The sequence below is a fragment of the Cucumis melo genome, chromosome 7 (genome assembly GCF_025177605.1).
Source record: "Cucumis melo cultivar AY chromosome 7, USDA_Cmelo_AY_1.0, whole genome shotgun sequence".
Classification (NCBI taxonomy): Eukaryota; Viridiplantae; Streptophyta; class Magnoliopsida; order Cucurbitales; family Cucurbitaceae; genus Cucumis; species Cucumis melo.
The window spans coordinates 24619845-24691540 of record NC_066863.1 but is presented as its reverse complement, the minus strand read 5'-3'; the positions used below and the strand labels follow the sequence as shown (position 1 = coordinate 24691540).

At 32.6% G+C, this 71696-nt stretch overlaps 6 protein-coding genes across 14 annotated transcripts; 2 read left to right on the top strand and 4 right to left on the bottom strand.

Annotated features, from left to right (window-relative positions):
* Positions 1 to 2134: 2134 nt before the first annotated feature.
* On the bottom strand, positions 2135 to 9190 carry LOC103493119 (uncharacterized). Of its 3 annotated transcripts, XM_051087131.1 has the most exons (9): positions 8838 to 9179; positions 8309 to 8359; positions 8019 to 8167; positions 7249 to 7372; positions 7065 to 7134; positions 6504 to 6834; positions 3743 to 4780; positions 3429 to 3578; positions 2135 to 2921 (listed from the first exon to the last, which is right to left on the bottom strand). In XM_051087131.1, exons 4-9 carry the CDS (start codon positions 7367 to 7369, stop codon positions 2487 to 2489), a joined length of 2145 nt encoding a protein of 714 aa, XP_050943088.1. In that variant the 5' UTR covers positions 7370 to 7372; positions 8019 to 8167; positions 8309 to 8359; positions 8838 to 9179; the 3' UTR covers positions 2135 to 2486. The 3 variants fall into 3 exon arrangements, with proteins under 3 accessions (XP_050943088.1, XP_008451977.1, XP_050943089.1); XM_008453755.2 differs by lacking the exon at positions 8019 to 8167 and having other exon boundaries at positions 8838 to 9190; XM_051087132.1 differs by lacking the exons at positions 8019 to 8167; positions 8309 to 8359; positions 8838 to 9179 and having other exon boundaries at positions 6504 to 6814; positions 7249 to 7328.
* A 3093-nt stretch (positions 9191 to 12283) lies between these two features.
* Positions 12284 to 16813, top strand: LOC103493118 (putative glucose-6-phosphate 1-epimerase). 7 transcript variants are annotated; one of them, XM_008453753.3, is made up of 10 exons: positions 12284 to 12376; positions 12457 to 12509; positions 13412 to 13499; positions 14495 to 14569; positions 14838 to 14894; positions 15030 to 15193; positions 15413 to 15547; positions 15715 to 15817; positions 15958 to 16057; positions 16361 to 16813. In XM_008453753.3, exons 2-10 carry the CDS (start codon positions 12490 to 12492, stop codon positions 16528 to 16530), a joined length of 912 nt encoding a protein of 303 aa, XP_008451975.1. In that variant the 5' UTR covers positions 12284 to 12376; positions 12457 to 12489; the 3' UTR covers positions 16531 to 16813. The 7 variants fall into 7 exon arrangements, with proteins under 7 accessions (XP_008451975.1, XP_008451976.1, XP_050943085.1 ...); XM_008453754.3 differs by lacking the exon at positions 12284 to 12376 and having other exon boundaries at positions 12448 to 12806; positions 14495 to 14540; XM_051087128.1 differs by lacking the exon at positions 12284 to 12376 and having other exon boundaries at positions 12465 to 12509; positions 14495 to 14540.
* Positions 16814 to 30161: 13348 nt separating this feature from the next.
* On the top strand, positions 30162 to 32327 carry LOC103493117 (ethylene-responsive transcription factor CRF2-like). The gene has a single exon (XM_008453751.2). It carries the CDS (start codon positions 31061 to 31063, stop codon positions 32006 to 32008), a length of 948 nt encoding a protein of 315 aa, XP_008451973.2. The 5' UTR covers positions 30162 to 31060; the 3' UTR covers positions 32009 to 32327.
* A 15543-nt stretch (positions 32328 to 47870) lies between these two features.
* On the bottom strand, positions 47871 to 49383 carry LOC103493116 (umecyanin-like). The gene is made up of 2 exons (XM_051087126.1): positions 48986 to 49383; positions 47871 to 48588 (listed from the first exon to the last, which is right to left on the bottom strand). Exons 1-2 carry the CDS (start codon positions 49164 to 49166, stop codon positions 48161 to 48163), a joined length of 609 nt encoding a protein of 202 aa, XP_050943083.1. The 5' UTR covers positions 49167 to 49383; the 3' UTR covers positions 47871 to 48160.
* Positions 49384 to 52062: 2679 nt separating this feature from the next.
* Positions 52063 to 53465, bottom strand: LOC103493115 (arabinogalactan protein 41-like). The gene is made up of 2 exons (XM_008453749.3): positions 53143 to 53465; positions 52063 to 52543 (listed from the first exon to the last, which is right to left on the bottom strand). Exons 1-2 carry the CDS (start codon positions 53258 to 53260, stop codon positions 52446 to 52448), a joined length of 216 nt encoding a protein of 71 aa, XP_008451971.1. The 5' UTR covers positions 53261 to 53465; the 3' UTR covers positions 52063 to 52445.
* Positions 53466 to 55573: 2108 nt separating this feature from the next.
* LOC103493114 (uncharacterized) lies at positions 55574 to 59585 on the bottom strand. The gene is made up of 4 exons (XM_008453748.3): positions 59402 to 59585; positions 58327 to 59286; positions 56855 to 57521; positions 55574 to 56337 (listed from the first exon to the last, which is right to left on the bottom strand). The coding sequence occupies exons 2-4, from the start codon at positions 59261 to 59263 to the stop codon at positions 56154 to 56156; spliced, it is 1788 nt and encodes a 595-aa protein (XP_008451970.2). The 5' UTR covers positions 59264 to 59286; positions 59402 to 59585; the 3' UTR covers positions 55574 to 56153.
* Positions 59586 to 71696: the final 12111 nt, after the last annotated feature.

Genomic DNA, 71696 nt, shown 5'->3' with positions numbered 1-71696 from the left:
TTTAAGGAAAGTTTGATCTTTCAAGTCTTCAATCTTTCAGAAGATAATGATCTCGATGTTGATAAGAACTTTATATATTAATTGATATAGTAGATTCAATCTCTAATATTTACTCATTTGATGCTTTCTCTCGAATACAAATTAAGACTTAGAACTTTTTTATCTTTGATCTTCAGGAAGTTGTGATTGTAAGTCTATTTGAACTTCAGTCTTCTGGAATTTAAGGAAAGTTTGATCTTTCAAGTCTTCAATCTTTCAGAAGATAATGATCTCGATGTTGATAAGAACTTTATATATTAATTGATATAGTAGATTCAATCTCTAATATTTACTCATTTGATGCTTTCTCTCGAATACAAATTAAGACTTAGAACTTTTTTATCTTTGATCTTCAGGAAGTTGTGATTGTAAGTCTATTTGAACTTCAGTCTTCTGGAATTTAAGGAAAGTTTGATCTTTCAAGTCTTCAATCTTTCAGAAGATAATGATCTCGATGTTGATAAGAACTTTATATATTAATTGATATAGTAGATTCAATCTCTAATATTTACTCATTTGATGCTTTCTCTCGAATACAAATTAAGACTTAGAACTTTTTTATCTTTGATCTTCAGGAAGTTGTGATTGTAAGTCTATTTGAACTTCAGTCTTCTGGAATTTAAGGAAAGTTTGATCTTTCAAGTCTTCAATCTTTCAGAAGATAATGATCTCGATGTTGATAAGAACTTTATATATTAATTGATATAGTAGATTCAATCTCTAATATTTACTCATTTGATGCTTTCTCTCGAATACAAATTAAGACTTAGAACTTTTTTATCTTTGATCTTCAGGAAGTTGTGATTGTAAGTCTATTTGAACTCCAGTCTTCTGGAATTTAAGGAAAGTTTGATCTTTCAAGTCTTAAATCTTTCAGAAGATAATGATCTCGATGTTGATAAGAACTTGCATGTCTTGAGAGCTTTTTTTAAGTTTGAATTTTTAGTTCTTCAGAGTTTCAGTTCTTCAAAGCTTCGATTTTTCAGAGCTTCAATTATTCCTTCAACCAAAGATCCTAAAATGAGTGGGAAAGTCTCTATTTATAGAGAATTTCGATGGACTTTAGGTGGGCTTGAGCCCATTTGCTTGTTGGGCTTGGACCCATTTGCATGGCAGCTTGAGCTTGGACCAATTTGCTTGGTGGGTTCGGGCTCGGGCCTATTTGTTTGATGGGTTTAGGCCCATTATTTCATTGACCCAATTGGAGCTTGAACTAGGTTAAATATGAGAAAACTTGACTACCAAAATCCAATCAAATTATGATCATCATAATTTTGCTGTGCTGACGTTGCACGATTTTATTGGCCAAAATTTACTGTTCAACAACTACGAAACGAAATAATAAATAATATATGAAAAAAAAAAGACTAACCGTATCCCAAGAAGCAGATTGAAAGGGAAGAAGAAAGAATAATTGTTTTTTGTAATAGAAATCAGAGAAGAATGCTGGCACCGAAATTGATAATAGTAAGAAAATAAAGTTTTGTTGGATATATAATTAAAAATATTATTACCCAATAAATATGGTTATTGATAATTAAAGAAAATGTTGTTCAAGAATAATAAAATTTGAATAATAAAATAAATTGACTCATTTTTTTTTAAAGAATGTTAGTCCATTTAGGACTTTTATAAAATATATTAGAAACAAAGATTCGCTGTGTAATATTATATAGCAATTTAAGTTATTCGAGTTGGCGGTCCCTATTTTGATACACCTTAGCCCAAATCAATTTCATTTGTAGTCTTTCAGAAATTTTTTAGAACTAATTAAGTTTAACTTTTACTACAACTAAGTTGCCAACTTAACATCGAATGCAATGCATTGTAGCGCGGCTAGTCACGTTAGAAAGTAGTATTTAATTATTAAGATTTGAAAGTTATTCAAAATATATATATATATATATATATATATATATATATATATAAAATAAAGTGGCTAACAGCCCTTGAATTAATAACTTTTTTTATCACGACTCGTGTTTGTTTTCAAATGAATCTAAATATTTTTAAATATAGCAAAATTTCACTCATATTCCACTGAGACTAATTTAATTCACATTAAAAACAAACAAACTATCACACGAAATAATAATTCAGTCTTCAAAACTTAATTTCCTGTTGTCACATTGACATTATTAGTACGTCACAAAATTGGAACCTTCTTTTGGTTAGTACAATAATGATTTACCTTCCTTAATTCTACATCCTAAGTTCTCTATCACAACTCAAGGATACTCTTTTCCACTCCCAAAATTTACCAACCTTAAACTATGCTGAAGACAGTTTCAAACTATATCTGCATTTTGAAGCAGAGAATTAAATAGATGACCACCACCCAAGGGATATATCAAGTCTCTAAAATGGGTGAATTTATACCTATATAACAGAATCAGGTGAAAGTAGAGTGAATTTACTGACCCTTCGTTGGAAGAAGGGAAAAAGCTTCAGCACTCGATTCTAACGGCGCCACTCTCGGATGAAATGAACTTGGGTTTCCGTATTACTTGCTCCAAACACTGCACAATATCTCCGACCTGGAAATCATCCCAATTATGTATCACAAGTCCACACTCATTGCCCTTCTTCACTGCATCAACATCTTGTTTTTCCCGCTTAAGTGATGCACATGACCCTTCGAACAAGATTTCCCCACTTCGTAGAAGCCTCATGGTTGATGATCTTGAAAAGCAACCATCAGTCACTCGACATCCTGCAATTTTAATATCGGGTCCCTTTGACTTGCTCCTTCCTTTGAGTTCAAAAATGTTCAGCACCTCACCCTCCCCCGCTACCCGTGTCTCGGAAGTCCCAGGTGCCTTGTCAACTATCAGATTCCCAACATCCTCCAAAAGGCGATAGATTACACGATGTAGAATTATCTAAGCCATTAAAGAAAATCAAACTTAATACACCTTTCCAACCTTTCTTTTTCGTCATGTATGTAAAATGAATTTGCTGCATGTATACATTTCGTACAGAGTAACAAGTGTTAACAACTTGATAAACCAACTAAATTTGACCTTTACCAGTTTGATCGATTGATAAAAGATATATGAATGGGCAAAAGAGAATAGTATAAACAGATGGCGAAAAGCTTTAGGACTTCAATTTCATCTACTAAGTTCTCTTAGTTCCTTTAATCTCATAAACTCAAGTTCATTCCCGATGTTGAGCATGATTCTATAACATAATTAACTAATCTTTCTCCAGGACTAAGATTTTAATGAGCAAACTCCAGCCTAAACGTAAAATTTAGAACTATCGAAAAGCATTACAGCAGTAGAAATAAAATATAAAACTAAAACCAACTTTCCATTGTATCTTATGGTCTAAAAGATTGGAAATAAACATTCATGGGGACATTGAAATTAAATGGCAGCTCATACCTTTATGCCAGCTTGAGTGGCAGACTGACTGATAGAACTTGGGGGATTCTTCACATTAAATCCTACTATATATGCCTTACACGCTTGAGCTAAGTCCACATCAGACTGGGAAACTGGGCCAACGCCAACATGGACAACATTTACAAAAACCTGGACGTGAAATAGGAAACATTATGCACAAAATTGAGGAAAATGAGACAACCAACAATGAGATGAGTTTGAAATTAACGTCTAAATGTGCAATAATACATTTTAGTACATCGAAAACTACCATTTGAACCAAAAAATGAGACTGGGTAAGGTTTGTTGGGTACCTGAGGACTGTTTAAAGTCTTCAATGCATCTGTAACTGCCTGCACAGTGCCTTGAACATCAGCTTTTACTATTATCGGCAGTTCAACCCTCTGAACTACCTCCTCAGATTGTTCTTCAGTTTCAGTCTTCCCCTCACTCAGCCTCTTCAGCCTATCTTTCTCAAATTTCCTTTTCCTCCCCGCACTGAGCATTCGTGCACGTTCCTCAGACTCTACAACAATAATATCATCACCTGCCATAGGAAGCCCCCTTAGCCCTTCAATCTCAACAGGCATCGCAGGCCCTGCTCGGTCTGCCAATTTCCCTACCATATCCCTGATAGCCCTTATTCTGCCCCACTCACAGCCCACAACCACAAGCTGACCAGTTCCTAAGGTCCCTGCCTTCACAATTGTAGTAGCCAAAGGACCTCGACCTTTGTCAAGCCTAGCCTCCACTACATAAGCTTGAGCTGGTCCGTCGATACGAGCTTTTAAATCCATCATCTCAGCCTGGAGAAGCAATGCTTCCTCCAAACTATCTAATCCTGTTTTCTTCAAAGCTGACACACAAACAACTTGAACATCTCCTCCCATCTCTTCAAGCAATAAACCCTCTGAAGCAAGCTGTAGTTTGACTCTCTCAGGATCAGCAGCAGGTTTATCACATTTGTTAATTGCAAGCACGATAGGTACATTTGCTGCTTTAGCATGTGCCATAGCTTCAAGCGTTTGAGGCATCACCCCATCATCCGCAGCCACTACCAGCACAACTATATCTGTAACTGCTGCACCCCTTGCTCGCATAGCGCTAAATGCAGCATGACCAGGAGTGTCAAGGAAAGTGATTGAAGCACCTGAAGCCATCTCAACGACAAATGCACCCAGGTGCTGAGTTATACCCCCAGCTTCTCTAGCTGCCACTGATGTCTGGCGAAGTGCATCTAGAAGAGAAGTTTTTCCATGATCAACATGACCCATGACGGTAACAACCGCTGGTCGTGGTAGAATTTCAGAACCTTCACTAGAGTGTAATCTCTTAATGTTTACTCCAACTTCCTGAAACAATGAAATAATATGTAACCATATACTTCCAGTCACTACAACTGAGAGATGGTAATCACACTAGTCACAAGTAGAGGGGGGAAAGGAAATAAAGTAAAACACTTGCAATAATAATTAATAATAAGAATACGAATAATAGTAAAAAATAAATATATACATTTCATCACAAGCAACAAGAGTCCTAGTGAATGGCTCAAGAACTCATTCACGGCAATACAATCATGCAGTTTTTAAGACTTCCAATAATCTTATTTGTATTCCATACTATTGATTTGATTTGAGTCAGAAAACCGTATTGTTTTCAATATGAGATATAAGCATGAAAAGGATGTTTGAGTAACAAGCTTATTAAAGATAAATCTGGTTCAACATCTCATCTACATTAAGCTTCATTATCATTGTCAAAAGGGCCATGAAAAAGTATTATCAAGGAGCAAGAACTCATCACCAGTAGAGTACAGTTCCACATCGAATTGGTAACGGGCCCTCCACCTTGACAGACCCATGGGTAACCAGGCAGACTTTCTCCATGCAATACCCTCTACTTTATAAATTCAGATCGAAAATCAGCCACTGTGAAAGAGGGTGGGAATGCTAATCACAGCTTTTGGGACCCCACACTTGTGAGGAGATTGAAAGATGAGAAGGTTTTGGGAATGGGCTGATCTCTGCACGGTCTTATCCTTGATCATTCTCACTTCTGGATGATGCTTGGAAGTGGCCTCTCAATCTTGATGGCAGTTTTCACGAAACTCTCTAAGCTGATAAGGGTGATGGAAATGGTAATTTGGAGACATCTTTGGCTGGAGGTAAATGGAAAGATAAATGCCCAAAGAAGATCAAGCTTTTCCTATGGGAATTGGCACACAAGACCTTCAACACTGAAGATGTCCTAAAGAAAGAGTGCTGAATATGGCCATATCTCTTGGGTGGTGTTCTATGTGCAGGACTGACGATGAAACACATAATCACCTTTTCCTCTCTTGCTCTTTCTCTTGGAATTTTTGGAGAACTTTTTGGTGCTTTTGGATGGTCTTTGGTGTTTCCTAAAGATGTTAGGACACACCTTACCTCCATTCTCTTGGGTTACCCTTTCAAGAATGTCAAAAGGGTTTTGTGGTTTGATATATCTCATGCTTTCTTTTGAGTGCGATAGAAATTGGAAAGTAAAACACCAAAGAGTCTTCACGGGCAAAGATCATCCTTTTAATACGTGCTTTTACCTTGCCATTTATTACACATTTCTTGGTGTAAAAGTTCAAATATTTTTGCTTTGTATTCATGCACTTTCCCACTAAAAAACTGGGACAGCTTATTGTAAAACTGTGAATTGTATACCATTTATGTGAATTTCATACATCAATGATTTAAAAATATATATATAAATAAATTAGTTTTAGTATGCTTGGAATCAATAGCCAATGCGACAAGCTTTGACCATAACCTATGATAATTTTATTTTAACAGAGAAATTCATAGGAAGGAAGATTCAAACACTTAATCTACAAGAGATTAGAGAGAGTGCACAGCAATGGGCATAGACCATGAAAATTTGTGAGAGTGACCTTCTCTTCAAAGTAATCTACAAGAGGAGAAGAGATAGTGCACAACAATGGGCATAAACCACGGTCAAAAGTCTGGCCGTGATGAATGACATATGCTTGAGGCAATTGGATAATGGATATTTCTTAGCATATAACTATTATCTACCACATACCATGGCAACCAGCTCCGCAACGTCAATACTTAATGGATCAAACTCTGAGTTGATCTTTTCACCAACATTTGTGAGAATCTCCTGCAGTCTGGATATTGACTCACCAGAACGTTTAGCAAGCTCAACAATTGTCATGCCATCAAATATCTCAATTGTTTTATCAGGAACAGATCCAATGGTGTGTTTCGGTTTTGGAGGAACATATGGAGCTTCAACCGGTGGCTGATTCTTGCCATCCCTTCTTACAAACTTTTCTCTCTTTTGAGTCTTCAAACCAAATTCCTTATCATGTCCTCTTCCAGCCAATAATTCTGCACTTGAATGGAAACACCTAAACAATTTTTTTTTTTTTTAAAAAAAAGAAAACATAAGATGCACTGCAAACCAAAGTTCAAATTGTTTCCTTGTAAGTTCATATACATTAATCAATCCAGGATCCTCTCCTTATAACTAATCAATATTTAATGCCAAATTACATGCTAACTTCATTAATAGCACAATAGTTGGATGATATTAGTAGACAACAGAAAATACTGTACGGTAATGAAATGGAGGCATTACCTTCTTGGAGCTTCTATTGTAGAAGCCACATAAAAATCGGGCCCATGATATGCTGAACCACAAGGGACGTCTGCACCAAACATTTGTGTTGCAAAAATGGTCACATAAACACTAACGTTTGTAATCAAATTCAAGAACTTCATATGATATACGGCAAAAAAAGATGTATACAATAAGGTTTTACCTGGTATAAATCTTGAAGAAGCAGGGATTAACTTAATAACAACCTCATCAGTAGTCACAAAATTTGGCCTGACTATATGCCTTCGTGAACAAGTAAAAGATCTTCGAAGACCAGCATGCATTCCCTGATCGAGAGGGTTTTGGTAAACTTCAGCCAAATGGTTTTCACATCACAAGAAATAAGGACAACGAGAAACAAACACCTTAGAGTATGAGACCAGCTATACTTCCTACCAATTCAAAATCTGTGAAATGAGCTAGAAGGATTAAGGCTCTGTTCAGTCATTTGGTTTCATGCAATTCCGAGGCAGAAAATATTTCAACCGTCTTGGTTTTGGTTGTTGGTCAGTTTTGGTAATCAGCTTTATTTGTTAGATTTGTATGTGTGTGTTTTCTCTGGTGGCTGTTCTTTTTCTTTTTAACTCAGTTTTGAAATTTTCTTGAGCCAAAATGTCATTCCCACTTATAAAATCCCCCATCTCAAAATGCCAACTAAATAGCCAAGTCAATTCAAAAAATGTCTCACAATTTTCTTTAGGGTGACGAATTTCACAAGCATCCTTTTTTTTAGAAAGGACTGCTTTCATTGAGAAAAAGTGAAAGAAGGGATTTCACAAGCATCTTGGCAGCCTGTTAAGCGGGCCAAAGTTCTCCTTCTCATAGATATGGGTAGGCTAGGCCTCCATAGCATAAAAGACAAAAAAACCATGCTATATTAGCCAAATGATTGCGGTGTTATCAAAGGGAAAAGAAGGCTCTATGGAAACTGACATTTTATACAAAGTTGGGTTCAAACGCCCTAAATAACCACCCTGGCTGCTACTTTTCATGTCATGTAGCCCCTGGAAGAATATTTTGAAGGCCTAGTCATTAATCCATGACTTGACCTTGGTTGGCAATGGGGTCTCAAAATTGGTGGTCTAGTTTGAAGTCATTGAATACAAAGTTCACACAAAAGTTCAAATCAAATGGCACATTCTTTGAGCTCATAAATAATTTAAAAAAAAAAAAAAAAAAACTGATAGCATGTAAAAAATTATAATTTGAAAACAAAAACTCACTTTTTTACCCAGCTCTCTCCAAGCCATTCATAAGTATCTGAGTCCGGCTACCTGCATATTAGGACAGACAAAACGCTTAAATCCGAATAGGAAGCCATAGACAGCGTTTAGACATCAAATATCAAAAAAGCAGACAAAACAACTCCCCGAGAGATAAATTATTATAAAGTCGGAAACTTTTGAGAGAAAATTTAAAACCCAACAAAGTACAAATCAGAATTCACATACTTCAACTCGTCGAATATTAAAGAATGACTCATAATTCACAAAGTGAAACAATTAGAAAAAATAATTCTTAAACGTTAAAATGGACCTGGGTAAAACTCCATCATCTAGGAGATAGCAGTCGAGAAGAAAAACAGACACTCACAGAGAAAAAAGAAAAACACCCAGTTATCGAAATAACATAAGATTGAGCAGAGCTCAACAATAGCTTGCAAGTGAGATTCACAGCATGCTCTAATAACAAATCACCCAATTAAAAGGAACGACGATGCGATTGGATTTCTGACTAAGAAAGAAAACTCACCAGGAACTTATGTCTGATCTATTCACAGTGCTGAAAACAAAACCTGCATTACCACGCAATATGGGCGGATAACGTTCAACTTCGTTGATCATCAAAGAAACCCAGCATCGAACCGTAATCACTACTTTCAGAAGAACTGTCAACCAAATCGCTCGATTGGTTCCTTGATTGGAATGCCAAGTTTTGGTGTTCCTTACAAGAGTAGCAAGAGCTCTGCCACAACGTTGGATTTCAGTGGGTATTAAGGGAGGTTGGTTCTGGGTTTAGAGAAAATCCGATGGAGATGAGGCAGATATTAATCGCCGGGCACCAAACTTGATCGACGGACGAAGAAGCAAGGGTTTATCGATTTCGATTTCGAAAGTCGAAACCCCAGTCATTTATATATCATCCAACCGACCGAATCGGTCCAACCGGTTCGATCATAGGGCAACAAGTTTTGTAAAGGTTTCATCCCTGAACCAACTCAGGTTGGGTCAACCCAATCTTTAATTCTTCATTACAGTAATTCGGTTCATTTTTTCTAATTCTCTAATCCAATTCTTAACTGTTTGAGTGGATAGTCGGGTTATCCAGTTTTCGTATATATACATACATATGTAGAGACATATACAAATATATAAATGTGTATATATATACATATAATTTATTACTTTCTAATATATTTATTTATTTATAAGCTACTATTTTGTTAATGCATTTAATTTTTTTTTATTTCATTCTATAATTAAAACTGACTTTAACCATTTTGTTAAATTTACGGTAAATAAATGCTAAAAATGTTTTTTTATTATTAAATTAAATTTCAAATTAAATTATTTTAAAAATTTTCTCCATGGCCCCAATCCCCAGAGGGAGATTCCTAACCTCGACCTCAACTCTCCAAAACCGAAAAAGGGGTAGGGATGGGGATAGAAATTCCCTATCCCCGTTTATGCCTTGTTGCCAACCCTAAATGTGAAATTGTATTGTTTTATTTAGGATATCGAGTCCCTCATTTTTACTTTTTTTTTTTTTTTTTTTGGGTGTCTTCTTTCTACTAATGGCGTTGTTCACTACCTTGTCTATGAGTCTTGTTCTTTAAGTAGTTGTATGGCTTGTTTTGCCCCCTTCACCCTCTTGCATTTTTTGTGTTTTCAATATGTGGAAGGAACAAATAAGAGAAATGATAATTCTCCCATATCTCTCTTTTCAATATAGTATATAAAAAAAAAAAAACTTAATACTAATAAGTAGCTTGGTGGTGAAATTGTCATGTAACATCAGTCTATTTCTTCGTATTATCTCTATGAATTATAAAGTCACTACCAAAAGTTGGGAGTGATAGGAAAAAGAAGAGTAAAAATATCGGTATCTATAAGGAGCAAAAATGACATTTATATAGAACACAACTAAAAATGGGTTATATCTACAAACGTATAAATCACTTTTTTTTTTTCATTTTGTAATTCTTATTTTGCCACTGATCATAATTTCCCTACCTAACTTTATAACATAAAAGGATTTATGGTATTTTACTCTCTTTTTTCTTTTCAAATTTCTCATCAATACACACAAAGTCATTAAATTTTATTAAAAAAGAGTTTAATATTTTAGCACTTATATCTTCATAAGAAAATATAATGCAAAGAATTTTAAGGTTTATGTTTGCATAAAAAAAAAAAACACAATATGTTAGAATAAATTAAAAATTGAAAACCAATTTGATTAAAAAATTACACACATATTTTAACTAAGAAATTATTAATACAAAAAATTTTATATGAAGGTGACTTAGGTTGTTGCTAGAGTTATTGCAAGAAGAGGTCATTAGAGTTGGCCACCAAAGGTTCAAGCATGTCCGAGGAAGGGGGGTTGGCAAAGTTAGCCATGGCTTGTAGTTCGAGAGTAGAATCGTAGAAATTTTTTTAGAGATGGAGTTATTAATGTGCAAATTTCAATAAAGAACACTTCTAATGCTAGTGGGGTTGAGTTACATTAACACAAGCACTTGTAGAGTCAGTAGGTCAAACATTTAGTCAAGTGAAAAAATCAACTCAAATCGATATTTTAGACACGCACTAGAGTGTAGGATATAAGATGCAATTTTTTACAAAGTAAATAAACTAGCAACCCAAATGAATTAGATATGTAAACTAATTACAATATATAACCCTAATTTTTAATAGGTTAAAAACCTCATGAGCCCATAAAAAGAAAGAGAATATCATAACTACGCAAACATCGAATAATAAAACAATTTTACTATAGGTTGTGATTGGAATATCCTTTTCAAGTGGTTAAATTAAAAAGAAAATATTTTTTTTAAAAAATTATGCATTTGACAACCATTTTGAAATGAAAAATAAAACAAGTTTATAAAATAAGTTGATTTATGATAAACCTAAAACCAACTTTTAGAAAAATGGTTTTTAGGTGTTTAGTGGTTAATCTCTTGTAATTTGTATGAAAAGCTTTGGTTACCAACCTTCAGAGACCATTCTTCACAATCTTTGACCACAGTTTTTATGATCGTCGTTGGTCAACCCCCAACCTCTATCTTGACGACTACAGCAAAGCACCTTCAATTACCATTTCCAATGATCATCAACCAACTCGGAACATTACTCATGGACAAATTCTTTTAATTTAGAACTAATGAAACATTTTTAATGTATAAGAACTGAAGAAACTTTTATGTAAAAACACTCTTCAAAGGAGTTATCAAACACATGTTTTTTTAGAAGTTTTTATAATAAAAAAACTAAACAAAAATGCATATATTTATAAAAAAAATTGGGGCATTTTCAAATATAATAAAATCAACTAAAATATTTACAAAATATAACAAAATTTTGGATTATATCAATAATAGAACCCGATAAACTTTATCATCGTCTATCAATATCACTGATAGATGCATATCAGTGATTATTAATGTATATTATTAATAAAATATGAAATTTCGTTATATTTTGTAAAGAGTTTATCGAATTTATTATTTTTTATTATTCCCCAACAAATTTCCTAAACAATTTCAAAGAGGCTCACTTTGTTATATAAAAGCCTTTAGTTTTTTAGAAAACCATATCACATCAAGTTAAGGCCTTTTTTCTTTTTCATTTAAAACCATAGATAGAGAACATTGAATTCAACCTCACAAATACTTCACAATTATAAATCTATATATACACAAAATTCAACCCCTCAAAATTTTCCGACAGGGCTGACCTTAAGAAACACAAATATAAAATAAAAATCTGAACTTTAAAACCTATAAAAATAAATTCAATTCAACCCCTCAATTTTTCTAAACGGCTGACCTTAAAAGACAGTGATTTTTAGTATGAGTTAGATTTTTTATTAAAAAAATCGATATGCATAAAAATTCATCCAATTCAACATCAGGGCTTTAATAGTTTCAAACAATTTATAGGAAAAAAGAAAAGTTCTTACAATAACATTTAAAATTAATTACGTACGTATGATGAGAACGACAAAGGGGTTAGAGCAAAAGTTTGATTATATTAATTAAATATCGTTAAAGGTCGTTAATTCAGGTATTAGGAATCAAATTTGAAGAAGGCGTTGTTTTTTCTTCATAATTTGTTTTTAATATTTTTAAATTTTTTTGTGGCAGCCACTACAGTTTGAAAATCGAAATTCAAAGGCCATGGCTGAAATCCAGCAAAAGTAATGGCGGCTTGCTTCACCCTTTTGCTTCCTTTGCGTAATTATATATTTATCGACTCTGATCTGCAAGTGGGTATTTGTTTATTTCAGTCAATCGCCATCCTCGATACTTCCTATTCATCGCCCTCTTAGGAGGAAGATGATGAAGAACTGAACAGTTCAATTTGACCCTTTTGATTTTTCTTCTCTTTTTTACAAAATTGGGCGGTCGTAACGAATGGAGATTTGTCTTCCTTTGTGTTGGGGTTCGGGATTTCTTTTGTCTTTGATCAACATCGATTCTTCCCTCCATTAATGGTTTTTGACCTCGAAACTGACACTGTTAATAACTTTATCAGTTCTTCAGTTTCCTTTTTTCGTATTTTGGGCGTTTTTTTTTTTGGGTGGGGTTTGGGTTCTTTTGATTCTGATATGCTTTATGTTTAAAGGGTTTGAATATTTTTTCTTTCTTTTGTCGGTGGATTTTGGAAAATTCGTGGTATCAGAAACTTTCTGGTGAGGGGAAATTCTAGGGGGGGGGTTTGTTGTAATAGTGGGTGGGTGAGCCTTTTTGGTTTGAATTCACGGGAGAAATGGTTTGTCACGAGAAAGTGTGTTGAAGCCTAGAGGGTAAAGCTTAAATTTCTCAACTTCTTTTGAGAGATTGCAAATTTTGTGTTCATCCTCTAAGTTTTTCAATTAGGTAGCTGTTCTTCATCATTTAAGAAATTGTTCAAACTTCTCCTACTAGAGAAGGGAAAAGGGGAGAAAACAGAGTGAGTGAGTGAGTGAGTGAGAGAGAGAGAGAGAGAGAGAGAGAGAGAGAGAGAGAGAGAGAGAGAGAGAGAGAGAGATTTCTATTTGTTTTCCCTTTATTAATTTCCTCGTTGTGTTTTTGAAATGGATCATTCTGGGGAAGCCAGTAACCAGAAACCAGCAGTTGAAGTTGCCAAAGACAAGAATGGGGTAGAACAAGTGCTGCTTCGGAACTCTCGAGGAGCTTCAGCAAGGGTATACCACATCCCTTTTCTCCATTCATACAATACAACATCGTCTCTATGTTAAATTATAAATTTAGTATAGTATTTGGACCATTTCATCTATTTAGTCCTTAATGATTAGGAAGTTTTGATTATGTTACTAAACTTTGTATATGTTTCATTTAATCAATATCAGTAAGATTATTGATGAAACACTATTGTAGCATGACCATTGTCTAAATTATGACTAAGTTGTTGCGATGTGGTATATAGTTTAACAGATCGGCTTTCTGATTCTATGTATATGATTGGGATGTTATTTACATGGCCTCTTTATGATGTTGGGAATTTGAAAGACATACTTTTCCCCTTTTATCAGGGCAAAATGTGATCCCTTGAAACCTTCATATTAGATCATCAAGTGTAATGTAGGGCATCCAATGAAAATAATCAGATGATAATCATGAAGGTCCTATTTGATAACCATTTGATTTTTTAATATTAAGCTTATAGACATTAGTTCTATCTTTTGGTTTCTTTGACTGTTACCTACTTTTTAGAAAATAAAGTCGAGTTTTGAAAACTGAAAAAAAAGAGTAGTTTTCAAGTACTTGTTTTTGTTAGAATCTGACTAAGAAGTGTTTCAACCATGGTAAAGAAGTAGTAAGAAAATAAACATAATTTTCAAAAAATTCAAAACTAAAAATAAAATTGTTATCAAATAGGATGAAATTCTTCAATTTTGTATGGTAATGTTTTTGTTTCTTGTTATCTAAAATTATACTCAATCATTTACACTGAGAGTTGAAAAACCTTTTTAAATCATACATGAATTTCCCGAAGTGGTAGTTTTAGAAACTTGATTTTGGTTTTGAAACTTGGCTGATATCTTTTGCAATCTGGAAAATTAAATGAAAGAGACGTAGGTAGTACTACTATAATGATTCCAACATCACTACACACAAAATACTAGACGTAATAACTGTTCTTCTTCTTGATGTTTCTCTTTTGTTGTATCTTATCCAGGTTAGCTTGCATGGAGGCCAAGTTCTGTCTTGGAAAACTGAAAAAGGTGAAGAATTATTGTTTACCAGTTCTAAGGTAATCTCATCTTCTAGATATTCAATTAGCCAAAGCCAAAGCAGAAACAAAAGCCTTTAAAATGCTACTCAACTCTTTGTAGAACTATTCTCTCTTCATTAAAACAAGAGTTTGAATTGTATTGGTAAAATGCAAATGATAGTTTTGAAGCATAAGTTGTGTGAAATTATTCTGGTCCAGTTTCAATTCTCACAATTGCTAACATGTATTAGGCAAAAAATGAATAAAAAATTAAACACTAAACCATTTCCTTTCTTCTCCGCTGTAGGCAATTTTTAAGCCACCAAAAGCTGTGAGAGGAGGAATTCCAATTTGTTTTCCGCAGGTGTGTAGTGTTTATGTATGAAGATAATTCTCTGCCATCGTATGTTTCATATGACATAATGTAACTAGTTCTGGAGATTCGTTTTTGGGGCTGTTTGTGGCGTTTATATATTGATTTGTTTCATTATGTATCTAGTTTGGGGCTCGTGGAAACCTTGAGGAGCACGGGTTTGCTCGTAACAAGATTTGGAAAATCGATGATAATCCTCCTCCTCTTAACCGAGGTGAAATCAAGGACAAATCCTGCATCGATTTGCTTCTTAAACCTTCTGAAGATGATCTGAAAATATGGCCACATAGGTTAGAAATGAATCGATTGTCTTCTTCATCTTCTAACTAAAGCGAAGGAAGCACAATACTCTTATTTAAACTCAAAAACGTTCTAATTTTACATATACAGAAAGATAGTCAATTCTGATTCTCAACCATCTTTCAAGCTGTTTATTCAGATTGTGAAGATTAAGAATTTCAATGTCTTCTTAGTTTAGTTGATAACATCCCTTTTTTTCTTCCCAACAGTTTTGAATTCAGACTGAAGGTCTGTTTGGCAGCAGATGGGAATCTCATATTAATATCACGAATTCGGAATATCAATTGCAAGCCTTTCAGTTTCTCAATTGCATTCCACACATATTTCTCCATTTCTGATATCAGGTATATATGACTTGCTTATAAAAGGAGGATGATCAAGGAATATACATAGGATTGCAGTCGTTCCTTACAGTTTCTTTTCACGCTTCATTATCAAAGTGCATACTTTCATTGATGGGTTCTGCAATTTACTTTGCCTTCTGCCCTTTGACTATCTACTGTACTTACAGTGAAGTAAGAGTTGAGGGGCTTGAGGTTCTCGACTATCTCGACAACTTACATGATAAACAACGTTTCACTGAGCAAGGAGATGCCTTAACATTTGAATCAGAGGTAAAAGCAAATTACCGAAATTTTGCTGAAGTTCCATTCATATGAACTCCAAGTTGATATTGGTTGTGTGACTTGTGTCACTGCCAAGTAGGAGTAGATTCAAAAATCTTATCCTCATTAACTATTCTTTTGCCTGACAGATTGATCGAGTTTATCTTAGTTCTTCAGATCTCATCGCGGTGCTTGATCATGAGCGAAAGCGCACTTTTGTTGTGAGAAAGGAAGGACTTCCAGATGTTGGTAAATTATCAATCCCCTCTGATTTTTTTAAGCATCCATGTGTAATTTAAAAAACTCAATGGACGATCTACATACTAGCTCGTCTTCATTTGTAAAGTGATCGAGAACCTACCTAATAGTAGTGAACTCTGTTAATTCAACTGCATCAGATAATGGTTTATTGTTAGTGTGAAGATGAAGGTACAAGTAATTGCTTTTAACCGGATCAGAACATACTAGAATGGAATTCGATTAACTTCCGTATGTTAAAGATTGCGAAGCAGTGTCGGTAATAACAAAATGCCTGTTTGAATTTTGATGCAGTGGTGTGGAATCCATGGGAGAAGAAAGCAAAATCGATTGTTGATCTGGGGGATGAAGATTACAAACAGATGCTTTGTGTTGATGGAGCTGCAATTGAGAAACCTATTACCTTGAAACCAGGTGAGGAATGGACTGGCCGCTTAGAACTATCCGTCATCCCCTCAAGTTAATGACATGTATGTTCCTCTAAAGAAGAAGGATCGAACATGGTCGGGATTCAGATAAAGCCATTGAAGTTTATAAATGGGGTATATGGTAAGTATTTTTGTGTTTTGTTCTAACCAAATTGTTGTCAAGAGTAAATAACTGAGAACAATCAAGCTAGTTTGATTTGATGTTGATAATAGATTCTCCTTTAATGGAAGTGGAGATGTTCTTTTATTTCCCTCCCTTCAGCTATATATTTTCATTGTATATCAATTCTTTATATCAAATATCAACTTGTTACTGTTACATTTCTCTTCTATAAAATTTAACACTTTTGTCATAAAAGAAATAAGATCACTTATGAGTTTATAACTTTTATATACATCACTTCCATCTATAACAAATTAGAGCATATCTCCACAGAAGTTGGTTTAAACTTCTCTTGATGTCGGAAGTCCAGTTTTATAATTTCCATTTTTTGCCCCAAGAGAATTTTAATTTGATAATTACTATATTTTGTTCTTTTTAACATTCAAATTTTAAATTTTGTTCCTCTACGTTTATTGAATTCTACGGTAAAAATGTTGTCTATTTTCGTTAAAATTTTGGTACAAAATGATGATGACGACGACGACAACAACACCAAAAAGCCTTTTTAGTTTAGCACCCGAAGTTAGGAATTTGAAAATTTTAAATCTGACTTGTTTTTGATATTTTTTTTGGCTTTATAAGAAACAAAAAACATCGTACTAAATACTTAAAAATTATAGCAAGACATATCAATTTTTACTCATGTTCTATCATGCATCTGACTATGAAATTTTGTTATATTTATTAAACATCTTCGATAGATTTATCATTTAAAATTTCACTTTTTTCTCATCAATTTTTTAGAGTACATTGCATTGAAACAAAACTAAGGGGACAATGAAAAAAAGAGTGGAAGATTCAAACCCTACACTTGAAATGTTGTCAAACAATTTGCTTAGTGTTCAGCTTGATAATAGTTGACATGACCTTTCATCTTAGAAATAAAATGTTCAATTTAGATTCTCACAATTATTGTACTAAACAACAAGACCAAAATTTATCAATGGAATATAATTTTAAAGCCACAATTGAAAACTAAAATCTACAGACATATGATATTAACAGAATTACTCTTATACGGTTGGTCAAAAGAAAACCAAAGACAAAACCACAAAATATGGAGACCTCTAATGGCATCCACAAAGCCTAAACCTCATTCGCATATCTAATATTGTCAACCATTGGATTTCACAAAATTTTGAAACCACTTTCAACTCAACAACAACATAATACTAACCTCCAGAGCTTTTGACAAACCATAAAACATGGTTACAACGTTTGCAAGCTGCACATAGCCCATCAACTAAAAGTGACTCTCCATAGCAAACACAACAACATCATTATTATCACAAAACAATCATAACACACCATATTTTAAACGTATTGAACTATATGTTATATTCAATATAGTAGTAGAAAATGATAGTTAGTTGAATGAAGCATATTTGTGGGTTTGATAGTTGGGAGTTTGGGGACTCATTTTGCTGTAGGAAATAGTTCACTTTTAATACTATATATGGAATAAAGATAAGATATTGTAACAATCTAAAGGCTATTATTGTACTAATAAAGCAATTCAAACTCTCAATAAAATTTGAAACAAAAAGATATTTTATTCTAAAAGATGTGTCATCTTTAATAATCAAATATAGGAAAATAAAAACAGCTTTTAAATTATAAAATTCAAAATATTATCTTAAACTTATCTTTTAAAATTAAAATTACAAAATGAAAATAATCTAAGCTCTAATTCCCAAAACAACTAACCCTCTATGCCTAAAAAGAACTAATAACATACCTTTATCAAAACACTCCTAGTCAAATGGATTCTCATTCTATTCTTCCTAATTTCAAAATCTCATTCAACCAAATTAAACTATTAATTAAAGTTTAGACACAAAAATGTTTTTCACCCTAAAATTTAAAATAAATAAATAACATTTGTTGAAGTGTTTCTGTTAAAAGTGATTTGGAATAATTTTTTCAAAGGATTAATTTAATAAATAAATTATTAATAAATGAAAAATAATAATGTAGTTGACGATGCTTAAAAAGTTTTTAGGATAAAAACCAAATTTCTTAAGACTAAATTTTAAATGTTTAACGATTAATTTCCTTATATAGAAAACTTTCGACTGCATTCTCGACAACTATCTTTAATAAATTCTAATCATTTAAAATTAATAAAAGTATTCTAATATATAATTAACATTTTTTCTTGAGTAGTCAAGTCTATATGTATTTTTACAAAAGTGTTTAAATAAAAATAAATGTTGAAATTTGTATGATTTAGAACATATCTTAAAAATAAATATAAACGAACTCTAAGACTGAACAAAGAAAAAAATGAAAATGTAAAGCAACTAAACATATAGTTTTTAATTTTACAAGGAAGAAACTATGGAATAAAATAAAATTATTGCATATGGAAATAAGTAAAAAGTCAATGACCCAAAGTGGCATAGTGCACATAATTAGGACATGAACCATGCCTTTCCATTTCTTCTTAGCTCTTACATTACATTGCATATAAGTGAGTGATTAATTTGATTTTTCTTTTCCCTTTCAAAATTCTTTTTATTTTTCATTTCTTATTTTTTTTTTTATAAAAAATCCTCTTTACTAGTGGATATTATTAAAAGAAAGAAAGGAAAAATGGTTGACATTCATGACCTTCGATTTTTATTTTAAAAACAAAAGTTAATTTATCGTTAAAATTTAAATTCAAGTAATTTTAATCGAGATTTAATCTTGTCCTCGTATATATACAAATATCAATTTAATTAAATTTTTATTGACTTGTTTGTAAGTTTTTTATTTCAACGATAACAAATCAAATAATTTCTAACCATAACAATCAAAAATGAAAATATTAGCCATAACAATAATAGTTGACTTTTTTCTTATAAAACAAAAATATGATTCATTAACTTTTTTATTTTGTCATGTTTTACTTAAAGTTTAAAATCACACTTTTGAAAACTAAGCCCAAGGTTTAGAAAAAAAAAAAAAAAACCAAGTTTCTAAAAACATGTTTTTAAACGTTAATTGCTTTTAAAAAGCTAATTAACTCTTCTAATTTATTCATCAATGTGTATTTTAAAAATATTTAATTCTGTCTTACGAATATTAAAATATGATACTTTGGTTACTTTAAGGGATGTCAAATCTTCGGCTTTCTTAAATCTATATTTGTCTTAACCATTGAATACATACATGCATGTTCTTTGTCAAAAGATTATTTAAATATGTTAGGACAAATATCAATAAACTTTGAACGTTGGAATTATATCAATTAAAACTCTAAACTAATAATTATATCAATTTAAATCTCAAACAATCGTTAGTATATCGATATAAATTATCCTACGAATTTCTTTTACTTGAAGTCTTTTCAAATTAAAGTAATGAATGTTGTATATATTGATATTTGGATACACTTACAAAGTTTTAGCATTTAAATTGATATCATTACTCGTTTAGAATTTTAATCGATGTAAATGATCCATCGACTCATTTATATTTCAACTTTTTAATAAGTTTAATACACTGATAAGAGTAAAAATCAACATTTTCATTATATTTTAAAAATAATAAAAAAAAAAAAAAAGAAAAATATTTTTTTAAAAAAACTGACTTTATGGATTTTTTTTTATTATTATTATTTTGTTGCCTTATAGTAAATATTATAACTGTTAGTTATAGTTATATTTATGAAAATTTATCTAATAAAACACAGTATTTGATTAGCTGATAATTGAAGAGATTTAAATCTGATATTGGCATCGATTCAGCTTTCTGAATTTAGGTATTTAGTTAATGTTGTGATTGAATAATTTTGTTAAGAGCTTTTAAGTCCTTAGTCAAATGTGTGATTTTAACATTAAAAAAAAGGAAAAAAACGTAATTAAAGAAAAGGGAAATATGGTCACGTGGTGAGACACGTCAAGAGTAGGAATTTGATGTACTCGAAAGGCGTGAAGGGACACCTTCCCTTCCCTTCTCTTCCCTTCTCTTTGGCGCATTAAAGAACCCAATTGCTGCAGCAGCTTAGACCCACCTAAATTCTGCCCCTATATCTCCTTCTAATCTTTTTAATCAACCTTTTCAGTAATAAACTTACATTCTTCTCATCTACCCATTCCAAATCCATTTTTCTACTCCTTTTTAATACTTTTAACTTCCTCTCTTTTTCACAATCTAAACCCACACCAAAATGTTATTCAAAATCTATACTGCAATAAGATGTGGTTAATATAGTTTTAGGATAGTATTTATCCCAAACACCCCCTTAACCAGTGTTATGTATCAAAATGTCCATGGAATTGTGCACATTTTAGTAATTAATCATACTTTCTTATTCATCCGTCTTCAATTTTATTGATCTACATTTCAAAAAAAAAAAAAAAAATTGTGAAATATATATATGAAAATGGACCAATTCTACTATTTAAACATTGATCATAAACAACATATATATAAGAGATACCTAGCATTCTAATTCATTTGAATCTTGTTATTGTGAAATAGGAGATCATGATAGAGACTAATTAATTAAATAATTGATTATATGATCTTTTTAGTATATAAAACTATATATTTGTTTGAATTAGAGTGTTATGGGGAAAATGGAGGACAAAATGTGTCCTTTGGTAGGGTTGAAGTTGAAAATTTGAAAAATTGAAAATAGGGTCTCTGCCTATCCTTAACTTTATTCCATCAATTTTAATGTTAATATATATATTTGTTTGTAAGATGGAAGACTTTCTTTATTTTTGTTACATGCAACCAAATGTCTTAAAAGTGAATATTTCTTCAAATAAATAGAATAAAGCTGGAGACTCGAAATTTGTGTACATTTTTTCTGAAAAAAAATAAATAGAGTACATCTTCCATTTATTACATTCGTTGACTAATAATCAAAAACTAGCCCAACAACACATTGTTAATGTTACTAAATTAACCAGTAAAAAATATTAAAAAACAAACGTTATTACGTAAATTTACGTTGTTTACTAACAACATATTAGCTAGGTCTATATGACAAATGAAGAACATTATTATTGTTATTATAAGAATGTTTGTTTTAGAGTACAAACGACGCTATTAAGTTTAAGAGCACTAATTATCTAGACTCACACTTGGTCGTTTGTAGTGTTAGGCAACAAATTTAAGGCATTTTCACAATTAGATTAAGTTCAAGAGGTATAAGAGCAAGTTACAAGACAAAGATTTGTCCAATTTGATAAATCAAGTTTGACGATGTCCATGTTTGGCCAATAGCCACCCATGGCTTTAGGAGATCGTTTTGAGTGGATCAGTTGAAATCTATCAGGGAGTTTAGAAGTAGCTCAACGTAACCTCATATTATCCATTGGGTGCGGAAGAGTCGTTTAAGTGAACCCATGAAAGAGTTAAAAGAAACTTTCAAAGGACCTTTGAGGAATTTAAAAGTAGCTCAGAAGACTCATGAAGAAGCTTAAAAGTATAAATTAACTTGGAGGATTAGGGGAGCTTTGAATTACCCATGTAAAACTTATGCATACATAGTAGTACTATGGAAGTCCTAGTAGTGTCTAGCAATGCCATGGAGGACTTCACACAGTTGTACTGTGGAGATCCTATCAGTGCTAACTACTTAGCAGCATGACGAAGGTTTTAGTAGTACCATGAAGGACCCATGTAACAGTATTAAGAATATCTTAACAGTACCAAATGTAAGATCCATATGGTAGTATCGAGCATTACCATTAACATCCGCATTAGGCTAAATGGCAATGGTCCAACTTCACAATGAACAATCCACAAAAGAATTAGTCAAAAGCTGAACATATGAAACATTGACTACCACTTTGAGTAGTGGCATTGTAACCTCCCAAAACACAAGGACTAGGTAGTTTTACTAATTAAATAGTGATCATTACGAGCCTAATCGAACGTTAGTCCAACTAAATTAAATCAACATAAACAATCGAAATCATCAGTATAAAGATACACCAAAAAAACACTTTTTACTACCAAAACTCACCATGGTTCTTTAGTGATTATGACTTCTTGAGACCATGTAGATATTATTCAATATCTCTCCATTCTGCAAGAGCACTCTAGTTATCTTGTACCAAAGTACAAATTTACATTTAGATGCAATTTTTGACATATTTTCACCTTTTCTTTGAAGAAGAAAAAGAAAAGAACAAAAATGGGTAATACATAAATCCACCATTTTTTTTTTATTTTTTGAAATAATAAAGACTCTCCTAAGTAAGTAGTGAAGTGATTGTTTATAGGAAAACGTGCATAAAATTGACTAGTTTGAATAACCTCATTAATTAAGAGGAAACATAATTAAAATTATAATTAATATTATTGTGAAGAAACTCACAAGAATATTAAGTTTGTATTTGTTTTCCCTCTACATTTTGTGGCTCAATGTTTATGGGAATTCATGGGAAACTATGCTAATATTGACTTATGCTTCCAAACATAATAAAACTGAAAATAAAACCCCACAAATTCTCACAATCCCAATAAGAAAAGAAAAGAAAAGAAAAGAAAAGAAAAGAAATGATAAGAAAGAAACAACAACAAATTTCTTGCAAGCCAAACAAGACAAAAAGTAAATTTTCTTGTACTTTGTGTCCAATATTAATTATCATGTAAGAAACGATTTTGTCGAATCCCATGTTCTTGTTTCTTTGTTTTCTTTATATTATAGTGTTTGTATTTCACAACTTGCCCACCAAAAGACACTGTCCAAGAAAGCTACTCTTTCCTCCTCCCCCCCCCCCCCCCCCCCCCCCCCCCCCCCTCATTTAATTCTCTCTTTGATAAATCTAACATTTTCTTATTCTATATTTATCTTAGCTGGCTTTGATTCCTATTTCCCTCTTCTTTATTTTTCTTTGTCCTTTTTTTGCCTCTTCTTCTTTTGCAAGTTGCCTTCTAATTGAGTTTTATCTTAATTTAATATATAGTCTTAGTTTGTTTATTATAAGTTAGAATGTGATTGTTACTTTAATGATTATATATTAAATACTCCATACCTCAAATTTTGTTGTTAATATTAGTATATATATATATATATATATATATTTTTTTTTATCTTTTGACCATTTTTATTTGACCTCTTTATTGTTAAAACAACCAATACAAAAATACGTAAACACTTATTTACAAATATGATTCACTAACAGTAATATCTTAGCTACGTTCGTCGATAAATGGATAACAAATGAATGTTTTATCGTACAATACAACGCCACTAATTTAAAGAATTTATATATTGCATTTCTCTCTAAATCTTAAGGTTGAAATCGTAAATAACTACATACGCTCAACTACGAAAACAAAGGAAATAAATTTTCATACTAAGTTGTTTATAGTGCGACGTAATGAATTCCAAACATTTATATATATTAACTTTATAAAACTTCGTAGGATTTTCACATGAAAGAGTTTGCTAATTAATAGTTGTTTTGCATTGAACAAATAGACACAAGTAGAGTTACTAAATACTAGCTAGGCTCCAAATTTACTTATTAGAGTCATTTATATTTATATTCTCAATAGTTTAGGATTTCACTTTACCCAAGAGACAAAAATTGTCACCTATTATACAACTATAGATAAGATTTGGTTGAATGGTCTTTTTAGGAGAGAAAGTGGTATAGAACAAAATATTTATGCTCGTGATATCTTTGTTCTTTCCTTGTTATGGAGTCATAGTCACAAATATATATATATAGTACATGTTGCTTAAATTCATAAATATTATGAATCCACATGTGAATACTATTTTATCTTTTAACCTATCCAAGTGTTCAAACCTAAAATGTATTGCCAAATTAAAAGAAAAAAAGAAAAAAAAAAGTAACATGTATAATTTATTTAAAATTTAAAAATCACATCCCTAAAGTTTTTCAATAATAATAATTTGAGCTTTAAATTTGTAAAAGTGAACACTTGAGCTTAAAATAACATAAAAATTAGACTCATAAATGATAAAAATTGGATTCTTAAACTTACACGATTCACATAGTTTACAAAATATAATGAAAAGAAAAAAAAAATCAAAAGAACTATAGAGAAATGGATGAATTTTACTATGGTGAACTCAACGTTGGATCTTATGTAATAATATAGCATATGGAAATAGTAATGGTTTTGGTAGGAATAATATAATTAGCAATTATTCCAATGAATTATGCATATTTTAAAGTATACCATAAATTGTAATTTGTCAATTAATGAAATAATTAGGAATAGCATATGCTCATAATCACTAAAAGTTACAAAATAATCCAAACTTTGGTAATCAAAACAAATTAAACGGCAATAGGTTTTTGCTGTCCTCTTCAATCTTTTCCAAATTTCTTTAAATTAATTGACGATTACTTTTTTCATTTAATTACTATTATTAGCTAATAACGATTATGAAGACCTAACCACCAATCATTAAAGGACACCCAACACCTTTTCTTTTACTTTGATGCTTCTACCTACAATAGGAAAAATTAAAAATTAAGATTTAAAAATGCATCTCACAACTTTATCTTAATTTTTAATATAGGACAATAATTCCCTTTTGTTCGATTCTATTTTCAATTCTTTTTTTTTACCTTATTTTATAGCTCTTGATGTGTCCTTTTGATCGTAATAAAACAAACTAAACATGGTAAGGAATAGTTGTATACTTCCCATAAATGGAGTTGCAAGATCTAAATTTTCTATTTTAACTACATTATATGTCAATTATAATGGTCATATATGCGTTGATTTTAGTTATCATACTTAATATAGTAATTAAAATTATTATATAATTTGATATATGTGAAATTTGTAACGACAAGTAGGGAAGATTAGTGTGAAAATTTAAGGTGATTTCTTGCACAAATGGATCAATAGACCACTTCGAGACTCGACAATTTTAGAAAATACAATGGCTACATTATATAATATTGTTACAAATAAAAGTTCAAGAACTAAATTGATACAAAATTGAAAGTATATGGATTAAATTGTTACAAATCAAAGTTGTTATTTTTTAGAATGTTTAAAGATAACGGTTGAGAATATATATTTTATGATAGTTGAATGATGTTTGACTAATTAATGGGTGTGGAAAAGTTAAGTGATAAATTGAGTTTGTTTTATTTGGATTGTTAGCATGATTGTTGACCAACCAAAGTATATAAAACTAAACAAAGTTTAATGGTTAAGGCCTAAGGGAGATAATACTAAACAAAATTTATATAAGCTAAGATTAGAGTGAAATTATATTGAATTAATGTTTAGTTTATTTATTTAAATAATGATTTTAATAATGTGATGAGATTAAAAATGAATTGTAGTAAAGTACAAACGCATATAGACGTTTTGAAATCCCCTATTTAACTGTTTCTGTTTCGAAGATAATGGCTGCAAAGTAGCAAACCACGTGAATGAAGATGAAGGGTAAATCAGTAAACAGCCAACACGATGTCGTTTTATATCCTTTTATTTTTTCAAAATCAACCTACAATTACTAAGTCCAACAAATCTATTCAAATTTTGAAAATAACCCTAAATTTAATTGTTTTATCATTGATACTTTTCAAAAGTTAAAAGATAATTAAATTAGGTAGCACTTTTATAGATAATATTTAGGAATTTTTTTTTAATATTAATAGAAAATTTTGACAAACTATTTAGAACAAACGATAAAATTCATTACACTTGACTTTTCTACGAGTGTAAATATTTTGTTAGATGCTATAATTTTGACAATTTCTTTAATAAATTAACCATATAACGATATTTATATAAAAAAAAATATAAATATAACAAAATCTATTAACGATAGATTCTATAATTTAGGGATGTGCATCGATCGGTCGAAGTTAGTTTTTCAACCAAACTACCATCAATCTGAGTTAGTGAATTTAATAAATGTATAAACTAATTGTGTATTGGTGGGGTTGAAGGGGAAGAGGAATTATGGAAGTATTTGTAAGGGTTTTATTTTAGAGTTTGGAGGTTCATTAACTTGTTGAAGGTTATTTTTCTATTTTTGGAAATAGTTGTTAGAAGGCGATTCTATTCTTCCAATTCTCATTGATCCCTTTTGTTTGTGTAAAAAAAGGTATTTTAAAAACAAAAGAAAAAAAAAAGAAAAAGAAAAAGAAAAAATGAATGATTCAAATTGGAGAGGGTGGGAGGTGGGAAATGGTATAGAGTGACAAATGAGAAGGATACTTTTCCCTTCAACCAATAAAGAAAGAACACGTATACATCAAAACAGGATAGAGAAATCCATGGGGAGCACCAGAATATTGCTTCCGTCATAATGAATGAATAAATAAATAAATAAATAGATAAATATAAAAGAAGAGAAAAGGAGGAGGTGAAGGTGAAGATGTGGGAGTGGGAGTGGGAGTGGGAGTGGCATTGCATGGCCATGGCCATGGCCAAGTAGAAAGGGAAAGGGAAAAGGCAGAGTTAAAAATGGCGCCAAATTCAAGGCTGCCTCCCACGTTACGCTTTGCTGACACCTTAACGGTCTCTCTCTCTCTCTCTCTCTTTTCTTTCTTTTACATTTTTACAATTTTACCCCTTTCTCATTTATTACTAAACCCTTTTTTCCTTTTCTTTTTTTGCTATTAATGTCAATTTCGAATCTTTTTTTTTTTTTTTCCTTTTTCCTTTTTCCTGATGTGATGCTAATTCGTTATAATGTCAACCATATTTCAACCTTGACTTTACATAATTACCAAACTTTTCTTTTTAAACATTTTACTATATATTCTTTACCCTAAATACAGTAATTGTCGAAAATAAAAATATTTCACAAAATATTTATCAATAACTCGTCAATTTTTTTGTTATTTTTGAAAAAAAATCATCCTTACATTTATATGATATCCAAACCTCTATTATAAATAATATACACTACTTATTCTTAATCAGTAGGTACACCACTTTTCATATTTATTAGGGGTCTTTTCAAATATATAAAAAAAGGCAAAATATTTACACTCTAAAATAATTTCAAAAATAATAATAAAAAAGACTAAAGGCCAATAGTGAATAATTTAGTTACACGATCGTTTAGATTTAGGAACCCAAATTTAAATGATTTTTTTTTTCAAAATTTGGTACACGACTTTTTAATTTTTTGTTACACGATCGTTCACATTTTTTTACAGTATGGTTTAGTTTTTTTACACGATATCGTTTACACAATCGTTTACTTTTTTTACACGATCATTTACATTTTTCTACTCCAATCTAAATGATTCTTTTTCAATATTCTTTATACACGATTGTTTACTCTTTTACACGATAGTTTATATTTGTCTACTCCAATCTAAACGATTTTTTTTTCAAGATTCTTTATACATGATCTTTTAGATTTTGCTATTTTTTGTAAATGATGTGAAAAAAAGGAAAAGAAGAAAGACAATATAAAGAAATTGTAGCGAAAAAAGATAAGAAGAAAAGTAGAAAGACAATGAAAAAACGAAAAAAGAAAAGAAGAAGAAAAGAAGAAAAACGATGAAAAGATTAAACGACGTAAATAAAGAATTGAAAAATAAGAAAAATGATGGAAAAAAATTGCAAAAAAAAAAAAAAGGAAAGAACAAAGACGAAATCGCAAGAGGAGGACGAATCATGGAAGGGCAAACCGAAATAGTTTGGTGTTTTGTTACATTTATGTAAGTTTCATGTTTATTATTTGTATTATATTTATATTATTAGTAATATTTTTTGTTTAAATATTATGTTTTTGTGGATTTCTCTAGGTTGATTCACCTCTCATATTGATATTGAATCCATTGAAATGTTGATAGTTTAGTGAAGATTTTATGAAGTTTTTTTCGAGGTTTTGCATAAACTCATTGGTCACTTTGGCGGTTTTATCTACATTTTCAATGTAAAAGACCAATCTAATAAGATAGATGTAATTTTTTTATTATTTTAGGAGAAAAGAAAAGGTATTACTTTTTCTTGAAATTGGACATTTTGTTTAATTGCTGTATTAAAGCAAAAACATGTGTTTGTTATGTATAGATGATTAAGTTGAAAGAGCTTATGGTATATAATGAAAATATAGCATAGCATTGGTAAATTATGAGGGCAATGAAGTTTTTGCATATAAGCCATAAGTGACACTAAAGTTTTTATCCTTCTACCATCAAGGACTAGCCTAGGTGGAGACATCACACGAGATATTTTAATAGAAAAAGAAAAGCGTAATCTTTTTCTTAAATTAGAGATATATTTCAAGTGTAATCTCTTTCTCTCGTTTTTGTTCATATCAAAATGTTATTGCACGTTCCTTTGTATCTAAAGTTTTGGTAGAGTTTGTATCTTCTTGTCTTACTACTTCTTACCTTCGATCGGCATTTTCTATACTTATTTTTAATAATGTAATTTTTCAGTTTTGTGGTTGGACGTTGATTTATCACGTTGCAAATAAAAAGTAAGAATTGAAAATTTTTAAAATTTACTTACCAAAATGTAAATAAATACGAAAAAAAAAGGAAAAAAGACTACATTTTTAAATTAATAACTGTAAATTTTTTTTAAAATGTTGCACTTTAATTATAAAAATTAAGTTGGAGAAAATGTTGTACTCAAACCAGAAGAATATATGTTGCAATATTTTCAAATTAAAAAAATAAAAAATAGCGAAACGTTATCATCGTAATTTAGCACTATTTGGAATATTATGTTTTTCCACGGGATTCAAGATTGTTATTATTTAAATGAAAATTACTCGTTTAATCATATAGTTTTTGAAGGAAAAAAAAAGTCATTTTATTTAGTTGAGATTATGATTTTTCTTGAAAAAAAAGGACATTAAAAATTAATTATTTAAAGCTGTCCTACATAAATTCTCCTACCTACACTCATTTTTGTAAACTATACCGACAAAAGTGTATTTTTTTTCCCTTCTGAACAAAGGGTATATTTTAAATATAAACACAAGAGTAAAAAAATGCAAATGTAAAAAATTGTGACAAAAATTGAAAACTATTCCTAAAATATGATGGTTAGTGACAGTTATTCTATTATCCAAATATGAAAATTTGACCCTTGAGGGCTTAATTGATATCTTGCAATTAGATGTTTTTTTTTATATATATATATATATATAATTTGTTCAAATTGGAACTTTTTTTTTAAAAAAATATTTTTTGTTTTGGAAAAGAAACAAAATGAAGGGAGGGTAATATTAAATTGGTAAGATTTGAAGAAAAAAGAAACCGAAGGCATAAATGGTAATTAAGGCGCAATTAATGGGTAATTCAAAATGGTTAAGATTCAATTTTAGTTTTAAGCCTAAAGATCGTTTCAGTCAACAAAAATTACTTTGAATCCCTAATTTCCATAACAAATCTTTTGCCAAGTCAGCACCAGTCTCATTCTCTCCCGCTCCGTTGGATCTCTCATTCCCATCAATCTCCACACGCCACGTGTCTCTATCTCATCAGCCCGATTTTTGCGGCGCCTCGTTAAAATATCTCCTCCCCACCGGAATCCCAACTCCCGGCGGCGCGTGCACTCTAAACTTTCCCTTCTATTTATTTAAAATTAAAAAATATATATATATATATATATATATGAATTTGTTTTATTTGGGGTTGGAAGTTGGGAATTTAGACCGGGTTTTTTTGAAATACGGGTGTTGAGGATCCTATAAAACAGGGGAATTTGGTTATTCCCTGAGCTTTTCTTCTTCAACTCTTCAAATCACTCTCCTTCTTCACTCTCTCCATTTTCTTTCCTTCTCGTTTTCCTGGAAAGTTCACTGAGAAAATTTGCAGACACTTTTGGAAGTTTTTATAAGAGAAACATAGTAAGTGGGTATTCAGAAACAAACCTTTGTCTCTCTCTCTTTCCATCAAAATACAAAATCGATTCGAGCATTTATTCCTCTTCTCTTTCTCTTAAAGCTGCTCTTATAAACTTTTCTTTTCTATCTCACACTCTCTAATTTTTTCCCCCAGAAATTTTCCCTTTTCCCCTTTTTTTACCCTTTTCCCTTTTTTTTTCTTCTTTTCTTTTCTCCTTCAATGAACGGTTCTGAGTTTCCCACATTCACTATAGATTTGTTTTTCGTTTAAATGTTCATCTTTTTGTGGAATTTTTCTTTTGGGTTAAGTCAAGCTTTTTGGTTCTGATGATTATGATAAACACAAACCAAGAAAACCCATAAGTGGAGGGAGGTCACTGATTAACTTTCCTTTCTCACCATTTCAGCTTCTCTTTGACGTGTTCTTCCATTTTACCTTTAACATTCTCTTTATTCTCCTCGTGTGCCTCTAGTCCTTTAAGGGAATCTTCTTCTTTCTTTTTCCTTTTCTCCTCCCCCCTTCTCTATATTTTACTCTCTGCCTCTACATTTCGCTTTCAATGGTAGCTCTCAGAATCTGACACTGGAAAGAAATTTTTTCTGCTCTGTTTCTCTCTCTCTCTTTCATGGAAGAAATGGATTTCTTTGTACCTCCGATCAAGTACACTGAACATCGAAACCAAACCAGGCTTGTCTCTTCGCCATCAATGGGCCCTAAGGTCGTGAGGATTTCTGTAACTGACGCTGATGCTACTGACTCTTCTAGTGATGAAGAGAAAGAAGAATACGTCTGTCGGCGGGTCAAGAAATTTGTTAACGAGATTACAATCGAGGCTTCCTCGACAGGGAAAAGTAGCCGCAAGAAATCCACCGGTGGGAAATCGAAGTTTGCGGCAGTTAATCGTGGCTCATTGAAGCAGATGCCGGCTGGAAGTAGAAAATTCCGAGGTGTACGGCAACGGCCGTGGGGAAAATGGGCGGCTGAGATTAGAGATCCTTCTCGACGTGTACGGGTCTGGTTGGGCACCTACAATACGGCTGAAGAAGCGGCTATGGTCTACGATAACGCTGCCATTCAACTCCGTGGCCCCACCGCCCTAACTAATTTCACTCCACCACCGGTGAAGTCCTCGACGGAAACCACCACAGCGGTCAGCTCTGGCTATGCTTCCACCGAGGAGTCCAACGACAATCTCTCCTCTCCAACTTCCGTTCTCCGTTGCCTATCGCCATCAGCAAACGACGCTGTATCCGAAAAAGTATCAGCAACAACTGGAAAAGAAATCCGCGGAGACGAGTCGGAGAAATTTTCGGATTTCTCGTTCCATTCGAATTGTGATACGTTTTTCCCCAATGATATCTTCGACTTCCAACCGCCGGTCCCGTCTCCGTTCGACGACAAGTTATTGAACGACGCCCTTTTGAAAGGCGACTACGGCAGCAGTATGTTCATTAACCCCGGCGATGATTTCGAGTTCGGGTTCGGGTTCGGATTATCCACGTGGCATACAGTTGAAGATTCCTTCTTAGACTTTAGCGACATATTCGGGTCGGACCCTCTCCTTGCGCTTTGAGATTTTTTTTTTTTTTTTTTTTTCCTTTTCTTTTTTTAATTTTTAATAGGCTGAATTTTCGGCAATTTTGTGAGTGTCAGATTTTTCTTTTTTCTTTTTAAATGTTTAGTTTTCTTCTTTTTTCTCACTCGTAAATTTTGGGTTTTGTAATTTGTTATGTATCAAAAATGGAATGGTGTCTTCCGTCACAGTAACGGTGACGGAAAAATTTTGTGTACGTGTTCTTTTTGTAAGCTCTTTTCACGTGACACGCACATTCTAAAAAACAAACAAACAAATAAATAAAAGGCTATGCGAGGGATTTTGCCTATTAGCCTAACACGTGCGAGGGAAGGTACACGTGCGACGTGGTGCCGTCGTCAACTTGCCGAATTTGATCCACCAAACTTATAATTAAAATATCAATATTCATTGAGAGCATAAAATTATTTAACATAATTTCACTTCTACGTGTTTATATATTTCAGCTTATTTAAATTTTTTTAATCAAATTTAGGAGGGGCATAGATGTCTTTTTGTTTATAAAATGAGTCAACGAGTAAGTGGTGGTGCACACAAAAATCTCACAGGTCTGGGTGTTTTCTAACTTTTTTTCTTAATAATATAATATATTCCATTTTCAATTTTCAATTTGCTTTTTTTTTTTGTCTTTTTCTTTTTCTTTCAAATGTACTCATCAATTTTAATTATTTAATTAATTGATTTTCTATTTTAAGAGCCGTTAAAACAGTTTCTATTTTCTATTTAACATTGATTTTGTAAATTTCAACAAAAAGGAAAAGAGAGAGAGAATTTAACAAAAAACCAAAGTAAATTTGCACATTGTTGTCATCATAAAGTATAATGTGCATAATAGGATGATAATTATTACACCAGTATTAAAGAAAATGATAAATATAACAAATTAGGTTTCCATTTTAAAAATATTTCTCATATTTATAATTATTTAATTACAAAATCGTTCAAAGAACATAGTTTATGACTTATGATAAAAATAAGTAAATCTATGTTCTCATTTTATGGTAAAAAAAATTTCATAAAAAATAAGTAATAGAATGCCACAAAATATAATTCAAATTAACAATAAGCATTTTAACTTATTTGAAAAGCATACACATTATATTTTATTAATTCAAATAGTTTATTATATCCATATCTTTTCATGAAATTTTCATTTTATGGTAAAAAAAATCATAAAAAGTAAGTAATAGAATGCCACTAAATATAATGCAAAGCAAACAATTAATGTTTTAACTAATTTAAAAAGGCATACACATTATATTTATTAATTTAAACAATTTATTTAAAGTTTTAATTTTTTTTAATGATTTTAAAAGTTTCTTTTATGTCAACATTTTAGAGTTATTTTCGAATAATTAATTAAAATCTCTCCATCAACATCAACACTTTAAATTATCTATTAAGAGAAGAAGAAAACAAACACCCAATTGATAAATGAGGAACTTCAATTTTAGTTATCATTTATTTTATTTTACTCTTGGGATATTTTTAATTAATATTTACCTTTAGTCTTATTAATTATATTTATAAACCCTTAGAACCACAACCATATATAACCTAAACATTTAAGATTTATAAATAACTAAAACATTTAGAATTAAATGAATTAAGTTCCTCAATGGTCTATTTTGTAAAATAAGGGATAAAAAATTTAAAAAGGTATTTTAACCCATATAATTATTTACTTATCATGTTGAGATTGGGACCTTCTATTTTCACTTATTTTTACAATATACTCCAAAAAGAGAATTTAAGAGAGATTCTAAGTTTCTATTTGTAATTCCATGAAAGCTAAAGGATTTAATAGAAAATGACATTCATTAAAGGAAAGTTTCTTATAAGTCAAAAGAAAAATTGATATTTCACTGTTCCATATTCAATTGCCCTCGTTTTTATTTTGATTTTTATTCCATTTCAACCCCCAAACTTAAATATTTAATTTTGATTCGATTTTTTTTTTACAAAATAATAATTATGTTTTGCTTTTTTTTTTTTTTTTTTTTTTTTTTTTTTTTTTTTTAAAAAAAGACTATAATACATTACTTTTAGCTAAGAAGACTTCAAGATAACATTTGAATTTTGAGTAAATAATCAAAAGTGTTTTGAAAATGCTAAAAATACTTAAAAAAAAAAGTAATTTAAAGCACTTTTAAAAAAAGTATTTAATTCGTTTTTTTTTATGGCCAAAAGCAATATTTATATTAAAGATGTTTTGGAATGTTTCCGTATAGAGCAATAGTACTTGATTATGGTCATACTAGTAAAAAATATGTCATAAAAAATTGTTGGAATTTTGTATTAAAAAAAAAAATCATTTACAAAATATAACAAAAAAATGGATGAATTTTGCTATATTTTATAAATAGTTTCGATATATCACTATTTTCTTAAAATGATTTAACAAATTCTTATTTCATTCTTTCTCACTTGAAAATTAAAAAAAAAAATGTCTTTTTTCCAAAAAAAGTAAGTTGTAATTAAATATTTGTAGCTAATTCAAACCAATCATATATGGTTACACTTGAATAAATAATCAAACAGCTTTCTAAAGAAATGTTTACTTTTTTTAAAAAAGCATTTACTCAAGAAAAAAATAGGGAAAAAAAAGAGACATAGTATTGCATAATTATGTAACCTTAGTATTTAAAATGTATATTTATTACCATTCTAATTCTAATTATATAACCTTAGTATTATTTTCTACTAATTCTAAATCATTTTCTATACAACTGGAAATAATTTAGGGTATAAAATTGATCATGACTACATCTATCTCAGCATCCATCTCAGTTCTTGTAATTTTAGGTCTCAAAATTTAACCTAGACAATTTTCACTAAAGCTTAATATTATTAATCATAATTATAAATTTCCAGAATGATTTGGATCATAATCGAAATAACAATACAAGAAAGAGTTACCATATAAATATATAAATATGATAGTGTACTTTTAAAGTTTATAATGAAGGGAAAGAGACTAATATTTCTAGTCAAAATGAATTTAGCTTAACTAATATAAAGTATGTGCTAATAACACAATAACACAATTAAGGTGATTTGTGTGACGTACTAATATTACTAACTTTTATTTGAGTAAGTTAGCATGGAACTAACCTATAAAATTAATCTTAAAATTTTATTGAGAATGTATAAACAAAATTTTGACATTTGAAACCATAAATATTAAAATAAAATAGTCCAAAATAAATGTACATTTTTCCTTTAATATTTCTAAAACATTTTTGAATTGCAATAAAGTGAGAGATCTCATAACCTAATTAGAATAAGACACAAACAAAACTTAAAGAGGTTACAAGTTAAGGATTACACACTCTTACCCAAACTACACCAACAGGAAAAGAACAACAATAAAAACAAGTTGATTTTTTAAAAAAATGAGAAAAAAAAAAGTAGATAAAGATCGAAAAGATAATGGTATTAGAGGAACATACTTGATTCTATTTCAAAATCTAACTAGGTAACGAGAGATGGTAATGTAGTTTACATATAGACTATCTAACTTATAACGGTTGTGAAGTCAGAATCTTGAATGAAGACAAGTCTTGTTGGGTTGATGAATAAGAAGTTTTATTGTTTTCAATATATAATTAATCTAATTTCAAAGACAACCTGCATGGAAAAGAAATGGAGGACATGGGTGGCAGGATTTAGCATAAATAGATGTGTTTGTAGGCAGCACTTTAGCAGCGGCTATCACTCTGTCAACCCAATCAAAATTCTTCTGCCTAAATATAACACAATTCACAATCTCCCAAATTCTCTTATGTCTTTTTTCACATCTCACTCTAAAACTAGCTACCCTTTTTCTTCCTCAATTCCCCCTAAATCTAAGACTAGCTAGCTTCAAGTTGTAGGCTACTAGTTCATAGAGTCTCACTCTATTTTCTAATAAACAATACAAAATATGTAAAATATAGAGAAAATAGTCGCACATGTTTACATAGTTTTATTAACAATGTACCACGGAAGAACGATTTTATTAGGTAAAATGTTATAAAATACATTAAGGTGGCGTCTACTTTTCTAAACCAACGGTCATTACTTTTGGATCGTTCGAATACTACTCATTTTCAATCCAAACTTAAAAGTTGGAATCATATATGATACGACTCATGCACATATTTCTCCAACATGAATAGCTACCAAGAAAACTAAGTTTGGAGTTGAGATAAATTTAATACCATATTTGAGAACATGATAATGTGGTGCTGGCGAAAAGCCGGCCAAGTTTTTACGGGTTAGACGTGAAGACAACAGGGCCATAGAGAATTTGGTTCCTTATCCTGCTGTCTTCACCCCCACACTCAAATCTTGACCATACACGTAAGCATCAGACAACTATTTTGTGTTGGATCACATGATAGGTTTCTACCCCATGCAATGCAACCCTTTTTGCAATTGGGCCGTTTGGTCCCCCAAGGCCCAGTTTGGTTGTTCGTCCACGTGGCAGATATTCTCGATAGTGATTGGAAGGACCCACAGTATCAAGCAATTTGGGTTTTTGGTTGCTGTGGACCTGACCTTAGTTTTTAATTATTTTGCATTTCCATTTTTTTGGATATATTTGAAATTAATGTTAACACGTCAGCAAATGGCCCCCACCTCCTAGTCACGGGCCTTTTTCAGCTCGCGGTGTCCAAATCATTGCCACCGCCCGTACCCTTAGTTGAAGAGCCGCATTATTCCGATGTCCACCCCCCCTCCTCTCTCATGCAAAACTAACAAACCCATCAAAATCCTCACTCAATACTTTCAACTAATGTTTTATAAATATTTTCTAATGTCTCGTCCTTTTCAAAATTTTTTAGTTTACTTCAAAATCATGTTTTAATTAAGTCTTTGAAGCCTCTATATATGTTAGTGATTGAGAATTTTGAGTTCTCGTATTGAAATGGTTATCAATTCAAATTGTTAGAGTTTTCGTATCATTACGTCCTATATATTTATTTTAATTATAACTTGTTGAATTATTAAAACTAGTATAACGCAATTGATACGTTATCAAACAAAATCAATCTCGTAGATTTGAGGATAGGGAAAGAAAGGGAAAGTGCGGGGAAAAGAGGGAGTCAACTTGAACGACCGAAATGACAAATAAAAGGGACAGGAAAGGGATATGTGAGATATTCTTAATATATAAATTTCAAAAATAGAAAATAAAAATATATTTCTAAATATATAATATGTCATTTTAATTAAATCAATGCATTTCATTTTCCCATTTTTATGTTACAATACAAAACAAATTATTGTTGTCTTTAGTAAAACAGCTATGGTGAATGTAAGATGGAGTTGGAGAGAAAATAACTTGGTAATGAAGTATATATTTTGATGGGTTCATTTATTTCGTAGTACCATAAAATGAAAGAAGGTTCGTATTTGTGAAAGGTTATATCAATTACAACTGAACTAAGCTTGTCTTTTACTGATGAATATGATACTAATAACTATCTCAATAGTTGATTGTATTATAATATTAAAGTTTTGACATAAATTTTTATTTTTGTCAATAACGACTTCCAAAAGAAAACGTACGAGATGTGATCCCTTTATTAAAAAGGTCAAAATTAAATATCATACACATTTATTAAATTTGAAAGGACGAAAAAAATATAAGACATTACTGAACATTTTACGCTATATTATTTAGTTTAAGTTTATTTCATATGTAAATGTGTTTTTTTTTTAAAAAAATATACAAAGGGTCAGTCGGGTGCACTTGGGCATCTCCACTAGGTGAACACCCCCTTAGCACCCTCATCACTCCCGCTTCATTCATAATCAATAAAGATCGAGTCAGTACAGGAAGCAAGGAGAGAAAGGGCTAAACAAAAGCCCGATCAAACAAAAGCATTTATGTTTAAAGCTATAGTGCTAGCATTGTAATCTAAAAAAAGTTTTGATCTACTACTCCAGAAACCGGTCAGCGCCACAATGTCATCTCAAAGCAAATTTAAGTCTTTTTCGGAGCTTGTGAAGATGCAATTATTTCTTTCTAACCAAATCTTCCAAAGAGTCACAACTAGGGGTGAGCATCGGGCGGTCGGGGTCGGTTTTCTGACCAAACCGTCCCGAACCGACTACAAGTCGGCACGGAAGTATGAAAACCGGCCTCGACCGCCGGTTCTAACCAAACCGGCCGGTCCAACCGGTGGTCGGTTCGGGTCGGTCGGTTTTTTTTTCCCTCTCCTTCTTTCTTTCTTTCCTGTTTCTTCTCCTCCTCCTCCTTCCTTTTCTATGTTTCTTGCTTTCTTTTTGATAAACAAACGATTTTAAAAACTAAGAATGACGTTATTATGTTTTATTTTACTTTTTAATTTCAATAAAAAAGTCTACGATATATATTTTATATTGTCTTAAAATCATATAATTGTGATTAAAAAATAAAATCAAGTTCTATTAATTTCAATGCTTAGTTCATAGGTATTGCACAAATTAATAAAATAAACAACATAAAAATAAGAATCTAAACATACTACCAAAATGAAATATATATATCAAATATTATAGGGTTAGAAACATCCAAGTTCAATTCAGTTCACCACATTACTATTAATATTCACAAATACAACCAAAGTATGAAACAAAAACACTATGATAATCTAGTCAATAGAAATATTACAAGTCTTGGATCAGAATTAGTTAATAATCGGTAATTGACAACTTATCAAAATCTGGAAGGTCTTCAAGCTCCTTTTCATTCTCCATAACCACCCGAAATCCTACATAATCAATATGAAGAATTTACTAAATAATTTAAGATTTCACTAAAGTTACACATTACAACTACAAAAGATATCATGTAAAGATTTGAAAATACCTTCTTCAAATTTTGAAGCCTCTTCCAATTCATGTTGAAATTGAAGATGTATTGGATCAGAATTTAGCCAATTTTGAGTACATATGAGAGCCTCCACTGTTTTAAGAGCCAATGAGCAACGTGATGAGTCAACAACACGTCCTCCAGTACTAAAAGTCGACTCAGACGCTACAGTAGAAACTGGAATAGCCAAAATATCTCTAGCCATTTGACCAAGAACCTCAAATCGATCACTGTTCATCTTCCACCACTGTAGTATGTCAAAATCACCTTCGGTCCTAACATTGGCTTCCAACAAATAGATATCAATCTCCGATGATCCCTGTTCGAAAGGTGTAGTAGAATCATCTTCAAATTCCTCGACAATCGTAGACAAAATCTTCACCCACATTTTTATTAGAATCAAAATCAATATTAGCATCCAAGCCTGAAACAGTTTGTGTACTAATTGTACTAGTACTACTACATCCTTGTCTACTCCCACTTCGAGTAGTACTATACTCATGAAAGAGACGTCTACAACATTGTTCCACTACATTTCCCATGGATTCAGCAACCTTGGGACCAAAAAAAATTTTCAAACAAAAAGATACAAATCTTAATTTCTTTCGAGGATCCAACACAATAGCAACATACAACAACAAATTATTCTTTTCATTGTTTCCCCAATATTTCTCGAATTTTGCCTTCATGTTATTAGCCATTCCAACTAACAATGCATTTGCACTACCCGCATTTAAACGTATACAATTCTGAACCACTGTAATCTGATGAAAAACCAAGTTTGAAGTAGTATACAAAGAACCTGAAATCTTTAATGTGACATCATAAAATACTTTTAAAAATCGTATTAACATCCTAGCATTTGTCCAATCTTTCTTATTCGGTGACATATCATGTCTATACGAGGCATCTTCATCTTCTAATCTATCAAAAGCTTTTTCAAACTTAACAACAGCTTCAAGCATCATATATGTGGAGTTCCATCTTGTAGGAACATCAAGACACACATAACTCTTACAAGCAATTTTTTCAAGTTCAATGCACTTTTTAAATTTCAAAAAACGAGTAGGAGAAGACCTTATAAATCACACATCATAACGAATCCTATCAATACAATCATTATGTTCCTTAAAAGCATCAGTTACTATAAGATTCAATATATGGGCACAACAACGAACATGCAGAAATTTCCCACCAAACAATAATCCTTTATTGAATCTCTTTAAAAGATAAGCAACAGCAGTGTCATTCGAACTTGCATTATCAACCGTCAAAGTCATTGCCCTCTCAATGCCCCAATCCTTCAAATTCTTTTCAATGGTTTTACCGATAGTATCACTTTTATGATTCTCAATTGGAGAAAAACTAAGTATTCTCTTATGTAATTTCTAGTCAGAATCAATGAAATGGGCTGTTAGGACCATGTAATTAATATTTTCTTCCGATGTCCAATAATCAGTGGTGAGAGAAACTCTATACTTATTTTTTACAAACATGTCTCTCAAACGATTCTTCTCATTAACATACAACTTAAGCACATCTCTAGCCACAGTAAATCGAGATGGAACAACAAATCTAGTACGATTTCCACATGTTAATTTATCCACAAACTTCTTAAATCCCTTACCCTCCACAAACTTAAAAGGCAATTCATCAACTATTATCATCTCAACCAAAGCATCCCGACAACCATCTAAACTAAATGATTCACATACAAGTTGTGAAGAATTATCTCCAACTTTGGCTTTAGGTTTAAAAGCTAATGTCATTTGAGTTTGGTCTCTCTTTTTTTGGTAAGGGTACTTTTTGCAATTTTCTAAATGATGTTTCATAGTTCTAGTACCATTACGTTTAGAATGTCATGCATAAATAACTCCACAATATTTACATTTAGCACGAGGGTCATTAGGATCACCTTTAAGCCTCTCAAAGTGGTCCCAAACCATTGATTGTTTGACATTCTTCCTTATTTTTGGGGGATTTGGAACATCTTCTCTCCCATATGAATCAAGATCAACATCAATGGTTTTACGCTAGCCATCCGTATCTTCGTCCCTTACGATTTTTTAAGCTTCACAACTCCCATCACACTCTAACTCCATATCCGTTGAATCCATTTGATTTAACTGTAATGAGAGTAAAAAAAGATATTCCATTTTAGTGTGTGTGGGAAGAATAAAAGAAACCCAATACATATCTCCAATTATTTCACAAAAAAATAAAATTCAACTAAAACAATAGCTCATGAAATCGTATATAGAGGACAATAATTTAAATACTACAAAATGCTAAAGGGCTCATTTCTAGTCATTTATGGTCACAACACTAAAACTTATCTAATTTAACTATGATCAATAATGTGCATTTAACAATTAAAAACAAAACAAAACAAAAACGGAAAAAAATTAAAGAAAAAAGAGAAAAAATACATTGTTTTCTCTCAATGGTGGGAATTATTTCTAGAGAAAATAACGTGCAATGCTGAAAAGTAGTTGCTTGTTTTTTTTTTCTTTTTCTTTTTTCTGGTGCATTGCAGTTCAGCAGATCATTTCAAAGTTCAAATGAATTTTATTTTCAATAAAAGTGAACTAAGCCACACAAAATTACAAACTAAGTTAGTAAAAATCACCTTAACATATGATCGGGATAATTCATTCTCAGGCAATCTAAATCATGCTCCAAGTCATAACAAGAGTTTCAATACTTTTTCTTGGACATTTTTCAATACTTTAGCCCAGTTACTTCGTGCCTACAACATGACTGGGAAATGAGTATCTATAGGCTGAATTCTAAAAGCTAAACTTTCTTTAGAGAACAAAATAATGCCACAAATAAGTACCTGTATTTGTGGTTGTACGAAAGTAATGAAAATCAATTTCTCATCTTCATCAACAAGGCATATCCAAACACAAATGTCCAGTGCACCATCACTTCCTCCACCAGCATATATAAAAATAAAAACTACCCGTAACCTTTTTCTTTTTTTGAGAACTACCAGTAATTACTATCAAATTTGCCTTTGCCTTCGAATTATATATATATATAGTTTTTGTTTTGAGTTTTTTCAAGATCTCAGAGTTGGGAATGCGTTTCTTGTTTCAATAATCTCAATTTGCAAAAAATCTGAAGAGAGCAATTTTTATTTTACTTGTATTTGGTTGTTTCTCCTTTCATCATCAATCATCATATAACTTATAGTTTAACAGCATGAGGAGAATAGGAGATGTTAAATTCATAAATTCACAACATGAATAGTTCAACAACGATTCATCACAAGCTTATTGCATACACATATATTCAGAAAGAAAAGAAAAAAAAATACCAAATAATGAATTGGGTGTGCGGCTGAGCGAACGGGTGTTGGGTTGGGCGTGCGGACGGCGGCGATTGCGGCTGATGGCGTGCGGACGACCGGACGGGGATTGCGAAAACGATTGCCAAAACGAGAATGGGGACGACTGATGGCGACGATTGCGAAAACGAGGAAGAATGGGTCGCAACGCGAGGAATGAGGACGAAAGAACCTAATTTACAAAATTATATAATATACATATATATATATATATTTTAAAGAGGGAGTCGGTTCAGTCGGTTTACCAAACCGACCGACCTCCTATCTTGAACCGACCGATTCAAAGTCGGTTTTCAAATTACAAAACCCGAAACCCGACCGCCCATACTATTTTCCGCCCGCCTGACATCGGTTCGTTCGGTTTCGGTCGGTCGTTTTGGTTTTTCGGTCCACCATGCTCACCCCTAGTCACAACTATCAAATTGAAAGTGATGGAACCTTTCCTATTTGCTGTGTTAAAACCACATAAATCCTCACATAAGGAGCTAACTGACTGATGTCGGTTGTTGGTTCCAATTTAGAATATGCCTTGCTTTGTTCCAAATTGTCTGTGCATAAGGGCAGTGAATAAAGAGATGGTTTATATCTTCTGCATTAGATTTGCACATGGAGCACCATTGTGGATAGAGATTGTAATTGGGGAGCCTCTTTTGTAGTTTTTCAACTGTGTTGATGCACTCATGGATAAGAGTCCAAATAAAAAGTTTGCATTTTTTTGGAATTTCAGACTTCCAGAGAGAATTGAAGATGCTAGCCTATATTGCAATTTTGTCGTCAATTTTCAATCGAATTTAAAGCTTTTTTGACAGATGCAATACTGATTAGAGAACCAATCAGCACATTGAATGATAGGGTTCCAAGGGGCTTTTTTGCTACTGAACTTGCTTTTGGAGAGGAAATAGCCAGTACAACCTTGATCGTATTTTGCCATGATAAGGTTTTTCCAAAGAGAATTCCCATCATTGATAAAACGCCAAAGCCATTTGCACAACAAAACAAAATTTGCAGTATTAAATTTGGTGATTCCCAGTCTTCCCATTTCTTTAGGCAGCGTGATTTTTGACCACCTCAGTAGGCTGGTGTTTTCTCCATCCTCTGTTCCTTTTCATAAAGATTTTCTCCAACTATTTTCAATATTTTTGTGACTCCTTTTGGAGCCTTGAAAACAGACATTTGATATGTGGGAAGGCTTTCCAAGGAGGAATTGATGAGGGTGATTCTGCCTCCCTCGGATATATAAGAGAATTTCCAATTGCTAAATTTTTTATGAATCTTATCAACAATTAAGTCCCAGAAAATCAAGGAGGAAGGCTTACCCCCCAAAGGGACTCCAAGGTAATTGATCGGCAAATGTTCTTATTTAATCCCACAGCTTCCAGCAATTTGATCAACTCTACTGGCACTCACATTTATAGGGATGATCGTGGATTTGTTGAAATTAAAGTTTAAACACGAAGCTGATTCAAAGAGGTGGAGGATGTTTCTTAAAGAGGCAATATATTCATCCTTGTCTTCAATAAAAATCAGTATATCGTCAGCAAACAGAATATGAGATATGTTGATTTTATCCTCAATGTTGGCCCCTTTTATTTTCCCTTTGTTTTCCAAATCTGTGAGGAGTCAACTGAGATAATCCATAGCCAGTACAAATATGAATGGAGATATTGGGTCGCCTTGTCGAATGCCTCTGCTCGAAACGATTTTACCGCGAGGTTTACCGATTATCAAAACAAAATACTGCACACTTGATATACAGGCTTTGATCATTTTCCTCCAGTGAGGTGAAAAAAATTTCTTCATCAACATGAAATCAATAAATTTCCAGCTTATTTTGTCAAAAGCTTTTTCAATGTCCAGCTTAATGACATATCCGTTGATTTTCTCAGCTCTTCAGTAGTCAATGGTTTCGTTTGCTATAAGAATAGCATCGCAAATTTGTCTGCCTTTGACAAAAGCCATTTGGAATTCTGAAATTGTTTCTGGTAAGGTGGTCTTAAGCCTTTCCGCAATCACTTTAGCGATTAATTTATAAATAGAAGTGGTAAGGTTAATAGGACGGTAATCAGATGGAGTTTCACTTTTTCACTTTTTTTGCAATCAGAACAATGTAAGTTTCATTGACCACCTTGTTAATGACGTGATTTGAATGGAGGTCTCAAAAAATATGCATAATATTTATCTTCATGCATTTCGAAGTTTTTTTTCAGAAATTCCATAGTAAAACCATCTGGTTCCGGAGTATTATTATTGTAAAAGGACTTCAAGGCCTACCAAATTTCTAGTTCATTAAAGTTGTTGTCCAGCAGGTTTATGTTCAAATCTGAGATTGGAGCCCAATCAATATTGTCTATGAATAATTATTCTTTTCTGTTTGCTGTGTATATATTATTAAAGTGGTTTAAAAAGACCTCTTCAATGTCTCTATCTTTTGTGCAAGCTTGCCCTGAAATGTCGATTATATTTGAGATGATGTTTCTGAAGGGATGAAAGCATTTTCTAGCGGAAGAATTACAGAGACCCAATTTTAATTGGAACCTTAAAATTACCGATATATTGGCAAAAAATACAAAACTATTTTTATGGTTAAACATGCTTTGAAGAAAAATATACAGAAGAAAACTTACGCTCGTTGACGACTTTAAATTTATCAATCACCAATTTGGGCATCACCACTTGAAAACCTTCATTGAGATGGTTTGTGGCAACAAAAAATGGAATAAGGGAATTTTTCTTTAGAGAGAAAATTTGTTCATAGAGAACGGGAGAGCAATTTAAACTTCGCAGAACTCACCCCTCTGATTTTTGTTATGCAAAAAATTTCATTTCTTCAGTCAGAAGAAAAGGGAAGTTAGAGAGAATAAATGGGAACGTGAGAAAATCACCCACGTTCCTTATTAATTAATTTAAATTAATTAATTAATTAATTAATTAATTAATTAAATTATATTTAGATGGATATCTCTCACATGAGCTATAAATTTAAATTAATTAATTTAATTAAATGAAATTAAATTAAACAATTAATTAATTCTCCAATTAATTAATTTCTAAATTAAATATCTTATATTTAATTTAATCCAAAATTTGAATCATATTCAAATATAAATCTCTCATAACCTATAATTTTAATATGTATCACATACACATTAAATTTTAACCTATAGTTTTAATATGAATCTAATTCACATTAAACTAATATTTGAATTCATTCAAATATTTTATTCTCTCCTAATTTAATTTTGAATCATATCCAAAATTAAGTTTATATAATAAAGTCTAATTAAAATATAAACTTTATATTATAATATATCAATATACATTAAATTCATTCCCAAAGTAAATTTGAACATTTCAAATTACAACCAATATAAATAAATCTTATTACTCTTTATGAGCTAGGAATGGGACCTAATGGACCTACAGATCAGAAGCTGAGATTAATTAGCTAAACTCATTAACCACATTAATCAATATTCGTTAATTGTGTGTACACTCTACTAAAGACTCACAGCTGAATTCTTCTCACTGTAGATATATTTATGTGTCCACGGATATAGACTAATACCAGTAAGTTAGTCTTTCACAAGTGTTTGTAACACAAGCTGGGTTAAATTACCGTTTTACCCCTATGTTACTTCTAGTCCTTAAATACCCGTACTTCTTTAATGAACAACCTGTTTATGGTTCAACCACCAAACAGAAACCCCTCTCGTGCCATAGAGAGGGTAGGACCCTTTGTTCAAGTTCCGGAGACACCATTTAAGGGAACACATATCTACTTACCCTAAAGGTGGAAAGAAGTGAATTCCATCTTGTGTGATTATGTTTCCTGCTCCTCACTCGGTCTTGTCCCCAAAATGATAAGCATATTGGGTCGACAATTTGGCCACTCTCACCCGTACAAATCAAAGGACAATCTCTCGCAAACAGGAGTTCATAATACACTTAGGATTAAGACTAAGTCACCTAAGTCATCCTAATGAAATAGAAATCCAACTAGTTAACGAAGTTACATCTAGTGATTACTATTTCGTGGTCCAGTCTTATGTAAACTCATTGCATAGGATACCCTCTCTCGCATGTCGCATACATGGACGCATTGGATCAATGTGTTTGTATCAAATACAAAGTGAGACATATCCATAGTGTTAACAGGATAAGGTACCCAACCTTAACCCTATACTATAGACCCTTTAAGCTGATCTTGAACATTAATCCCCGTATGTCTCTACATACTGTTCAAGACTCATCAAACAGCTTAGGATGTTAGTTTATTGGATTTAGGTTATTAAGACAAAACTAATAATATAATCAATAACACTTATAATAATAAAACATTTTATTAATGACGGTCAATTGATTATATTTACTATCTACGAGTTTTAGGACATAAAACCCAACAGTTCCTTCTCTGTCTAGCAGTACAAATTCTATGGGAAAAAACCGACTTTTCATTACCTTATAAATTCCAGAGTCTTTTACATTTTTTATCCCAGATTTGAGTATCCAAGAAAGTAGCTTGACACAAATCTGCCTTAAGTGTCGTTGTCCTTGCGCATTGAAATTCATTTATACTACCATCGGCTTCAGACTTATCAATCAAGTCAATCTCTTTAGTCCATGAGATTTTATCTTGTTCAGCTCTTCCTTTTTTCATCTTACCCCATTGTTTTATAGTGCAGGCCAATTGCTTAAGTCTTCTCATAAAGAAATATCTCAAGTGTCCAGGTTGATCTGTGTTGCTCCACCATAACGCTAAATTTTTCTTAAAATCAACTTCATTGAGATAAGCATTTGTGGATCTAAATGGTGAGGGACCCCAATTTATGCAAGAAGATTCGAGAGCTATGGGGAAATGGTCAGATGTGATTCTGGAGAGCGTTCTGGAGTGATGAGGCGTGAATTGATGCTTCTATTCAGTTGAGTATAAAAATCTATCCAACCTGGATAGGGTAGGGTGATCACGAAGATTGGACCATGTATATTTGGTGTTTGTGAGGGGGGGATCAATAAGATTGCAATTTTCAATGAAGGTGTTGAATTTTTTCATGCTATGAGAAGCTGGATTTTTAGCAGAAGTTTCATTGTTCCATCTGATCACATTAAAATCGTCCCTCAACAACCAATTTGGTAAACTTTTTTTTTTTTGTAGCTCTTCAAGTTCATTCCATAATAGATTTCTAAATTTCCTTTTAGTCGGCCCATATATGGCAGTCAACCACCAGTTTGTACCATTTTTGTAGCATATGTTTGCTGATATAGAAAAGGAACCTTCAATGACGTTTTGAAGAGTATGTCTCAAATCATCCCACATCCCGTATTTCACAAATGACTGAGAAAATTCTTTTTTTAAACATTATTGTGATTTTTAAAATTAGTGAAGATTCAAATATAGAGGTATGAATGTCTTCGAAAAAAAGTAATTAAAAAAGTAATTGTGTTTTTCTTTTTCTTTCCCAATAATAATAAATTGATATCTAATTATTCAAAAAGTACACAATAGAATTCAACGAAAAATACATACCAAAAAGAGTATCTAAAACAAGAGACACCAAGTGGAACTTATAAGCATTTAATACAAAAGGGAACACACACACACACACACAAAATGCCATTATATTTCCTCCCAAGAAATAAAAGGTATATAAAGATAAAACTATAAATTATTACCTTATATTTCCAAACAAAAATTTCCTTTGAAAAAGAAACATACATATATATATATTATATATATAAAGAAAAGAAGAAGCATTGAAATGAAACAAGAATCATCCCAAGACAGAAGACATGGATTTATAGTTTGATCTTTCAAAGGTTGGAAACCCAAGAAAATAGGAATTTGGAACAACAAAACATTAATACACATTAAAAAGAGAAAGAGAAAGAAAAGGAAAAGGAAAAGGAAAAAGAATTAATTAATATATGGAAATGGGAATCAAAGAAAAATGGAAAAAAGGGTAGGAATTATAAGAGCCAATAACATTGGTGTAGGAAGAAGAAGGAAGGCATTAGATGGGGGAGTGGCAGTACCGGGTGGGGATTGGGGTTTGGATTCGGATTCGGCTTGGGGTTGAGGTGAAAGGGCTGGGCCCAAAGAGGTGTGGATTCCAAAAGTTTCGAGGTTAAATGGTAAAGGATCTGACCCAGAGCTTCCTTCTTTAGTACCAACTTGGATATGGAGCTTCTGACCAGCTTCACAGTGCTTTCCAATTCCATCAAAGTAATAGTAATCACCTGCCTTTGTTAGGTTCACCACCGTTGGCCCTAGAAAATACATGTATATTACTTCTTCTTCCCCACATGTATCGTAGTCTGCCTTCTTTACTGCCACTAGGTTGTTCGCACCAGCTCGGTACGGGAAAACTGTGTATGTATGCACGTACGTATGTATCCAATTGCAAGAAAAAAAATACATAAATGTTAGAAACGTATTATGAAATATAGTTTGATACTATCAAAATGTATCTTTAAATTCTATCATTTTGAAATTTAAAATGTGGAATTGTAAGTGACATAAAAAACAGCAAGAATTGAAATCTATACAAAGCTTCTTAGTCCTAATTTTCATCCAGAGGCCTTGAAAATTCATTTTAACATTTTCACGAGACAAGTTTTGGGATAATTTGGTCTAATAAAGCATTTTTTTTTTTCTTTCAAATAATGTATATAAATCAGATCAATATTACGATTAAATGGATTATAGTAAAATTGAAATGCAAAAAGAGAGGTGAAAGGAAAAGAAAAAGAAAAAGAAATATACCAAGCCTATCACCAACACCAAAGGTTCTTGGTTTAGCCCATTGATCAAAAAAGGAAACATTTTCAGGGACTCTCCAACCATGGCTTCCACCAACAATATGAGTGAATGCATCAACAAATGAACCCATAATCATCATCATCATCACTAGCCAACGACAACAATTCATTATTGTTTTGTCCATTTTCTTTTTTGTTTGTTTTTGTTTTGGCCAATCTCTCTTTTGGAGCTTAAGAGAGAGAGAGGGGAGAGAGAAAAAAAATAGGTATTTTTTAAACCTTTTTTTCTTCTTTGAAAAGAATATATATATATATATATATTTCCTCTTCTTCTTCTTCTTTCTTCTTTCTTCTTTCTTCTTTCTCCTCCAACTCCGAAAGAGAGAAAAAAAGAAGAGAAATAGGCAAAATGGATTTAGTTTGTACCAAATTTGGAATGTTGAAACTTATTGTTTGTTTGTTTTAATCACTAGGTCCATTTTTTCTTTCTCCTCTCATTTTTTTCAGGACTTACACACCTATTTTAAGTACTTATTGATCAATGGACCTCAATCCCTTAACCCTTTTTCTTTTTCTTTTTCTTTTCCTTTTTTATTTAGGAAATTAACCATTTTTTCCTTTTAATTTTCTCTCATTTAATTAAGATTAATGAGCTACTAACGTCTTCTTTTAATTTTACTATATATATATATATATGTGCGCGCGCGCTTTAAACAGTTGTTTTTAGAATTAATTAAGCAATCTTTGTTTATATTTGCTGGTTTTACCTTAATTTATTGTCTATTTTTTAAGGGATGTTTTCAAAAACATTTCTTTTATATATATATTTTTTAGTTTTTAAATTTTGGTTTGTTTTTTAAAAATGATAATTTGAAAGTAAAAATTAAAACGTAAAAAGTAAAAAATAAAATAAAAATTAAATGGAGATTAAAAAAAAGTTAAAATTTGAAGAGAAGTTGGCTTAAACAAAGTGTCATGCACTCATTTTGAACTCAATTTTAATATATTGATGCATCAAAAGAAGTATTGATAAATTGTTGAAATTGACAAGAGATTTTTTGAACAATTGTATAGATATATATTTAAAAAATAGACAAAAAGTTATTTCTCTCTCCATTTTCCTTCTATTTAGTAGTGTGAATTTTGAAGTACTCCAAATTCATGTCTTTAAGTTTTGAGTTTAGTTTCAATCTAGTTCATAGATTTCAAAATGTTACAATTATATAATTAAGAATTGAGTTTTCGTTCAATTTAGTCCATATTTTAAATTTAAGCGTCAACAGGGCTCAATTTGTTGGTGCTCAGATCTCGCACGGTTTGTTGTTGTCACAGCCATCGAGTAGACCTACATAAAAGATCCTCACACGGGTGTGAATATCTAACTTACCATACTCACAAGGAGTTTATATAGTTCAACCAAATAAAAAGGAATATGGTCATAACTCTCATTTGGAGATTACTTACTCTTTTTCTTTGGGATCATCAAAGGAGGTCACTTATAATGTTTTTCCTCTAACATTTCCATGCGGTTACATGTAATATTGGCAATGTGGTAGTTGTTTATCACTCTTAAGATTGCAAGAAACAAGATTAAGTACAACTCAATTATTTTTCAATCATATTGGTCTATGTTTACTAGTTCAACTAATTGTTCCAAACTCAAAAACTCTAATTGTTTTCTTTTAGGACAAATGTTCTCTTATGCATCCTCCTAGTTTCTTTTGAATTTGGACTTATCCCTACGCTTTAAAAATTGCTTTCGAACAACTCTTAACAAGCAAAACTTAAACTTTAAAGATAAAATTGTAACATTTCTAAACTTAAAAACTATATTAGAGGAATCAATCATGAAAATCAAATATAGTACAATTAGTGTATCCTTTGAGTATAGATGGATTTTTTTTTCCCTTTTCCTTTTATCTATTACTATATATTTATATAATGTATATAGGGTAAGTTATAGGCAGGGTCGGTGTAGCATGTGCCACCAACCCCAAAAGTTTTATATACTTTGGGATACGTGCTTCATTAATATTATATCAAACAGTAAATAAATAAATACCTTTGCAAGAAAAAAAGAACATTACATTTTATAAAGTGAACAACTTATATTCAATATTTGGTTAATATACGAAGCTTGGTTATAGAGTATTAACTTAAAATATATTCTACTGAGCATTCAGCCTTCCATCAAATTGGTCTCTTTTAACACTTTTTCAAAATCTCTAATCGAGTGTTTCTTATTATAGTTTCGTGTCTAATAAACTTTTCTTACCTTCAATTTTATGTATAAGAAGTCTCCGATTTATTTGAAAATGTTTCAATTCACAAACACCAAGTTGAATGCTTTATTGTAATTCTACTTGATAAGTTATTGTTATGAATTATACAAAATATTTTACTAACACTAAAGTTTTAGGCTAAATATACTAATTGATCATCATTTGCTAAACCTTTTTACATAATCTTTTAAGATCTCAGTTTCCATTAAAAAGGGTTTAATGTTGGTCGAATAAAAGGACATTGGAAAATTGTTTCTTATTGTTAATATTTGATGGATGCCACTAAGATTCTAATTGACAGAACAGATACAACTTGCCCACAACCAAAAATGTACCCACCTATAAACCAATTAATTATTTCTTCAAACCATATTTGTATTGTGTTTAAATATGTTAGTAAAATAATGATGCGTAATAGCATCGTTTGTTATATTTAGATTTCATAAATTTATTTCTAACTTCATAAAAAGCATTATATTTAAATTTTAACTACATATTTGATGTTTGTTGATGTTCATTTTGAACTCAACAAAGTTAATAAGTTCTATTCAGTATTTACAATTAATTTTTCACTTTCATTTGTTTTTTTTACCATAAAACTAAAATAAGAGAGACAAGAGAAAAGAGAAGGAATAAAAGGGAGCCAAGACCACGAATATGGTTTTGCGGATGGCCCCTTTTCGTACTGGCTTAGTAGCCGGTTGGTCCAGGGAGGTTTTGATGTTAGAGTGGACACAACTTTTAAGTAGTGAATTCGTGTCCAAAAAAAAACAAGATAAAAATAAGAGGGAGGAAGGAATAAAGAAAAATAGGGAAACCCCAATAAATCTCATTCCAAATTAGGAGACTGTACATAGCAATACAAAGAGACCACACAATCAGACTCATCATTAGAAATAAAGACCAAAAAACAGAAACACCCAAATGAACTACTATGAAAAATTAAAACAAAAAAAAAAAAAAATAGTAATAAAATCCCTCAAAACCCATTTGCATTTCTAACTAAATTCCCTTCTCCTTTGATCAAAAGAGGGTTCCAAAGGAATTACAATGTGCAAAAAAAAAAAAAAAAAAAAAAAAGAATCAAATTCCCTCAAAAACCCCACTTGCATTCATTTCTAACTAAAATCCTTTCCCTCCCTTTGATCAAAGATGTTCTACAAATGCTTTGATAAAAATCTTTTAGAGGTTGTTTGATAAGTCAGCATTGTGGATGAGATATGTGAGTGCCAATGCCACCATCATCAATACATAAGCTATTCCTTGATCTATGGATGTCCCTGTCAAATTTCATTACAAACATACTGATTAATTTGATTGACAAAATCTAAGTATTTCATCCCGAATTCTCCTTAATTAGGAATTTTTCATTTCAAATAACAACTGTTTAAATTAAGCTTAAAATGGCCTTTCGAGAATAGAACTTCATGATGAAACACCTTCGTTCTGTAAAGTTAAGCAATAATAGTTATGCCAATGGTTGATTTTGAAGAATGAGTCGAACCATCCATCATGGTCAACTATTTAAGATATCATATAATTTTTTTGAGACCTAAAATTATTCTAGTTGGTTTAATTGAACTCATAAATGGGACAACTAATAATTATTGAAACTATGAAACGACTTTATGATGTTGGAAGAAAATAGAATCTACATATTTGGCATTCCAAACATTTGGTCCACAAATCGATGTGAATGACCTCTCGCAAGATTGAGAAAACATGTATGGAAAACAGATCCACGACTTGAGATTTGAGCATAATTCATCAAGAAAAGTAAATTTTCAAAAGAAACAGAAGTGATTTGAAGAGAGAGATCCAGAATCGAGACAGATCTGGAAGAGAAATGCAAAAGAGAAGATAAAGAGAGAGAACGAACCATCGCTGGTGGGAGCGGGTGCGGGAGCCAAGGAAAGAGGGTGAGCAACGGGCAAGAAGATGGCAAAGATGAGGGCAGTGGCAGCCAAAAGTTCAAAAGACGACCTAGAAACCGCCATTGGAGTGAGAATGGTGGTGTGGAGGATCTCTCTCTGCGATGGGTGTGGGCTTCAATGGGTTGAAGAGGATCGCAGAGAGAGAGAGAGAGAGAAAGGAATCTCTCTTTCCTTTCCCTCCTCGAAAGGCGAAATGAAGAAGAAATCTCTGAACGGAAACAGAGGAAGTGTTTAGCGATGGGAGAGAGAGACGGAGGAAATCAAATCTTTCAACCACTGCGTTTTATAGGGTTAGGTTTTTATTCTTTATTCTCTCTTTTTCTTTCCGTTATCTTTTCTATGTTCAATTATTACTTTTTCTTTCAAAATACACATTGGTTGCTCTCTTAATTTTGAATTACATGTTCATTTCATCCACACCTTCAAAACACCACAGAACAAAACAATTTCTATGTAAATTGAGCCCATTCTTAACGTTCCTTCCGATTAAAATTTGAACTTTCAATATAGGATTTATATGGTAGTCTCTAATATTATTTTAAACTACCAATTGATTCAAAAGTTTAAGTTGATAAATGAAAATAAATTTAATACAATATCTAACGGAAATTAAAGCTTTTAATTGCAAGGTAGCTATATGTTTTGATATAATTTAAATGAATGGTCTATTTATGCACGTTTTTTTAATTTAACTTTACAAAATTTGTACATTTACTTTACAAACTTTACAAAATGTCAAATACTATAATTTTTTTTGTCAATTTTAAAATCGAGCATTTAAAGTATATATTCTTATGCAATATGTCAAAGATCTAGGAGCTTATAAGGGGGGAAAACCATTATAATCTTTCTTTTCATCACATCTTTCTATCATGCTATGATAAGCCTAATGTGTTGTTTGATAAATGTTAAGGAGGCAAAACAATGACTTCTAATGTGGCATTATCTCACAAAAAACAAGTGTTCGAGTAGGACTATTACATAGCATCTTAACACAACAAAGCAAATGTTATAGAGACATTATAAGTATAACATCCGTCTATAATATAGTATGAGTTAAAGGGTGCAAAATGAGAGTTATATGATACACCTCCATCTACATATAAGAAACTCTTCAAAAAGTACACATTAATTACACACCTAGTTACTTAGCTCAACAATACTTTTGAACTAGTACTCATTTAGCCTTAGAGTGTAGATAGTCTAGCACTATAGCAATGTAAGATTTTGTGATAAGTCAACAATGTAAGATTTTGCTACAAGTCAAGTTCCATCATTTTATGGACTTATTGGCAAGTACTTAATCAACAACCATATCATTTAGAAACGTGCATCAATAAAAAAAACCATCTTCTTTGTTTAATTTTTTTTATTTAAGAAAATGATTTCGAAAAAAATATTAAATATGAAACGCGACATTGGTGAATGAAATGTTATAAAAATGAGGTTAGAGATATAAAAGTAGAAGTAGGTTAGAAAGAGATTTAATTTTTATTTTTTAAAAAAGGACAAAATAAATTAGAGAAAATTAAAATAAATCGGTGAAAAGTATAAGAAATATTAGATTTTAGAGTCAAATACAGTCCATAAGTTTTGATATATATATATGTGTGTGTGTGTGTGTGTATAACCGGAAAAGCCGGTAAAGTATATGCAGGAGGAAGGGGAGGGAGGGAGGGGGAGGGAGGGGGAGAGAGAACCGGGAAAGCCGGTAAAGGGGAAAGGTATAGGATGGAAATGAGAAGAAGGGGCCCAGGAGCATGTTTCCTGCCCATTGCTGCTGCCGCACATGCCGCCCATGCCGTCTTTCACAGTCTATTATTTGCCTTTTCTTCTCTCTTTTCTCATCCCCCAATATATTTCTTTTTTGTTTTTGCAACAAAAAGTTACTCTTTAATTTAATATCCATTATTTTTCTTTTACCTTAATTGGTAATCAATCAATTTGTCACTAATTGGCAATCAAATACAATTTTTTAATTAACAATTATTGATGCTTCCCATGTTTTCTATAAACCACCATCCAAATTAGGACAACTTTTGCCAATGTTACGATACATAATTAGGATTACGACAAAATTCACTTGTAGAAGATATCAATAAGAATTTATATATTTAGCATACAAGTTTACTAAAACTCATATTTCAAATTTATAGTCATGAATATAACTCAATTAACATATAACTCTAACTATCAATCCTACACTAATTTAGTCATAGACATGGGAATTACTATACAACCTCAAAATTCAATAATTCCAATTATTCAACACCATACAAGCTTTTTGAACTAAACTAATAAAATCAACCATCCTGAGGATAAAATTTTGAGATTTGCAGTTCAAAATTCTCCACCCATATATTGCCAAAAGAAATGAAAACAAACATCCAGTCATCTGAGATTCAAAGCTACAGTGCGGAGAAAAACAAAGATGATAAGAAGACATGGCTTTCCCACAACATGGCGGCCATTTATTTCCTTTCCACAAAACTCCCAACAGATTGTCTAAAACTAGAAAAAAAGAAGGTGACAAAACTAGTAATAGAGATTAAATGTGGACCATTTTTCTTTCCAAATCAGACTGGAATTTTGTACCATTGAAGTAAGCTTTCTCTAGTTCTAGTAATATTGTAAAACAAGGTTGCTGGATGGTTCTAAAGAAGGAAACTAGTTTCTAAATTCTGAGTTCTAACAAGCTAATTTGAAGGTAAAAGTATTGGCTTTTAACCCCATCATATGCAACAACAATTGTAATGGGAGTTCTTGAATTCTTTATGTTCCCTATTGATTATCTACATCTCTATCTTAGTCAGCATAGTTTGAGCAGTGTGCACCAAGATATAGCTAAAAGATCTTACATTGATAAATTAGCAGGAAAGAGGAAGGAAATGGATCAACAATCAGATTTCAGTATCAGATGTATCTGTGCATCAAAGGGTTCAAGCCTGTCCTCCCTTTAATGGAAATGGAATTGATCTTCGTTGTTCTTATATATTTCAAATAACTGCTTTGAATGCTTGATGGCGATTCTTCTGCAGTCAATAAGACCACATATGTCAAATTTCTCCAACTCCATCACGGATTTCTTCAAATTCCCATTTGGATCTCGGTTGGTTAGAAACAATGCCAATGTGGAACCCCTGGATAAATTTTGATCAGAATATCTAATACCACACGCACTAGTGTGCCTCAACTAGCTTTACAAAACATCACTCAAAGTTATGAAAATATTTCCCATGTACAAACAATCGCCACATGGCACAAACGGTAGAAAGAACTGAAACTTTGTTGTGTAATCGAGGTATAACTGAACATAGATTTAAAAGATGGAATTAGTAAAGAGAACTCAAAACTGAGCACTTCGTGCTCGTGTCGAGAGATTCAAAGTATAATACATTATTGGATCATACATTTTAAGTTAAAAAATTGCAGGTGGATAATCTGATAAATCATTCTAAAACAGGGAAACTTGCTTCTTATTCTAGAACCTTTTATAATAACTTCAGGTACCTAGAGACAAATCTAGGATTCTCTTCACATATCAGACGAGTCAATTAAGATTACAACAAAACCTAACATACAACCCAATAAATCGAGCAAAAAATTGATGGTGTAATAAATAATAAATATGCGAAGGTGAAAAAATTAATTAGATACCTGAGCAAATCAGCCTCATCGAATCCTCTATGCCTGGAAGGCGTGGATGCACTGTATGGTCTTCCAATTAAACTTGATTGTCGATAGAGTATACAGACAGCCTCCATGCAAAGCTCATCATTTTCAGCAAATGCAGCAAGCATTTCGGCCTCCAAATTCCACTTTTTATTACATCTCCGGTCTTTTGACTTTAGATGACTTGACCCATATCGATTTTGGATATCACCATCAGAATCTGACGAAATGAAATAGTCATCATTGAAATAGTCCATGCGAAAGGAAGCATACTTGAACTTAGAATCAAGTGATCTACATCCTTCCCCAACTTCTGCGCATTGCCTCAACATGACAGTAGCAGTCCTTGAAGAGGTTGTGATGTTCTTGAAATCATTAGATCCAAGAGAAAATTGCATTTTCGAGGCATGTTTGTCTGGTCGACCACGTGGAGGTGCAGAAAACATTGCCCCTACTTTCTTCAATGACTCCATACCCTTGCTTACACTCGGCAGAATGGTCACCTGATCATCTTCCTTTTCGGCATCGTAATCTTCACAATCATTTAACAATGAACCTCGTCTTCTCTTCTGGTTTCTATGTGCTCGAAACAAATTTTCTCCTGGAGCATTATCATCATCACTAATTATCTCAACAAAGCTTCCTCCAGTACCTAGGAAAGACAGGTACCTTGATCATGTGAATGAGTAATTCCCACTATACATGAATAGTCCCAAATTTGTTTCATGTGTGTGCATAAATTTTAAATGAGTGCAACTTAGCCTGCCAAAACAAATCGTATGGAAAATTGACAGCAATCCAAAATAATGTCATAAAACTATATATGAAGAAAAATACCATTAAAGACAAGGATGAACTAAGCACAATCTTGTTTGTTGGTTTTTTTTTAATCTTCTTTCATATCACAATTCGACCCATGAGCATAACAAAATACCTTTATTCTTAAAAACCAATAAATTAATAGAAATTTATCTTAAACTTTCAAAAAAGAAATATCATATCCATCCCAAGTTTCTAGGTCAAGTTGGGTATGACTTTAACCATCCTAAGCATTCTAGTCTTACTATTCCTTGCACGTAAATAGTTTGTCACATTATCTGCTTGAGAGATAACGAAGCGATGAAATTGTAACTAGTTTTGCTCAGGCCAACATAGATAAGAATCTCAAATGGCATTCATGTATTCATGATTAAACCTAGGTATTACATGTAACCAATGGATTTAAATACACGAAGTTTTAACTAATAACAAGATTCCCCTTGCAGTACTCTCGTTCAGAGATATGTGTTGTGTATATATTTATTAATGCATATTAAAGATCTACAGAGTAGTTGTAAATACTAACTAAACTTTCTAATGCTTGCAGAGTGGATTACAACTAGGTGGTGGTGTGATACCCTTTTTGATAATCAATCAAATTTACTTAATATGCAAGTGAGAAACTTTCTATGGCTTACCTGTTCGGTTCTCAATTTTGTCGTTCTTTGCTTTTCTCTTCCCAATTAATTTTCTAGAACCACCAAAGCAAGAGTCGATTCTATTTGAAGGAGTGGGCTCCCCATTTTCAACAACTGTCCTTACATTCTCCAACTGCGATACTCGATGCGCAAGTTCCTCATATTTCCTTCGTCGCAGCTCATAATAATCTTCAAGTTCCCTCTTTGCACATTCTAATTTTGAATACTTGGATTCAAGGTCCTCTATGTTCCTTCGGCCATCTTCCTCTGTTTTCTTGATTGCAACTATTTGAATTTCTAATTCTGTTTTCTTGGTGTTCAGTTCCTCCATTGCATATTCGAGTTTTAAATTCTTGCACCTAAGCTGTTCTACAGTCTTCTCATACTCTTTCTTTTCTTTCTTCGCAACTTCAATTGCAGATTGTAATTCTGAATTCTTGTGGTTAAGCTTCTGTATGGTCAATCTATCGTCCTCCTGAGCTTCCTTAACCACTTCAAGCATTTTCTCAAACCCCTCCAAAGCATTCTTTTTCTTCTCTCTATCCTCATTCACTTTAATGATCAATTCCTTGAGTTGTTGAATCTCCCTCTCCATCTCCTTCAACTCCTCAAACGATTTCTTCCACTTCTCAAATCCTTTAGGATCAACCTCAACCTTGTCTTGCTGGACCATGGAATCATGAGTAATATTGTGAAGCCTCATAAACTCGTATTTACTTTGGAGCAACTCGTATTCTTTGTTCATGCTCTCAATCTCTTTCCTCATCTTTACTTCTTTGGCAACCAAAACCTCCTCCACCTTATCGAAATCTTTAGCCCTAAAGGCCGTCCGCAAAAACGAAACTAACTCCGATATACTCCGACTCTCAAAGTTATCGTCATCAACAGAACTCAAAGTAGCACAAGACTCGATCGCCATTTCAAAATTCGTAGACATTGAAATGCCGACTGCTACCAAACCTGATAATCAAGGGCACATAACTATCTAATGTGTATATATATATATATATACAAAACGACTCCTTCACACAATGCAAAACAAAAAAAGAAAAGGAAAAAAGAAGAAGAAACTAACCTGAAAACGCAGAATTGAATGTTGTCGACGTTGAAGAAGGAGAGAAATGAGGTTTAAATGCTACGATGGGGGAAGCATTGTGAAGAAGAAAAGTAAAGGAACATGCAGAAGAAATGAGAAGAAGATCACACTTCGAATGTGGAATTTGAAGATGGAAATTATGCCGGGAAATGAGAGGAGTATGAACCTCGAAAAACGTAAACCCACTGCTGAACCGCCGTACCGGATAGTTTGTTAAAGTAGAGGCCCCAATCGCCGCCGTTTCTGAGCTTTGAGCTCAATGGGCCGTTTCTAAAAGCCCAATTTCATAAATCTCTTAAATTCACAATTAATTATTTACGTTAAAAAATATTTATCCAATTTGATCTTATCATTAATTAAAAGTAAAACATTTATAAAAAAATCAATTTATTTATTTACCATAAATATATTATATTGCATTTATTTGATTACATTTATTATTATCATATGCCAACAATTAAAATTGTTAATTAAATTTGGTTAATAATTTTTGTCGATTTTGAGATGAATATATTTCTAATCTATAATGATTATATTACATTACTATTCATATACTTAAAAATCATTTCATAATTTTAAGGGATCAGATTATATATTAAAAATCAGAAATATTATGAACGTATATTACGGTTATATATATATCGTTTCAATATCTGATGGGACAACTATATTAGTTACAGTATCAGATATTTTAGTCCATGAATAGATATTGTAGAGTTACATAACATTTTATAAAAATTATGTTTTCTAAATTGTGTATATTATTTATAATTTTAGTTGAATTGCAACCGAATATATTATATTAATGGAACAATATTATTCTTATATTTAAAGTTTTGTTTATGAATTAACATATTATATTTTTTATATTATTTGTTGAAGTCGATCTGAAATTACACATTCAATGTACGTTAGCATACGAAAAAATTCAATACAAACAGTGTGTGAAACGAATATATTAAAGTCATTAACAACTAATTTTATTACAATATATCAAGTTTTATATAGAACATTATTAAGTTGTTTATTATATAATATAAGGTATATATATGCAAAATAATTAAATATACATGTGTATATATGAGAAAGTATGTAAAATATATATCTTACTATCATGTAACTCACTAAAAATCTATAATTGTTATATACATGATATACATTTGAAATTAGTAACTAAAACCGTGGTTATAATAATTTTACAATATATCATCTTATATAACAAATAATATATGAGAGGTATATTTTTCAATTTCAATTTGTTTATTGATACAAATAATAAATCATGGTATATTTTTGACATAAAATTTGTAGAATAAAGAAATAAAAATAGAAAACATACAAAACTTGAGCAACATACAAACATAAGAAAAAAAAAACAATGTAAAATACCATACAACAATAACAATAAAAAATGCACTACAAGAAAATGGAGCATTCCCGACGTCGAAAAGGACGTCGGCATAAAGAACGTCGGGAATAAGGGCTTTCCGATGCTGTCAACAACGCGTCGGGAGATGCATCGAGAAAACAATCTTTCTCGGCGCACCACGAAGGCGTCGGCAAGTATACGTCGGAAAAAGGGTAAATTAATTTTAAAAAAACAAACTATTCCCGACGCCGTGAACAGTGCGTCGGGAGCGGCGTCGGGAATAGGGATTTTTCCCGACGCCGCATCAAACGTCGGGAAAAACGTTTAATGAGCGTCGGGAATTCCCCTTTTCCCGACGCGTTTTGAGGGATTTCCCAATGCCACATCACTGCATCGGAAAATCCCCTTTAAAATCGTTTCAGCTCCGTATTTTACAGAACCGAAACTGAGAGGGGAAAAGAAAGGAGAAGCCGAGATCGTCGTCGCGATTTCCGTCGCCCTTCCGCCATTGTTCCGCCGCCCTCCCTCGCTGTTGTCCCTCGCCGCCGTCTGCCACTTTAGGTATGTGGAAAATGAAAATTTATTTAGTTTAAATTTATGTTTTAGGGTTTTTTTTTATGAAAATTAGTTTAGGATTTTCTTTTGGAATAGATTTTTGTTTGTTAAATGTATTTTTGTATAGAGTGTGTGTAATTTGTGGTTGAATTGAAATTTGAATGGTTTACGGTTTAGGGTTTTTTAGAAAATTGAATTGAGGGGGGATTTTATAGTTAAATGAAAATTGAATGGGGGTTGAATTGGGGGAGGGAGTTTATTGTTAAATTGAAAATTGAATTGGGAGGGGGGTTTATATTTGAATTGAAAATTGAAATTTGCTGGTTTCAAGGGGTGGTAGTAGGATAGCTTGAAGTATTTTGTTGTTAATAATTAGGTTGTGTTGGTTATCCTGCAGTTATGGTAGCCTCTATAGTTTGAAGTTAGTTATTGAAAAATAGTGAAAATTCAGGGGAGTAAGTTATGGATGTGAGAGAGTGAGAGAGTGAAAAATAGTGAAAATTCAGAATGACCATATTAATATACTAGAAGTTGTTGTAAGCCACCAAGTGGATGACCACATCGAGGATGACACTCTATGTAGAAATGACGTTGATCCCACAATCGTTGAAAGACCGGTTGTGCGTCATGTCACTGACGACTTCATCAACGATGTGGATGAACATTTATCACATGCAAGCGACGAGGAATTATAGTGACAAATTAAATCACGTATGCACATATTTATATCTAGTTTATATATTTTGATTCTAGCTATGTGTTCGCATTTGGTTATTGAATGTTTGTTTTCTATGTCCATAGTCATTATGTCATATCGACGATCAAATTTTATGGAGACAGACGATATGTTCCTCCAGTTTGAGGATGATTTAGATAACATTGCGGGAGGGTCGTCATCTGTGGGCGACAATACGGGTGAGTCTAAGAATTTTCTTCATTTTAACTTACAAATATTTCATGTAGGGGTTTCTAATTTTATATGTTATTGTCTATTTATTGAGCAAGGTCTTCTTCTCAACAAACGACTCCGACTCCTAGGAGACGTGCGCAGTCTCGACTCTTGGAGTTAGAGCGCCACATTGCAATAAATGGGTGCATTCCGATGACGATCGCCCCTGGAGCGGAGAAGCCTATTTCTCCACACGTCGTTCGCTTCAGCCAGGCGATAGGCGTGTGCGTGCGAAAGACATTTCCCGTCCGCTGTCTTAAGTGGGCGAACGTTGGGAGAGAATACATTGAGGTCGTCAAGGGCGACCTCCAGGTAATTAAATGCACTACACATTTATATATGATTTCATTTGAAACATATCTAACTTTAACCAATCTAATGTGTTATGTTTGTAATGTGTAGTGATTGTTTGTGCTTGATTTCAATGATCAAGCAATGAATAGGTTTGTTGAGCATCAGATGCTCACGACCTTTAAAGAGTTCCGAGCCGACTGTCATAGACATTTCAAAAAGTACAGCGACTCGGAGGAGGCTCGTGCCAATCCACCAAACGTATTGGTTGGACGTGATGAGGATTGACACTTCCTCTACGACCATTATATCAGCCGTGCATTCCAGGTATTTGTCATGATTAATTATGATAACAAGTTTTAATATGTATAAGAAATAAACAATATAATTGTTTTAATGCAGCAGCAATCACGGACGAACAAGGCTGCCAAACAGAAGCAGCCTTACAATTATAGTAGCGGGTCCAAGTCGTTTCTACAACGATACTATGAGCTCGCTGAAAGAAGAGGGCAGCTGGTCGATCGTGTGGAATTGTTCCGGAAAACACACGTTCGAGCTGGGACATTCGTGTCGCAGGCCGCCGAGGATGCGCATGTAAGTTATACCCTTATTAATTATCCACTTTCATTATATATTTTTGCGTGTTACCTAACATAATTTTTAAATTTGTTGCAGAATCAAATGCTGGAACTCCAATCCCAACCTACCCCAGAGGGTAGTCAGCCACTCTCTGAGGATGAGATATGCGATCAGGTGTTGGGTAGACGACCAGGCTACTCAAAAGGCCTTGGTTGGGGACCCAAGTCGAAGGCCCGCAGAACGGCGAGTGCAAGCAGTTCGTCGACATCTTGTTCGCAATCCACAGAAAAAGAGATTGAATTACAAGCTAAACTTCATGAAGCTTTGGAACGGATTGAAGTACAAGATAGAAATCACCAAGCATTAGCTTCACAAGTGGAAGCTATGAAAAAGATGATAGAAGAACTAACTCGTGCACAACAGGGGCCACTACATGATCCCTAGCTCTGCGGTACGTATATGTCTCTATTATTCTTAAGTTTTTGCAATATATGATTATGTATTAAACTTAGTTATTTTTATACCATTTTTAGGACCGAAGGTGTAGAATGACGTGCATACGCACCTCGTTGGGAGACTTTTCATTATATTTATGTTTTTTCTATTTTGAGAACTATATTTTGTTGTAGTTAACTTATTCGTATTATTAATTTTAATTCTATTTTTTTAATTTGTGTTTATATATTTATTAATTTATTTTAATTTATATTTAATTTGTTTTAATTTAATCCAAAACGTCGCGAAAATTTTTTGAGCAATCCGAACATCATTGTGAATGTTTGAGCAAAATATTATAAGGAAAAAAGTAAAAATAAAATATTTAAAAATATATATATAAAAAATATTTTCCGACGTTCTTTACGTCGGGAAAAAACGTCAGAAAAGAGGTTTTCCCGACGCCAAGGTATGCATCGGGAAAGCCTCTCACAACGCATTTCTCCCGACGTTCTTTCCGACGCCGTTGTGTACGTCGGGATATCCTTTCTCGACGAACTTTTCATTTTCGCCGACGTATTTATGCGTCGGGAGTACCCTCATCTCTTGTAGTGATGAAAATAAAATGAATTCGTGTGAGAAAGAAAAAAATAAATCAAATCTTTACAATAAAAAAAATAAATATATATTGTCTCACATTAAATAAATCGAATCTCATACCATTAATATATATATATATATATATATATATATATATATATATATATATATATATATATATATATTATCCACATCCTCCGAACTAGAATGAATGATGATTACTCAAAGTCAAATTTGAAACTAACTAAATAATGAAACTATTTTCATCTCTTTTCTATATTCTTGTAATTAAGAATTGCTTCTATTTTTTTTAATAATATCGATCATAACAATGGGTAGTATTGGTTATTTTTTTGTAAATTTAAAACTCAGTGCTTTGAGTCTACATATTTAGACTATATGAGTTAAAATTTGAAAGCTAATTCTATCTTTATCAGATTTTACGTTGATGTATTTTTTGTTAGAAGGTAAGGTCGATCAGATTTATTGCTGTGCCGTGACGAACCACTGCCCTGAAAGCAATTCCGGCTGACCGTGGTACTAATCGTTATGCAGTTTGCTCCCCAAGGTTAACACAGCTTCCCCGGTACGAACATGCACTCGTAAATACAGGGAATAGAAACAAAGGGCTTATATATGCTCAGAACACAAGGCGAATGAGAGGAAGAGAGGAAGAGAGGATTGAAGTGAATTGTGTGATTTGATGAATGGGTTCTCTCCAATTTATAGAGGGGTGAGGGAGGAAGTGCGTGGAGGAGATTGTTTATTGGGAAGAAGAGGACGCGAGCAAACTTCGCAAAAGTCTGGCAGAGAGAACGTAGGACATGTTTCACGAACGTTTGAACTGCGTGAATGTGTGCCACGTACGTCGATGCCTTGACTGTCTAAAAAGGTTACACGTGTCCTAGCTGCCATAAAAAATAAAATTATGTTCCTATCTTTCGTGCAAGCGCGGTTGCCCGAGCCCGACCCCGCTCGACCGGACGGACGGCGGGCGCGTGTGGGACAGGGTTATACTATCACCACTAACTTGGTTTGTTGTCCCCTTCATTGGTAGGAGTTTATACTTCAAGATTTATCCATGTGGGACAAAGTTTGATAGTTTTGCTATTTGGTCCAAGCCCAATAAGTCATTTCCAATAATCCTCCACAAATGACTGCTATAGCAAAGTTTTCGGGTAAGTGAAAAAGAATTAGATTTGTTCTGAGCATAGAGGAGATATTAAGCTTAGGCACCAATATCCGAAGATTTGAATTGATGCGTAGTGAAGTAAGGCAACAACCTTGTTTAGAGGGAGTGAATTATATCTTGAACTCCTTGTAACACTTGGTTGAGACCTTTACGATACGCTCTATCTCTAGGGAAAAGCCTTTGTTTCTGCAACATAAACTTGTGCCTTTTTTGCCATGCACATAGACCGAACCTCGGGTTATCGTGAGAGCTCTAGAAAGAGACCTTTAAACTCTTTCATAGAAGGCGGCCCCACCTTCACTGTCACGTTATATGCTCCATCAAGTTTGTCAAGTCAAACCACTCAAAAGAGCTATGAAGACTTCATTGTCCATACCGATTATGAACTCACAGGTTTTGGATCATCCATCTAGTCCATTTAAGGACTGTCCACACGATGGGCTATGGACCATCAAGTCTATCGCAACAGACCACCCAATAAGAGGCTATGGACCATCAAGTCTATCGCAATAGACCACCCATTTATCAAGTGCTATAGATCTTCGAAGGGCTTCAGGCCCATGTTCACAGAGGAATCTAATACCATTTTTCTTGTTAGTCCTTTGGTTAAAGGATCAGCCAAGTTCTTCTCAGATCGAACAAATTCCAAGGAGATGGTTCCTTCCTTTAGCAGTTGTTTTACTACTGCATGCCTAAGACGTATGTGTCTACTTTTACCATTATAAACACTATTCTTGGCAGTACATATCGCAGCTTGCGAATCACACTGTATGGACACCGGTACAGATGTCCCCCATAATGGTACATCTCCTAGTAGATTTTTTATCCACTCAGCCTCCTGTCCTGCCAACTCTAGTGCTATGAACTCGGATTCCATTGTGGATCTGGCTATACAAGTCTGTTTTGTAGACTTCCAAGATATAGCTCCATCTCCGAGTAAAAATACATACCCACTAGTAGAGTTAACCTCATCATTATCTGTGACCCAGTTTGCATCACAATATCCTTCTAGTACGACAGGAAATTTGTTGAAGTGTAGACAGTAATCTATCGTCCCTTTAAGATATCTCAACAGATGGCGTAAGGCATCCCAGTGGTATCTATTAGGATTGTGTGTATATCTACTTAATCTACTGACAGCATATGCAATATCTGGTCTAGTGTGATTCATTAAATACATCACACTATCTATGATCTTTGCATATTCGGGTTGAGACACACTATCTCCTTTATTCTTCTTAAGATGTTTACTAGCGTCAAAGGGAGTTCTCACAGGAGAAACATCAAAAGAATCAAACTTCTTTAGTATTTGCTCTACGTAATGAGATTGACATAGAGACAAACTGGTTTTGTTTTTCCTGATTTTAACACCTAGGATTACGTCTGCTTCTCCCAGGTCTTTCATTTCAAAGTGTGACGAGAGGAGAAACTTAGTATCAGTTATTAACTCCATGTTTGTTCCAAAGATTAACATGTCGTCAACATATAGACATATTAATATGCAATCAGCTCCAACCATCTTTGAATAGACACACGTGTCAGAGGAATTTATTTTAAATCCATTGGTTATCAACATATTGTTAAATTTTTCGTACCACTGTTTGGGAGCTTGCTTGAGACCGTATAGGGACTTTCTCAGTTTACACACTTTGTTTTCTTGCCCCAGATATTTTAAAGCCTTCTGGTTGTGTCATATAAATTTCTTCTTCTAAATCACCATTTAAAAAGGCTGTTTTTACGTCCATTTGGTGAATAAGAAGATTATGTATTGCGGCCAAAGCAATCAAGGCCTTAATCGTGGTTATCTTAGTTACAGGGGAATATGTGTCCAAATAGTCAACACCTTGTTTCTAGGTATATCCTACTACCACTAATCTAGCCTTGTATCTTTCTATTGATCCATTTGGTTTTGTTTTTCTTTTAAAGATCCACTTACATCTAATTGGCTTGTTTCCCATAGGAAGATCCACCAGTTCCCATGTATGATTCATGACCAGTGAGTCCAATTCACTTTTAATGGCATTTTTCCACATACTTGAATCTACAGAGTTTAGCGCTTCTTGGTAAGTTTTAGGATCCTCATCTATTAAGTACAAGTTTTTGAAGTTACAGTCAATTTCATCACGCCTTTCCACTATGAAGGTGCTTAGGAAATCTGGACCGAAACTTTTCTCAATTTTCTGTCTTTTACTTCTCCTAAGATCTAATTCACAACTTAGGTTTGGAGTATCAACAGTTTCAGAACCAGGTGTTTCACTAACGATTTCAGAATCATGCATTCTGTTAGATAGGCTAGGAGCATACGATGATTGTTTTAACGGAAAAACATGCTCAAAGAATTCTGCATCTCTAGATTCATTTATAGTTTTGTCATTTAAACACATAAACCTATATGCAGCACTATTTTGAGCATACCCAATAAAAATGCAGTCAAAGGTTTTAGATCCTACCGTAGTTTTCTTCAATGCAGGAAATGGTACCTTAGCCAAGCATCCCGAGACCTTAAGGTAGGAAAGATTTGGTGCATGTCCTTTCCAGAGTTCGTATGGAGTTTTGTCTAGCCTTTTGTGGGGAATCCTGTTAAGAATAAAACATGCAGACAACACGGCTTCCCCCCACATATTATCAGATAGGCCGAAGCTTAATAACATGGCATTCATCATTTCTTTAAGAGTTCTATTTTTTTGTTCTGCTATGCCATTTTGTTGTGGTGAGTAAGAAGCAGTAAATTCATGGATGATACCATTTGATTCACAAAATTCTTTAAGCGTTTTATCGGAATACTCACCACCTCTATCTGATCTTAATCTTTTTATCCTTTTTCCTAACTGATTCTCAGATTCTGCCTTGAATTTTAAGAACATACTTACAGCTTCATTTTTTGTTTTTATCAGGTATATCTTAGTGAATCTAGAGTAATCATCAACAAAGGATACATAGTAGTTTTTACCACCTTTACTAGTAGTGGTTCTAAAGTCGGCTAGATCCGAGTGAATTAATTCTAACAGCTCAGTAGTTCTGTATTCAACTGGTTTGAAAGACTTCTTATGGAATTTACTTTCTACGCAAATGGGGCATTTACCAGATTCATGCGACTCAGAAGTATTAATGAGTCTCAAGTCTTTAAGTTTTCTAATTGATGCAAAGTTAACATGTCCTAGTCTACCATGCCATAAGTTAGCGGATTCAATCAAGTAAGCAGAACTGGAAGCATTTGCATTCATAGAAATTGTGTTTAACACAAATAGACCATTAGACAGATACCCCTTACCGACAAAATCTCCATTTTTGGTGAGGACAACTTTGTCACCTTCTAGCACAATTTTAAGCCCGACCCGATTCAACAGACTCCCAGACACCAGGTTCCTACGTAGGGAAGGGACATACAGAACATTATTTAAAGATAAAGTTTTGCCAGAAGTTAACTTTAAAATAACCTTCCCTTTCCTGATTACTCCTGCAGTGGCTGAGTTTCCCATGAACACGCATTCTCCATCGGCAGTGTCTTCGTAATCATGGAGAAGTTCACGATTGGTGCAGAAGTGTCTCGACGCTCCAGTGTCGAGAATCCAGTCCGTCTTGTTTTCTATCAGATTGGTCTCTACTATGGCTGCTATGATCTCACTGTCTTGTTCTGCTAGATTGGCTTGAGGTGTTGGTTTCTAACTAGGCCTCCCTTTCCTCTGGTTGCATTGGTATGATCTGTGCCCTTCCTTTCCGCACACATAGCAGACCAGCTTTTTCTTCTTAATTTGTCCCGCAGTAGTCTTGAACTGTCTCTTCTCTGAGTTTTTTCCTTTATGCCCTTTTTCCTGCTTCGTTCTGTCTCTGGTTACAAAGGATGATTCGACTAAGTTAGCATTAACTGAATTTAAATTTTGGGAGGTTAACTTATCTTTCAGTCTGTTGGCTTCTTCAGTGCGCATATGATTAATGAGTTCCTGAAGCTTTAGATCCTTCTTCTTGTGCTTGAGATGATTACGGTAGTCATTCCAGGATGGAGGAAATTTTTCCAACAGGACATTTGCTTGAAGTATTTCGCACATCTTCATGCCTTCAGACAGGACGTTCGCCACCAAGTTCTCGTACTCATGTATTTATTCCACGACTGGTTTGTCGTCAGTCATCTGGAATTGTAGCCATTTTTCAATCACATATTTTTTTCGTCCAGCATCATCTCCTCCATACCGTGATTCCAGGGTGCTTCAGATGTCCTTGGTAAATTTTTGGACTACGAAGAGGTCAAACATCGGGTCTGACATATGGTTTAACAGGTGTCCTCGAACGGTCTTGTTATCCTTTGCATATTTTTCAGGATCGATCACTTGGTCCTTCTTTACTTGATCAGTGACAGCGACAGTAGTAGGAGGCCCCGTAGATGATTCTAGATCAGAGGATGTTGACGTGGTAGTTGGGGGGTCAGATGACGAGAGATTTGTAGTGAGGACATAATCAACTTCTAGTTGCTCAAAGAAGATTAACAACTTTTGGGACCAACGGCGATAGTTCGTTCCGTCGAGTGGCTCAAGTTTAGACAGGTCCGGTAGGATTTTGTTGGAGGTCTTGATCGACATAACTGCTTTCAGATTGTTAGAAGGTAAGGTCGATCAGATTTATTGCTGTGCCGTGACGAACCACTTCCCTGAAAGCAATTCCGACTGACCGTGGTGCTAATCGTTATGTCGTTTACTCCCCAAGGTTAACACAGCTTCCCCGGTACGAACGTGCACTCGTAAGTACAGGGAATAGAAACAAAGGGCTTATATATGCTCAGAACACAGGGCGAATGAGAGGAAGAGAGGATTGAAGTGAATTGTGTGATTTGATGAATGGGTTCTCTCCAAATTATAGCGAAGAACACAGGGCGAATGAGAGGAAGAGAGGATTGAAGTGAATTGTGTGATTTGATGAATGGGTTCTCTCCAATTTATAGCGAGCAAACTTCGCGGCAGAGAGAACGTAGGACACGTACGTCGACACCTTGACTGTCTAAAAAGGTTACACGTGTCCTAGCTACCATAAAAAATAAAATTACGTTCCTATCTTTCGCGCAAGCGCGGTTGGCCGAGCCCGACTAGACGGACGGACGACGCACGTGTGAGACAAGGTTATACTATCACCACTAACTTGGTTTGTTGTCCCCTTCATTAGTAGGAGTTTATATTTCCTCACCCCACTTCAAGATTTATCCATGTGGGACAAAGTTTGATAGTTTTGCTATTTGGGCCAAGCCCAATAAGTCATTTCCAATATTTTTAAATATATCAAAATCAATCAAAATATAGATCAGACAATGATAGATCCATTTGCGAGATAAATTGTAAAGGAAATTATTCAATTAATAATTGATCAAACCCAGTTGACATTCCTTTAGTTTTGGTTAGCTTCTAAAATATGGATCGAGACTTTCTTTTCGGTTAATATTGTATTTTTTAACATTTTTGTAAAAATATAAATTTTCAAATTTATTAGACGCAAATTGTAGTTTTAAAAAAAACCCTTTAGAATGCGAAGTTAATATTTATTTTTTCTTTTCTAAATCAAAGTCATTAATCACACCCTAAACACTAAATTGATTTTCTTTTACATAGATATCATGGTTAATTGATTTTTTACGTTCTTTTTTCTTTTTTAAATCTTAGATGTGGTTTTTTATGTATATACTAGTTAGTAACACGTGTATTGCACGTAAAATTTGTCGTTTTATTTTAGTATGTCAAAAAGTTAAATTTGTATAAATAGCATAGTATGAATTTATATAAATTGCATAGTATGAATTTGTATATTTAAATATAATATAATTTCATATTGTATGATCTCATATTATTATAACATATATAATTTGTATGAACATGAAAGTAAACACACAAGATAATATTAACCAATAAACTTTATCGGATATACATTCTAATTATTAGATGACTTTATTGTTTAAGTTAATAATTTAAAAACACATATAACAAGCAAACTAATGTAATGTAATTAATTTGGAAATGTGTAAATTAAAATGATGCACTATATTTCCATTTCAAAGATGAATAATTTCATCATAACAAACTTTCAGCAACAACTAAATTGAATTTCTGTGATTCGCTCATATCAGAGCTTAATTAACATTAGAATTTCCTTTTTTATTTCTTATTAACTATTCCAGGCCCACCATTTTTAACAATCTCATAAGACACATCTCTTCAAATTTGACACCATTGAACTGTTCATAATTTGTATAACTTCTTTATCTTAACCCTTCTTCACTTTGCTCTAGCCGGAATTGAAAGCATAAATTAATAAAATATCATTTTAA

What these genes read in the sequence shown, in the direction of transcription:
- LOC103493119 (XM_008453755.2), bottom strand. Translation starts at nt 8,335, where the DNA reads ATGGCTTGGAGAGAGCTGGGTAAAAAA. An exon ending in TTCTTCAAGATTTATACCAG is followed by an intron (nt 7,135 to 7,248) that starts GTAAAACCTTAT and finishes TGTTTGGTGCAG; the next exon opens with ACGTCCCTTGTGGTTCAGCA. An exon ending in TTGCGGAGCTGGTTGCCATG is followed by an intron (nt 4,781 to 6,503) that starts GTATGTGGTAGA and finishes TCATTGTTTCAG; the next exon opens with GAAGTTGGAGTAAACATTAA.
- LOC103493118 (XM_051087127.1), top strand. Translation starts at nt 13,389, where the DNA reads ATGGATCATTCTGGGGAAGCCAGTAACCAGAAACCAGCAGTTGAAGTT. An exon ending in TTCCAATTTGTTTTCCGCAG is followed by an intron (nt 14,895 to 15,029) that starts GTGTGTAGTGTT and finishes TTATGTATCTAG; the next exon opens with TTTGGGGCTCGTGGAAACCT. An exon ending in TTCTCCATTTCTGATATCAG is followed by an intron (nt 15,548 to 15,714) that starts GTATATATGACT and finishes CTGTACTTACAG; the next exon opens with TGAAGTAAGAGTTGAGGGGC.
- LOC103493117 (XM_008453751.2), top strand. Translation starts at nt 31,061, where the DNA reads ATGGAAGAAATGGATTTCTTTGTACCTCCGATCAAGTACACTGAACAT.
- LOC103493116 (XM_051087126.1), bottom strand. Translation starts at nt 49,166, where the DNA reads ATGGACAAAACAATAATGAATTGTTGTCGTTGGCTAGTGATGATGATG. An exon ending in TGGTGTTGGTGATAGGCTTG is followed by an intron (nt 48,589 to 48,985) that starts GTATATTTCTTT and finishes ATACATACACAG; the next exon opens with TTTTCCCGTACCGAGCTGGT.
- LOC103493115 (XM_008453749.3), bottom strand. Translation starts at nt 53,260, where the DNA reads ATGGCGGTTTCTAGGTCGTCTTTTGAACTTTTGGCTGCCACTGCCCTC. An exon ending in ACCCGCTCCCACCAGCGATG is followed by an intron (nt 52,544 to 53,142) that starts GTTCGTTCTCTC and finishes GAAATTTGACAG; the next exon opens with GGACATCCATAGATCAAGGA.
- LOC103493114 (XM_008453748.3), bottom strand. Translation starts at nt 59,263, where the DNA reads ATGTCTACGAATTTTGAAATGGCGATCGAGTCTTGTGCTACTTTGAGT. An exon ending in CAAAATTGAGAACCGAACAG is followed by an intron (nt 57,522 to 58,326) that starts GTAAGCCATAGA and finishes TGTCTTTCCTAG; the next exon opens with GTACTGGAGGAAGCTTTGTT. An exon ending in GATGAGGCTGATTTGCTCAG is followed by an intron (nt 56,338 to 56,854) that starts GTATCTAATTAA and finishes AAATTTATCCAG; the next exon opens with GGGTTCCACATTGGCATTGT.